The sequence below is a fragment of the Oryza sativa genome, chromosome 9, assembly GCF_034140825.1.
Source record: "Oryza sativa Japonica Group chromosome 9, ASM3414082v1".
NCBI lineage: Eukaryota > Viridiplantae > Streptophyta > Magnoliopsida > Poales > Poaceae > Oryza > Oryza sativa.
The window spans coordinates 17512860-17583261 of record NC_089043.1 but is presented as its reverse complement, the minus strand read 5'-3'; the positions used below and the strand labels follow the sequence as shown (position 1 = coordinate 17583261).

General features: G+C 44.1%; 5 protein-coding genes, 2 long non-coding RNA genes and 2 pseudogenes across 9 annotated transcripts in view; 7 read left to right on the top strand and 2 right to left on the bottom strand.

The window, feature by feature from the left end:
- Positions 1-584: 584 nt before the first annotated feature.
- Positions 585-8842, top strand: LOC9269780 (uncharacterized). The gene is made up of 4 exons (XR_010735272.1): positions 585-1640; positions 2211-2289; positions 6051-6651; positions 8435-8842. It is a non-coding gene; the product is annotated as an uncharacterized lncRNA (long non-coding RNA).
- A 5163-nt stretch (positions 8843-14005) lies between these two features.
- LOC112936092 (uncharacterized) lies at positions 14006-17530 on the top strand. Of its 3 annotated transcripts, none has more exons than XR_010735152.1 (7): positions 14006-14575; positions 14655-14802; positions 14898-15206; positions 15280-15390; positions 15699-15903; positions 16894-16960; positions 17260-17530. It is a non-coding gene; the product is annotated as an uncharacterized lncRNA (long non-coding RNA). The 3 variants fall into 3 exon arrangements; XR_010735151.1 differs by having other exon boundaries at positions 14009-14575; positions 16848-16960; XR_010735153.1 differs by lacking the exon at positions 15699-15903 and having other exon boundaries at positions 14009-14575; positions 16848-16960.
- A 3144-nt stretch (positions 17531-20674) lies between these two features.
- LOC136351746 (F-box/kelch-repeat protein At3g18720-like) lies at positions 20675-22198 on the bottom strand (annotated as a pseudogene).
- A 7366-nt stretch (positions 22199-29564) lies between these two features.
- On the top strand, positions 29565-30882 carry LOC136351707 (uncharacterized; annotated as a pseudogene).
- A 2921-nt stretch (positions 30883-33803) lies between these two features.
- LOC4346951 (AUGMIN subunit 5) lies at positions 33804-40514 on the top strand. Its single transcript, XM_015795718.3, has 10 exons — positions 33804-34400; positions 35038-35580; positions 36001-36142; positions 36618-36794; positions 37313-37522; positions 37916-38101; positions 38234-38393; positions 38682-38886; positions 39517-39649; positions 40045-40514. Exons 1-10 carry the CDS (start codon positions 33943-33945, stop codon positions 40195-40197), a joined length of 2367 nt encoding a protein of 788 aa, XP_015651204.1. The 5' UTR covers positions 33804-33942; the 3' UTR covers positions 40198-40514.
- A 461-nt stretch (positions 40515-40975) lies between these two features.
- On the bottom strand, positions 40976-44372 carry LOC4346950 (chromatin remodeling protein EBS). Its single transcript, XM_015795706.3, has 5 exons — positions 44224-44372; positions 43792-44134; positions 43589-43657; positions 42121-42259; positions 40976-41404 (listed from the first exon to the last, which is right to left on the bottom strand). The coding sequence occupies exons 1-5, from the start codon at positions 44294-44296 to the stop codon at positions 41378-41380; spliced, it is 651 nt and encodes a 216-aa protein (XP_015651192.1). The 5' UTR covers positions 44297-44372; the 3' UTR covers positions 40976-41377.
- Positions 44373-47626: 3254 nt separating this feature from the next.
- On the top strand, positions 47627-51328 carry LOC4346949 (enhanced ethylene response protein 5). Its single transcript, XM_015755138.3, has 12 exons — positions 47627-48050; positions 48161-48254; positions 48346-48435; positions 48714-48779; positions 48916-49005; positions 49102-49158; positions 49266-49327; positions 49416-49503; positions 50504-50580; positions 50660-50734; positions 50828-50933; positions 51024-51328. The coding sequence occupies exons 1-12, from the start codon at positions 47752-47754 to the stop codon at positions 51147-51149; spliced, it is 1230 nt and encodes a 409-aa protein (XP_015610624.1). The 5' UTR covers positions 47627-47751; the 3' UTR covers positions 51150-51328.
- An 8021-nt stretch (positions 51329-59349) lies between these two features.
- Positions 59350-61557, top strand: LOC4346948 (U-box domain-containing protein 40). The gene has a single exon (XM_015795726.3). The coding sequence runs from the start codon at positions 59551-59553 to the stop codon at positions 61192-61194; it is 1644 nt and encodes a 547-aa protein (XP_015651212.1). The 5' UTR covers positions 59350-59550; the 3' UTR covers positions 61195-61557.
- An 8335-nt stretch (positions 61558-69892) lies between these two features.
- The window catches only part of LOC4346945 (zinc finger AN1 domain-containing stress-associated protein 17-like), an 875-nt gene continuing 365 nt past the window's right edge, over positions 69893-70402 (top strand). Inside the window, exon 1 of the mRNA NM_001422753.1 lies at positions 69893-70402. This exon is cut by the window's right edge and continues 365 nt beyond it. Coding sequence (NP_001409682.1) covers positions 69950-70402 — 453 coding nt within the window. The 5' untranslated portion in view covers positions 69893-69949.

Genomic DNA, 70402 nt, shown 5'->3' with positions numbered 1-70402 from the left:
TCGTCGAGGTGGAGGAAAACTGTCACGTCCTGATAAATTCATCCCGAAATAAAAATCATTCTCTAAAAGGAATAATAGAATTAATTAAAATTCGAAAAGAAATTGGCAAACACTAAAATACGTACAAGAAAAATTCGAATGTGGCCCGGAGAATTTTTGTTAAATTCTGCTTGGTCTAAAATGAGCCCTCAAATTTTACTTGAATTTTCAGAGCACCGGAAATAATTATTAAGCAACAAAAACAATTATCAAAGTTTATTAAAAAGAAAACCTAAAAATAATCCCCCTCCTCCCTTTGGACCAAGTCTAGCCCAAAGTCCTCCCTCTCTCTCTCTCGGCCCGCGGCCAAAGTCCTCTCTTCCTCCCTCTCTTTCTCTCCCTCTCCTTTTCACCCTCCTTCTCTTGGGCCTCCCCTCCCCCTCCCGGCCCACTCCCTCCTCCTCCCTCTCCCTCCCGGGCTGCCTCTCCCTCCTCTCCTCCTGGGCCGCCTCCGGGCCCAAGCCGAGGGGCGCCCTCCCGCCCGTGCCGCGCACGTGCGTGCGCTGACGGCACCCCGCGTGGGACCCGCCTGCCAGGAGCGTCGTCCTCCTCCTGCCCGGCCTCCTTCCTCTCTCTCTCCCGTGCAAAACCTAGCGCCGTTCCTCCTCCAAATCCGCGCAAATCAAACCATGGATTCCAAAATTAATTGGGGGGTTTTAATCCCCATTGATTCCTCTTCAATTCCCCCAAATTCCCCCTTGAATCGTGCCCCCAATCGCCGGGAACGGACGCGCCAACTCCGGCCACCTTCCATGGCCGCCAGCCGGGTTTTCCGCCGCCGTTCCCCGCTCCTCCCGTGCTCGGCTCGCTTCCCTCCGCTATAAAACGGAACCCCATCGCTCCGTTCTCTCATTTTAGCCCCCTCCCACGATCTCCCGTGGTCCCTAGCCACCTCCAGCCGCCTGTGCCGCTTTGCCGGAGCGTCGGCTTTCGTCGTCGCTGCCTATCCCGGCACCGGAACGCCATCCTCTTCCCCGGCCAATCCACGGCGTCGCCTGTATTTCGCCGGAACGCCGTCACCCGCGCCGCCTCTCCCTCGGTCTCGTCGGCACCCACTACGGCAGCCCCTTCCGCCGTGCCAGTGCGCCGGCCGACGTAGCCGTCTCCACCTCCAGCATCGCAGCGGCAAGGTCGCCCTCGGCCTCGCCTCCCCTTCGACCGAACCCCACCGGTGTTCGTCGTCGTCGTCATCGTTCCTCCTCGCCGGCTCGTTGTCTCGCTGCGCTGCCTCCGTCGTGGGCATCGCTACGGTGTGTTCCACGCCGTCCTCGCATCCGTGCAGCTGCTGCCGGCTACCCTCGTCGCCTCCTCGCCGGCCCCGGTCGTCGTCGTTGTCGTCCTCTCGTCGTTCCCGGTCGTCGTGGCGTTCGTCCCTCCGTCAAGCCGTTCTCGTCCGTCGTCCGCGTCCGTCAAGTGAGCCGCTGCAGCCCCGTCATCGTCTTCGTCCTCGGCTCCGCGTCGTCAAGTCTCGTGCCGGCCGCGTCTCGCCTTCGTCCAAGGATCGCCGCCGAAGTCGTCCCCTCGCCGTTCGTCTCCGTCGTTCCCGGCCGTCTCCGCCGCGCCCGTTCGTCGTTGTCGTTCCCACGCCTCGTCGCGTGGTGGTAAGGATCCCTCTCCCTCGCTGCCCCGTCCTCGTCCTTTCGGTGTCGCCCGTGCCCGTTGTGCGGTTGTCGGCCCCGGTACCCGTGTATCGGTGTCGGTAGTCGTTCGCTTGTGCGTGTGGTGACCGTGTTAGTGTGCCCGCTCGGTAGCCGCGTGGTTTCCACGTGTGCAGCCCGCGTGGTGTCTAGTGGAGTCCGCTTGTCGGCCACTCGCCTCGGTTGACACACGGGGTCCGCTTCCGTCGACCCGTGGACCGTCTCTGTGTACTCGATCTACCGCGGTCCTTTAGGTTGACATGTGGGGTCCGCATGTCAACAGCGCAGCCTTCCTGTCTTTTCCAGGCTAGCGCTTACACATGTTTTATAGTTGCAAAACCTAATTATAATAATCCGTAAATCTCCATGTAACAGCATTAAACTTCGGATGATCATATCTTGGTCATACGAACCCCGAATCGACCCGTTCAAATCTCCTAATGTTTGTTATAACCTAAAGAACCGTGTGCTTTCTTTTTATGTATTGTTATTGCTTTTTTATAGCGTTTAGCTTTGCTTGTGTGCTTCACGTAGCTTCTGTCGTTCCGGAGGTTCTCGAAGCGTGGTTCGCGGTCGTCGCCGAAGGTTCAGCAGGCCGTTCTCTCTGAGCAAGGCAAGTCACATCATCCTTGAGCATATTGAATCCCAGTTTATAAAATTATTTTGATTTAAATTAATGCATTATCGCTTTAGTTAAATCCCCGCGTTATCACTGTTTTATTTAGCCATGCCTATTTACCTTTGTTATGACCTTATTATTGTTATTGATATTATTACCTTGTTCACCCTAGAATAAACAAAACCCCAACTAGTGGGCACTCTATTCATGGTTCCACTAGTATGAATTTAGGTAGGTGCTTCGCTGATTAATTAAGCAACATTAGGTGGTTTTTATAACTCTAGACTTTGGGAATATTCATATCACTTGGACATATTGGAATGGTCGGATTATTGTGGAATTGGATGCACACCTCCCCCTCTATTCAAAACCCTCAAAATGGTTTTAGGCTGGGCTCGGGGTGCATGGTTTTGTTAGTAGCACCTCGGCCACATAAGGACTGGTCTTCGGGCCTCTGTTGCAAAGCACTACCGTACTTCCACATGTCTAGTGGGTAAGGCTTAGTTTGTGGCTCAGTCTGGTTATAAACAAAAGTACACGGATGGAGATGGACGAAGTCGGGGGTCGATGGACATCTCTAGGACAAATGAAGGCTACACGGGCTGCGGCCCGGTAGTCGAGATGTCATGGCACAGGGTTGGTGTCCTGCTGCTAGGGGCTCAATTCTGCCTGCCTGTCCGGAGGTTCCGGCCGTAGGTGGGTTGGGTCGGTACTCTTGTCTATGGCTAGGATGGGTTAGAAACTATGTCATGTCTTCCGTCCATATGCCGTGGTGGTATGTGGCACATGGTTGCACGTGAGGAAGACGTGTCTTGTGGGTAAAGATGTACACCTCTGATCAGAGTATAACCTATTCGAATAGCCGCGCCCTCGGTTATGGGCAAGCCTAGCAATGTACCCAATTTAGTGTTTTAAATTCTTAAAACCTGCTTAACAACAAAAATGTGGAATGGTTGGCCTGGGTTGGCTTGGGACGAGCTGGGACCCAGGGTCGGGTTGCCAGTTCGGTCTGAATCATCGTAGGCCTTGAGTTAAGGCAGGTTCGTGTGGGTTCACGGCCTTGATTAATAATATTGCGTAGCTCTAGGATCGTGTTTACAAAATAGCTTTGGGCAACTAAGTGACTTTTAAATGCTGTTTACTGCAAAACTTAACCCCTATTATTATCCCCTTGTACTCCCTTGCATTAATCATGCATCTCCCGGTGTGACTTGCTGAGTACTGTGGTTGTACTCATTCTTGCTCTATCTTTCCCCCCTTCAGTAAGAGAAGCTTTGGAGAAGAAGTCTTAGGTGGAGTCCTGGCTTATACCCCAGTTGAGCGCCTGTGAAGATGGAGCCGTAGGCCCGCTAGTCCGCTGTTGTTTATTTTTGATTGTCAGGCCTGAAGTGCCTTTGTAATAATGTAAATATTATCGATATAATAAAGATATGCCTTTTGTATCATGTTTGTTTGGTGTACCCCGGCTTTTCCTGGGACGGGGATTAATACACTAGCGTTCGGGAAAAGGCAATTTTCTCGGTCGCGACAAAAACCGCTGCGGCCGGTGCCGCTGGAGATAGCTCGATGCTTGCGTGTGCCAGGAGCAGAGCCGGCTCTTCCTCCTCCACCCGTGCAACGTGGGCCTGGCTGCGTCGAGCCTGTCGACAGTCTCTGGCCCAATGGCCAAGCTTGCCACAGTTGCGGCGGGCGTCGTCTTGTGCCGGCTTGTGGTTGCCGGCGGCGCCGCCCTAGGTGCCTCTGCGAGCGCCACCCTCGGCGCGTCTTCGCGCACACCGCAGCTGCACGCCTCCGCGCGCCTTGCGCTGCTTGCAGCCGCTCGTCGAGGAGGAGGACTCCCATTTTCTCCCGTCACCCTGGCTAGCCTCCCACTGCTCCCGAGTGAGATGGAGCTTCCCACCAATGGTGATAGGCCCCGAGAGTGGCTATGGCTCATCGCCTTCGACGACCTTGAGGCGACCTATCGCCTCCTCTATCGACATCGTGGAGAGGTCCAGCAGAGACTCGATCGAGCGAGCGATCTGCCTATACTTCTCTGGGACGCAACGGAGGAGCTTCTCGACGGCTCTCTCCTTGTCGTAGGTGTCGTCGCCGTACTGCACCATCTTCTGCAAAAGAGTGTTGAGACGGAGGGCAAAGTCATCAACATCCTCACCTGGCTTGAAGGCCATGTTCTCCCACTCCTTGCGGAGTGCCTGCAGTGTGGACTTGCGAGCGCGGTCGCTACCGATGCATGCCGCAGCGATGGCGTCCTAGGCCTCCTTGGCAGTCCGCTTCTGGGAAAGCGAGAACTGCATCTCGGGCGGGACTGCAGCAATGAGGGCATCCCGCGCCCGTCGATCCTCGTCGTAGTCGACGTCGCCGTACCGAACTGCCTCCCACATGTGCCGCACCTGGAGCCTCACCCTCATGACCGCAGCCCACTCGACGTAGGTTGTCTTGGTGAGGGTAGGCCACCCACCGCCGGGGCCGACTTCCCTGATGACGGCCTGAAACCCGTGGTGTCCACGGTATCGGTCCGGGGAGGGAGAAACGCGCCGCCTGTAACGACCGCGATCTCCGTCGACCCAACCGTTGCCACCGAGAGCACCGCCGTCATGCGCACCCCTGCTAGGGGGTCCACTGACGCGTCCAAGCTCGTCTGGGCTGCCGCCGCCGCGCGCGCTCCCGCCAGGTACACCGCCGGTGCGTCCACGCCCGGCTGGGCTGCCGCCACCGCGCGCGTGGGGGTGCGCGGCTGCCCACTGCTCCGCCCGCTCACGAGCTGCCTCCCTCATCAGCTCATCAGCGGGGATGTTGTAGGCGGAGACAGAGCTGCTGGAGCTACTATCGCGCAGAGCCTTGAGCTCTGTCGCCGCTGCCGCTGCTTCCACTTCCACCCTTGCCGCCGCCAGCCTTGACGCCCTTGCTGCCATCGCAGACATGGCACGCTACTGGGGGGCTGCTGCGTGGAGAAGAGGCTGCCTCTGACGAGCTGCTGCTCATCAGTGCAGGGGAGGAAGGATGAGCAGGAACAGCCGGTGTTCCTGCTTCTGGCTGAGGACAGAGAGGAACTCGGGAAGGGGATGAGCAAGAGATGTCTAGGCTATATGATAGAATGGCTCTGATGCCAGATGTTAGTAGCAAAATCTTTACTCTCATTGAGAGGATGGCGCTAGGAGAGTTGGGGCAATTTTGTCTATTTTCTTATAAAAGCCATACCATCCCGGGGGAGGTTGGATACATATTTATAGCCATAGCTGGCTGGCTACAGGCTACTCTAAAAAATGAGCGGGATGCTATCCTAGAGAGCATCCAAACTGAAAGCATAAAGCATGCTGTCCTAAAGAGCATCCAAACTGAAATTATAAAGCAAAAACTGAAAAATGCTGTCCTAATAGGAATATATGTTGTCCTAAAAGGAGAAAACAACCTAAAAGTAAAAGAAGGACCACAGAGACCAAAGACCAACAGCACAAGGACGCACAAGGACTTATTCTATCAGAAGAGAGGGTGGAGTTGCAAACATAAACCACGTATGTACCTTTTGTCAGGCTTGATTAATTTGCTTTCAGATGAAAGCAATTCATTGCTGCACTACTCCTTGAATTGAGGGTTCCGATGCCTAGAAAACAACATCCTCTGCAGATGTTTAAGGCTGTATAGAGGAAATTAAATTAAGATGGTATCATCCTTATTCTTCCATCTCTCACTGGTTGCCTACTAATATCCTTGTCAATGTTGCTATCATGACAAATATATTTTCTTGGTTTCAGGTTCAAGTGAAAAGTATGCTTAGGCGGAGGATAGTAGTGCGAAAAGTTGGACATTCATCAATTCCATCACTGATTGTGTTTATTTGATTATTCCTTCACATACTCTTTTTTTTTGGGGGAGGGAACCAACTGGTGGTGCTCTTTCTTCTTTGTCCTTATATAAGAGAGAAATGGTACAGTTGCTTTGGTGTCTCACTAATTTGATATAGTTGGGGTCCACCCCGCCTGCTTAACCGGGGAGCCATCCAACCTGGATCTTTGGATTAATTGCACATTCTCAAAGTACAAGTATTTTAGTTCTATAGACTGAATCACAGTATTGTTTTTTCCACCGCTTTTGCATATCCGATTTAAGTTTTTTTTGGTACATTTTCATGGTAGAAAGAAACCAGCGTGTAAGCTCTGTGGCATTGCACTCCAGGTGTTTCTGGTTTTGCCTTATGTAATAGTTTGAATTTTGCTTTGTGGTATGGTGCTTGCAGGGCTGATGACTGGAGGTGTGATTCTGCTTGTCGGTTGAGGGAAGAATTCACAGGCCTGTGTTCACTGAGGATATCTTCTCAACCTATTGTTTCCACCGATCATCGATCTTTAATGCTAGGTGAGCTTCCTGTGTACCTGTATTTCATGTGGTTAGCTCTCAAGCAAAGTGGAGTTTGTTTTTTGTTCTTCTATACTGTAATAAAAAGTGCCTTATCTTATTTTAATTTGGTTTTGGGTAATTTAATCTTGAGAACGAAATGTGTTGCGATATGACTCACTTGAGAAATTCATGTAGTTCAAAAGTATACATGTGATTGTATGATTTTCGCCGTTCTATATGAAATGTTTTCTACATCTTTGAATTTATCAAACCCATGTTTTTAAGACTTCCTCAGACCCATGTGCTTTGTGAATACGAAGGTACACTTATTGAACTGGGTGTATGAAATAGGTGGCTGCCCATATCTGAAATTATACTGAAAAATGAATTAAATAATCACGCATGTCATATCCCAAACAAAAAAACTGTGGCGCGCCTTCACAGCTTTTTTTGTTGAAGCTGTGAAGAACCCTTGACTTTCCATCCAACGATGATTCCTTAATTGAGTTTGCTTTCCTCCATTTCTTGCCAGGCAGTGGTCTTTTGGTCTTATTTCTTGGTCTCTTCTTTTCATGCTCATCAGAACTGGGAGAGACAGGATGTTTTAGGGGTTTTCCAAGTCTCTGAAATGGAGCAGCAGGTGCATCTAGCTTAGGTAAAGACTCTGAATCAAGCAATTTGATTGCTGGGCGGTTCTGTGCAATCTGCTTTAGTGACTGAGCAACTCTAGCAATGCTGGAAGCTTCCATGGCTTTTTCAGTTTATCCCGCAGAATCATCTTGTCTATGAGAAGGTTCAGGTGCTTCCACACGTTTCATACATGGTGTGCTATTTTTTTGTTGGTTATATCGCTTTTTAGTACCCAGGCTATGAAACAAGGCCAGCTGTTGTTATCTATTGAAGCACACCCTTGTGCAAATTCTGTCCATGATCCGGGTCAAAGAGTACTGGCTGTTCCTGCAAGAGCAGGAGCATTTGTTGTTATCTGTCGAGACACATGCCTCTGCGGTCTTTTTCCCTGGTGTGGGTGACGTGGTGGATCCTGTTAATGCAGGAGGCGGTGCCCTGATATTTTTTTTTTTACACTTTTTGATTCAAGGAAAAGGCTATGCATGCAGGCCTTATGATTTGTTCGTTTTTATGCCCAAGTATCTCAGTTAAAGCTATTACCATGCCCATGCAGGTGTGGTATTATCATGGGTATCTAGAAATGATCAGCTTCTGCTTTGCTTATGTACGCAGCCAGAGAAATGTATGTGCCTGCTTATAGCTGCTGTTTAATACGATTGCGATTGCAGGATACCCTAGTGGTTAGGGTGCTGCCTCTTGTTGCTCTCTTTTATTTGTCCCATTAGACCTATCATGCTCATAGGTGTTTACCATTTCCCTTCAATTTGCCTTGAGAATAATTGGTCCATGTTTACATTGTCCTTCGTTCGCTTTTGGTCCTGTCTAGGCGACGAATGATTTTCGCTGTTAATGTTTTAGAGTTATTTTTTTTATTTTGCCTAGCGGTGAAAAAAAATTGCCTTGGTATGATGAAAACTGGATTTGTTACACGCTATTGTTATGGATTATGGGCTATTCTTTTAGTTCAATTATGTCTTCCGTGTTTATCATGGCTTACTCTCATGCTCTTTTTCCTCCATTCATCAGTTATTGATTCTTCTTTTGTGCTGTCTGTAGATCTTGTTTCTTCAGATAAGAATATCATTGTTGCTGCATGGTTTGTGTGACCTGATTAGTATGTTCTTCGACTCATGGTACGTTACTGATCTTTTTGTTATACCATATTGTGCAGGTTCTTCATTCGTTACATGATATTGCCCTGTTCTAAGCATGGTATACAAGGCAAGGTGAAGCTTAGAAAGTGATATATCGCCTTTGGTGAAATATCGATTACGTTTTAGAGATCTGTTTTTGTTAGTGGTTGCAACGTTGGTTGCCCTCCAAAAACATATACAGGGGTATAGTCCAATAGGTTTTTTTTTTTCTTGGGGATGCATGTAGTTAAGCCTGGGATTTTTAGGTTGCTCATCTTCCTTGCGTGCTGATCATGTACTGGTTCAGACAGGTTCTGGCCTGAGATGGAGATTGTTGAATTAAGATCAGTATGGTTGTGTTTGTTAGGTCACCTTTACATGGTAGGTCATGGATATGATATGCGGTTGCAGATCTGTTCTATTATTGTTATTGTTGCCAGAGATAACTGCGTTCGTTGTACCATCGTCACCATAGATGGCTGTTCGGGTGATTGATCAAGTCCGTACTTCTTTGTTCTCATCGCTGCTTGGTGCTCAGTATTTGGTGCTTGTGAGGAGGTTACATTTTTCCATGCTTTACTTCCACTGCACATGTTGATCTAGCAATACATTATAGGGTATAGGGATATAGTTATTTCCCATATAGCGGGAATTATCTACCGGTTGATTGGTATTTAGGTGGCCATGGTTGATCAGGGTATGTGCATATAGATCTTAGAGATATGAAAATTTCCCTTGGCTGAAGCATCGGCTGAATGATTTTTGTTATGAGGTGTACAGGATTTATTTGGCTGTTGAGGGCTCCATCCTACTGCGAATTAAACGGATATAATAGCATGTTTTATTTAATCTAGATGGACGGAAAAACATTGTGCATGGACCTTTTAATTAAGGGCTACATTGGGATTGCTTTCTTGCCGCTTGTTTTAGACGCCCCTTCAATGAATCACACAATTGTTGGCCTCGTTAAATTTCGTTTCGTGTTGTTTTAATGGTTCTAATCTTTTTCGCTTTTATTTTGGTTCTGTTCATGTTGCAATGCTATCAGTCGATATGTTTTCGTTATATATGACCTGTTTATGCCTTTCCCTTTGCGGATATTCATGCTTTCTTGTGATTTGCTGTGCAGCCATTCGGTGGGATACTGGATTCATGGGTCTCCTGGCATGGAAGAAGCTAGATTTTTTCGATTTTATAGGTCGTCGAGGTCTGTAGCAGCGAGTTCCTTTTTTCCCTGATTTTGTTTCGTGATGTATATTTCGTAGGCGATTTATACTTATGCTCACAATTATAGTAAAGCCATCCTTTTGCTAGCAACAAACAGGTTCATCACTTTATAGATGACACACTTACCCGCTCTGTCACTACTATTGTTTTAATTAGTAATGCGACCTAAGTTCTTATTGTAAGTGCTGCCCTGCCTTGCATATGTGGAATGCCATCTATATATATATACTTATCGTTGCATACCACTGCCTATCAAAATCTATCTATCTATACCTATACTAATTGGACACTTTCTATGAGCTTCCACGTTAATCAGAAAGATCTAACCATTGATTAGATTGATCGCTCTATCTTAACCATACAATTAACGTGCAGCTAAAAGGCCCATTAATAAACGTGCAACTAAAAGCCCATTGAAACATGTAATTAAAAGCACGTGTACTCAAGAAAAAAAGAAACACCAGTGTGGTACCGAATCATAACAGCGTAGACATAATAAAAAACAAAACCCTACTCTGTGCTCTGCCGAAGGACGACGAGAGGCTGGTCCAGGCGGTCGCCGTCGTCGCTAACTATGAGCCAAACTTGCCTTCTCGATAACCTCCCTATCACTCCCGATGAGTTGATTGGATTCCAGGCCAACCACCAATGTCGATATAACCTGGTAAGATTGATTCATTAATCAGATTAATGATTGATCTATTATGGCAAATCGCAAAAGGCAGAGTTAAACTAATGATCTTAATAGTCATTACTCATTATCATGTGATTTTCTGTTGGACTATTATGCTATCTTCAACAATCCTATAGCATTGCTTGGTTGCCTTCGATTCTGAGTCTCCTGTGTCTAATTCCGCTCGATGTTCTGTGCAGGCAGACTGCCTAAGTCCTCCGTTGACATAAGTTGATGTATTGATGAAGCAAGCAATTCAGCGATATCATCTGAAAATTCAATTCCCCAACTATTTAGACAAGCGCAAAAGTTTCCAATGCCAGCACATGTTAGCAAAGGAAAACATCACCTCTCACCAAATCAAGCAAGAGCAATCTCTTGATGCGTACATGTCATAATTTGCGCAGGTAAATATGTTTTCTTATGGTGAATTAATTTTCCTATACTAGACACGACTTAATTAATTGTTTATTTATCATATGAGAGGCAATTAGTTTATTAATTTTTTAATCCAAATGGAGTTCCCACAATCTGAAAGCGAGGTAATGACCGACAATCTTAATTAGGGGCAATTGTGAATTTTACCACTACTTTAAATCGTTAAAACTGCCACTAGAAAATTGCAAAAAATGCCACTAGAACTGTCATTCGAGTGGCATCCTTTCAAAATTAAAAAAACCGGTGGCAAATTTGCAAATGCCCCTCTTAATTACTACCTCAGTCCAATAAAACATGCACACTATTTTAGATTCAACTTTTAAAATATATAACAAATAGTTAGTCTAATATATTTTTTTTGCGAGGATAGTCTAATATAAATTAAATTTGTTTTAGAAAGTAATATCATCGATTGACATTTGATGTTATTTTCATATGCATGCTTATAACTTTATATAAACACTGCGGTATATATGACAAAGTGAAAGTGGGATATAGGGAAGAAAAAAATGTTCTCACACTGTAAAACAAGTAGTACAAATGGATTTAATAGCTTGATCCCAATAGAGTTTCTTGAGATGCCAATTCTAATATAATACATTGATTTACGGTAAGAGAAAAATAAGGTGCATAGGCTTTGTCATCAATCCATGAACGTCTATATTATATTCATGTGGATCGTATTTGACAATCCATGTTAATAAAACATGTTGTTCGTACAATATCATGGACTATTTAGGTTTAGCTTCTCCACAATTTAATGTGTCTGAGACTCAAAATTAAGAATATGAAGCTGTACCCATCATTCGCTCTCAATATGTTACCTTAGTAATTTAATTTTAAAAGATGAAATTAATAAAGAGCAAGCTGCAATTGCATTGACATGTAGTACTCTTTCAAGCCAAACTACTATAATTCAATAATAACGGACCAATTGATTTAATATATGACCAAAATTATAACATTTATAATATTTGTAATAGTGCCCCGTGCGGGTTGACGGCTAGTGTATATAATTAGTGTTGCAGTTTGCTTATGTATAACCACCTCCTTTCTTAATTACCCTGGTTATCGTTTTTTGTTCCACATAGTTGCGTAGAGGCGGTGCTCCCCAGGCTCTAGTTATTATTATATCGTGGTGTGCCGCGCGCGCGGGAGCTTATATGTACGTAGGGCGTAGTGGAGCGAAAATACCAATCGGTTTACATCTGGGAGTTGCAATGCGATACGAGTTGTCCGGGGAAACAAACCTACACGTAAACGTACGTACATACGTGTGCCGCTGGCCGGCACGGTATAGCTCTGCTGCACGTACGGTCGGCAATTTGGAACGGTGATTTTCCTTAGAAAGGGATCGGATTTTTTTTCCTAAAACGAAAAGGCCAGTGATTTTCCTTGTATTTTTATATGGGTAGCGTTTATGTGCAAGCTAGACATTTCACATGGATATGTGTTGATTATAACCTGTCACACTAATCAACGATAAAAATAAATTGTATTTAAAACTTTTATATTTATATGTTTTTAGCGACTTAAAAAGCTAATGTTACAAATCTCTACTACATAAAAAAAATTTAAATGATTTTATCGTCCATTTAATAGAAAAAAGAGCGATTTCCATCATGGCAAAAAAAAATCGGACCTGAAGAAAAGAAGAGCGAAAATAATCACACCTATTCCTAATCACAAAAGGACAAAAGATCTAATAAAAAAACAAAAATACGTCCCACCACACCTTGCGCTTGCTTCGCTTCTCCCCATTCCGATCTCTTTTTTTCCTTTTTGTTTTCAAAAATAAACAAACAATTTAAATTCCTAATCACAAAAAGACAGTGATCTATAATAAAAGAACGAAAATATGTCTCGCCACATCCCGTTCATGCTTTCTTTCCTCGTGATCTCATTTTTCTTATCTTTATCTTTACATATTTAAAATATTTGTAGTGTTTCTATTATTCGTCACTGTCTAGCGTACATCGACGGTTTTCGTGTTTCTGCATTGGCGCCCTAGCAGCACGTGCAAGTCTGATTGCTTCCAAACCAAAATTCACCGCTTCCACGTCGACGATCAAGCATCCCACACGTCAGAATCTAATAGGCTCCAAACGCAGCACATCCGATTTGCCTTCCCATGCCAAGCGCAGAAGCGTAAATCATATCCTATTTTGCTTATGCTCTACCGGTAAATCTACAATTTAAACGATGTCAAAGGATCGCCAACTCGTGAATTAGGAAATAACCAATTACCACACCAATTAAATGCTGACATAAGTTCTAAGTTCCAAGTTCCAACTAACATCAATGCATCGGGAGCCCAGAAAACAAAACACAAAACATAGTACAAAACAGTAGAAAAGGCCTTGTTTAGATTCAGAATATTTTCTTCAAACTTCCAACTTTTCCGTCACATTAAATATCTGAATATTTGCATGGATCATTAAATATGGAAAAAAAACCAATTACACAATTTACATGTAAATCACGAGACGAATCTTTTGAGCCTAATTACGTCATGATTTGACAATGTGGTGCTACAGTAAACATTTGCTAACGACAGATTAATTAGGCTTAATAGATTCGTCTCGCAGTTTACATATGGAATCTGTCATTTGTTTTGTTATTAGTCTACGTTTAATACTTCAAATGTATGTTCGTATACTTAAAAAAAATTTGGCACACGAACTAAACACAGAAGTGTAAAGTTCAGAATTTCCATCAATCCAGTTCAAAAAGAAAATCAGAGCTCATAAACGCCGCTGAGGTAGTAGTATGCGTAGAAAAAAGAAAATAAAGCCTGTGGAAGAGATATCGGATATAGAACCTATAAACTTGGTCCATGAAAAAACCACGACCTTCCTGCAGAAAAATTGGACATGCAGACATCTAATCTAAATCTAAAGTCTTCAAACCCGCCCGGAAATGCTGCTCCCACGGCATTTTGCGCTGGCGTGGACGCTGCCGCGTCGCGACACGTCAGCGCGCGCTGGAAAACGGTGGGATTTCGCGAGCACTCCTGCCTCCACGTCGTCGCTGGTCATTTTGCAAAAACACCCTTGATTTACTTGATAATTTGTTATATGTCCCCATCCCTTAGTTTTAAGGTTCTGCGTTCTTACTTAGAGGACCTTTGTAAACAAAAATATTCTATACGAAGAAGAGAAAAATCGAAAAATCGTACCGCGCTCTGAAAACTATAAGATGAGGGGCGTTTTTGTAAAACAGAAACAACCCTAACCCCCCTTCCCCAAACCCTAGCCGCGACCATTCCTCTGCCTGCTCTCCTCCTCTCGCTCCGCTCTCTCTCCTGCCCAAGCAATGGTCGCCCCCCCCCCCCCCCCCCCCCCAATTCTCTTCTTCCCGCAGGTGACGGCCTCCCCCGCGCACTCTCTGCTGTCGTGCCCGCCGCCGCCCGGCACGCGGGCCGCTGCCGTCGCCGCATCGTTGTCCTGCGGTCGCCATCCTCTCGCACTCGCCGCCGCATCCGCCAACGAGGAGGCCGGGACCACCGGATCCGGTGACTCCGGCCTCCTCGCCGGCAGATCCGGCCACTCTGAGGCGAGGGGGTCTCGCCCCGCTGTCGCCGCCGCCCGCTCTCTTCGCAGCGCCGTGGCTGCCGTCCGGTCTGCTCGCTACGCCGTTGCCATCGCCCGCTCGAAGGGGATGCCGTCGATGCCTGCTTTCCTCGCAGCGCCGTCATTGCCTCCCGCTCTCCTTGCTACGCCGGCGCCGGCGCCCGCTCGTCGGGGAGGTCGTGGGTGCCGGATCCGACAGCCACGGTGTCCCCGCCGGCCGATCTGGTCACCCGGAGTCGACGGCAAGCGGTACCACAGCAGGCTCATCGGTAGTAACGAGGGCGGTAGTTCTTCCACATCGGTGAGATCCACAGATCGATAGTGACGACGTCGTTTGTTCTTCCACAGCGGTGAGCTCCACACGGAAAGTTCCACTCTCCAGCACTCGGTTTGGTGGTGGCCAGAAGGGGATTGTCACGATTGAGCGGAACAATGTGTGGATCCGCATCTCAGTCTCTACATCCCGACAACGCATCCAACATCAGCCATCGACAAGGTACAAAAGCTTGATTTGTTGCATGCTTTCTTCCAGTAAATAGCAACATATGATGTTCTCTGTTTCTGCTGGTGATGTATTGGGATTGGGAGCAGATTCCTTTGCTAGATCGCAAACTAGCCGATCTAGAGGTGTGGTGCCGGAAATTATGTTAGAGGTGACAGTGGCCAGCGACAAGGTCAACCTGGCGGTGTAGAAGTCTGTCTCGAGGACAACGCGCTCATTGCGGCCATGGGTGGCCATCGGCACTGCTTCTCCATGCAGGCATGCACCAACAACACTGGCATCCTTCCGGCACAATGCACAAATCTGTCTATGCTTCCAGCTGCAGCTACATGTCCCTGCAACCTGCATATTTGCATAGTCCAGGCACTCTGCAAGATTGTCTGACCAAAATGGAAGAGGTCAGTGTTGCAACCCACCACTATAGTTTCTTGATTTTCTATTGATGCCTGCTGTCTAATGTTAACATTGCAGGGGAAAAATATATTCTTTTCCTTTTCCTGTAATGCACTTGGCTAAGAAAATTGGCGGACAGTTAAGCTGCTAATGCTTCTTTGCTCATGCTCCTTGATCAGAACATAAATGGTGAGTGATAAAAATTGTATTGTCCCTCCATACAGATATTAGAGCAGTTTCCCCCATTTTTCCATTCATGTATGGTTTCGTTCCCCCTTGATCAGTCAACTACAGGACTGCTCTTGGGTGACTGAAACTGATTTCACTTTAGTTATTTTGGAGCAAATATTTTTCTAGAACAAATTGTTTTACTTTGATTATACTCCATCCCACTTCTAAGTAACATCTCACCACACTTTATTATGTGAGCAAGCATATATAAACCATGTGTGCAACCGTACCTCTGACATGCGTGTTTTTTCTTGTCTGCGGGTTAGTTGAAGATACACATGAGAAGGGCTTGATTAGGCCTGGTGTTATGGTGCTGAATTGTTGATTGAAAAAGCCGGTGATAATGTTGGTACCTTTTGGTATTAGTTGCTATTAAAGAAAGGTTGCAGGTTTCTTGCTATTATGCCGGCTTAATACTCACTTCACAGGCAGATACTACTGAGGTTTTTTTATGCTAAGTAACATTGACAGGTGATAACCAGGATCCCACCTCTTAGAAATTGTTAGAGACTTAAAATGCACTTAAATGCCTCATTCAGTTTTTATTTAATAGATATGTTTCTGGGGAATGGACCAAATTAATTTTGTGCCTTTCTTGTGCTTAATTTTTTATTACATATTATGCTAAACTAATTACTACTCTTTCCGTTACATTTTAAGAATCCTCTGACGAGTGTTAAGTAGTGCATGCTTTAATTTTCTATAGATTGTTTAGGTGTTTTGAGTGTATGATTAACAAAGTGGAACAACTCATGAATGTCATGCCTAATTATCGTTGTTAACCAGGCAACAAACTCAACAAATCCAGGGGCACTCTTAAAATGATCTGGTAGAAATCCCCACCTTAAACCCTTAATACTCTAGAAATCACCGCTATCTTTTACATCTATTGCCCTTATTTTGCTTATTCCAAACATGACTTTGCTTCATGTTCATTTTCTGAAAGTGTCAGCACCTGACATTTGGAAGCGCATAACTAACAAAGTGGGCATGGTGTAACAATTTCTAGAACAAGAGGCACCACTCATAGGGCAATGCAGTACATGTGTGCTGATAGCAGTTGTAGGGAGAAAACAAATTTATGAAGAGGCATGTTTATTGTTGACAATAAGGGACCAATTGAAAGGGTAGTAGTGCTGCTGCCACCTCCGTACCTCAACTTCTCAGTCATGCCAGAACATAAACTTTGCTTGCAGATTGTATTTCAATGCTTAGAATACCAAAATACAAGTAACACTTAGCATATTTTGCTATTACAAACTAATATGGAATGACTAACTACGTTTTTTGTTTGTTCCTTAAATTTTGCTTGTGATAGGAAAAAAGGGGGATTTTCATTTTTGCTCTGCTATATTAGTTTTCTTTTACCAGCATGCTTGCTTATTAAAATTTGGTGTACATCTTCGTTTATCTAGGCATATAAATTTGATCATTTCATGTCTACCTGTGTTTGCTCTTAAGTCATGATGCATCAATGGGGCTCAACAGTTCATCAGTGCTAATTACCAGAGAGGATAATGAAATAAAGGTGAATGTTCCATCTTTTTTGATGTTTCAGTACTATGTTCCCCTGGATTTGCTCATGATTTCAGATTTTTACTATTGAAATTTGCTTACGTTGATCAATGATCAATATAATGTGTTGTTGATATTCTGCTAGAGGTTCAATTTGATTTGTTTGTACATCATAGATAGGGCAAGGTATCTGCCAATGATTTAATGTACAGATTTTGTTGGAAGCTCTATAATGCATGTCAGTTAACATTTTAAATTACAGTAGGATTGATCTCTGTTGTTGAATGTTCTTTATTTTTCTCTGTGTGACAGATCCGCAATCACTTATTTGGATGCATCAAGCTAACAAGTCTTTCCTGCAGCAAAATACTATGCTCAAATCAGTGTCTTAATTATAGGCTGGCTGATTGGGCCCAGGAACTTGGGATCTTCATAGAACTATCATTCTATTTCATTGCGTACATTAGCCCTCATACCATGGAAACAGTCATTCAATTCCACTTGTACCATTATACATGACAACAGAGCACTTATTTCCTCCCTATACTATCAACAAAAACAACCAGAAAAGCAAATTCTTCTAGCTGTGTATTCACTTTTCCATTTCTGATGCCATGGGTCTTATTCCGTATAAAAAAGCATCAGTACAGCTTGAAGACCATCTATCCATTCCATTGTTGTCGCATTGTATCAGCAACGCTAATATCATCACCGTCTCTGTCACACCTTCCAAACTATACATGCGGAACAACAGTAATCCATTCCCTTCCATCCAATATTGCAGGACAGGTGCTGCGCGCAACGCGCGCGTTCGCCTCTAGTACAGTAAAGCCAACAAAAAAATCCAGGACAACACGTAGAACCAATCGGAGCAGCAAAAATTCAGAGATTCGCTGCCGTTGGAAGAAGGAAAATTTAGTCCAATGAAATTCAGAATCCACAAGCGCTGACGCACTAATAGGGGGGTTGTTTAGATCCACGGGTGGAAAGTTTTGACGTGTCATGTTGGATATATCGACACACATTTGAAGTATTAAATATAGTCTAATAACAAAAACAAATTATAAACTGCGAGACGAATTTATTAAGCCTAATTAATTTATCATTAGCAAATATTTACTGTAGCACCACATTGTCAAATCATAGAGTATTTAGGCTTAAAAGATTCGTCTCGCAAATTAGTCGTAATCTGTGCAATTAATTATTTTTTAGCTTATATTTAATACTTTATGCAGGTGTTCAAACGTTCGATGTGACCGAGTGAAAAATTTTAAGGTGCGATCTAAACAGGGCTAGGTGAAAAAAAGAACAGTGGATTCTCTGAACAGGACAAGGTGAAAAAAAGAAAAAAAGAGTAGTATTGGTGTTGGTGGCTGTGCTTGCTCCAGATCTGCACCATGCGACACAGCTCCCAGCTGCTTGATGCCCTCCTTCCTACACACGACAGCAAACTTTGCAACTGCGCTCATCACATGCTCCGCTCATCTATAGAGAAAAAACCATTCAGACGAGGAAAAGGTCGGCACGCACGGGAAAAAAAAACTTTGTTGACAAGTATTGACAAAATTTTCAATTATTACGTTGGTAAAGATCATCTTCACAAGATGGTTTCGTGGTGTAGTTGGTTATCACGTCAGTCTAACACACTGAAGGTCTCCCGTTCGAAGCCAAGTGATTTTTTTTTATTTTTTCTTCTTTTTTTATCTTCAGATTAAAATCAACGACTGAATTCAAACTTTCGTTTTTTTTTTCCTCCGAACTCACTGAATTCAAAGTAACTCACTATTTTTCTTCTTTTTTTATCTTCAGATTCAAATCAACCACTGAATTCAAACTTTCGTTTTTTCCCCGAACTCACTGAATTCAAAGTAACTCACTATTTTTCTTTTTTTTTAATCTTCGGATTCAAATCAACCACTGAATTCAAACTTTCATTTTTTTCCCCTCCGAACTCACTGAATTCAAAGTAACTCACTAATTTTCTTCTTCGGATTCAGACTAACTGCTGAATTCAAACTTCCTTTTTTTCCCTCCGAATTCACTGAATTCAATGTAACTCATTATTTTCTTCTTCGAATTCAGGCCCTGTTTAGTTCCCACACAAAAATTTTACACCCCCTCAGACTAAATGAACGGCTTAATTTTTTTCTTCAGCACCAAACTGCATGACCTTTTTTCTTCCCCTTCTTTATCAAATTAACTGAATGAGTTCATCTTGCAAATAGACACTAGAAAAACTTACTCTAGGATGGACCCTTTTCTCGGTGCCAGCATCATTAGCGTTGTCATATTGGATGACGGCGCCAATGAAGTCGAGGACCTATTTGGAAGAAATATATTTGCATTTTAGTCCTTTTGAAAATTATTTTTGAATTTTTTTTACAAATAGGTCATTGACACCAATGACATTGGAGTCGTCATCTTGATCATGGCACCAATCACACTGGCGCCGTGAAAAGGAGCCACTCCTGAAATAAGTTTTTCTACGAGTCTATTTATAAAAAAAATTCAAGAATGTCAAAAATGTTAGAAATCCTGCCCCCCCCCCCAACCATCCAACCAACCCAACCCGGCCCATCCTCTCCCATGCCAACCTGTTTTGTCCTCCTACCATGCGTGTCGAAGGGCGAACTCCTCAAGCGGGGGACCGTGGGGACCCCCTTTCTGGTTCGGTCCAGGGGCACGGTTGTAGGTCTGAGAGTTGATGGAGAGAGAGGTAGAGGGGGTCGGGCCCCTCGAGAGTGATGGAGATGCAAGAGGTTTATACAGGTCCGGGCCGCTATGGAAGCATAATACCCTACTCCTGTGTGTGATTGATTTAGGTGGGAGAATAAAAGTGCCTTTCTTCTCTGGGATTCGTCCCTCTCTCCACTAGGACATAGACCTCCTTTTATATCTTAAGGGGTTACCACAAATTAAGGCCCAAAACCTAGCTTCAAGCGTAAAGAAAACATTCTTTACATGCAATTAATGCTTGTCTTGTCTTCCGACGTGTGGAGCCACGCGCGCCTTACCGCGGCATGGGCCCATCCCATCACGCCGAGCGACACGGGCGAACGCTCGTGTCATTCCTTCTTAATTATCGACGACGTCCGGCCGTTCGTTCCCACCGTTGGGTGGTGATCTCTCATATGGACTGGTGTGAGAAGAACTGGTCCGAGCTCAAATGCAAGGCAAAAAGCCCCTCATTAAAGCCGATTAGACAGGGCGGGCGCAGGCCACGTCCCTTGCTAGCAGTAGGTGCGTGCGCAGGTCTCCCTGGCTACCGTCACATCGGTCATTCCGGCCGCAAGTGGCCGGTTAGTGCGCCTGCACGTCGCATTAAATGCGATGTGCCGCGCTGACGCTGCCTTAATAAATGTGGTAGGTGGGCGCTGGGAGCACCCGCCCAAGCCGCACACGCGAGACAGAGCGTGGAGGGGGTTGGGGCGGCCCAACCCCTGGCATGGGAGGCAGCCGCCGCTCCAACCCCGGGCCCGACCCCCCTCGGGGGGGGGCACATGGGTTTGGGGCGGCCTTCTCCCTCTATACATGATACCCCGGGCCCATATTAGTTTTGGGCAAATCACTGAAGAGTGGTTTTAATTTCCAAAACGAAAAGATAAATCCTTCTTATAGCATGTGTTACTGATAAAAAAAATTCGTTTACCCGGCTGAAAATAGCAATACCCTCTATACAACACATATTTAAACAAATTTACATATATTAAATAAAACGATCCAAAATTCAATCATCAGCGAAGTCAACCCAGATACTATAGTCTGCTCTTTCTGTTCCCCAATATTCTATTGTAGCTCCGTGTCCTAATCTATAAGACCAATTATTCGTAGCAGATGTATCGAGATACATATCTGAATAGGACGGTGACTTCGGTACAAAGGCCAATTCACCATCACGGACAACAAGGTCAACATAGACAGTTTCATGCCAATGAACCTTAGGAAGAAAACTTTGATCTCCATCCAGTTAAACTTAGTCTTCTTCATCATCGTTGTTTGTGACCCGGTGAACACTTTCTGGCCATGCAAGCTATACTTCTCCCACTCCATCCTTTGCTCATTAAGCTTGACGACATGGACCATCTTCCCATGTCGTTCAATCAATACAACCATCAACTCACCTTGGTTGGACTCGAGCAAGTAGCTATCTTCGCCTTTGAACCCAAAACTATTAAGCTTGTCAAGAATCTTAAATCCTTCATCGTGCCTACAAGGATCATAAACCGCTATAACCTCCCATTTTGATCTAGAAGGTATAACAAGCTATTATGGAGAACCGGATTTGTGACTGGCGATGCCCGAAAACGTGACCAGTCGAGATGATTCTCCGCCAACTTCCAGTCCTCCCACTCGCCACTGTTGTTTCGAATGGAACTAGCAATCTCGATGGTGAAAGTTAACTCGATACCAAATAGCCTCTTATCATGGTCGGAGACAACAAAATTAAACAATGTATAAGGTATTTGTGGCAGCACTTGAACAAAGGGCACCGATGACGAGGTCGATATCAAACACCAAGGATTTGTCCGTGCGCATATTGAGATGCCGTCTGGTGGAGTAGCAGATTTTCACACCAGGCACCTTTAGAGTATCATCGACCTCAAAGTTCTTGTCGTAGTAAGGGCTATAGTACGGGAAACTATTCTAATCCCTCGAGGGGATGTTCCCTCGTTTGTTCAAAAACCATCTAAACGGTTATGAAAAATTCTGGAAAAATTTGATAACATTCATACAACACATATATACAACTCCACAAAATCTTAAGTCCAAACTCAACTCACACGTCGAGATATAAAAAAGACAAATTCAGCGTATGAATAGTAGTGTACAGTTTATATCTAAATTTGTCTTTTTTGTTTCTCGATGTGTAGATCAAATTTGAACATGAATTTTGGTGGACTAGTAGGTATCATTATACTCTACATTGTCAATTTTTTTTAGAATTTTTCACAACTATTTGCATCGAATTTGGAAGAAAAAGGTATACGAGAGGATATCCCCTCGAGGGATTAGAATCCACTCCCCTATAGTACCTTATATTGGCGGTGCCGATGTCAGCGGTGTTGAGCAGGAGTGGGGTGATCCATGCCGGGTAGAAGGGCGACAGCGACACAGCGGAGCGCCATTGCTGGCACACTAACACGACGCTCGGGTGAGTCGACCACCGCATGCGCTCCAGGATCAAGACAAGCACGTCCGTTGGGAGAGACGACCAGTCCCGGGCCTGCAACATCGATGCGGTGGCCTCCATCTCGCTTCGCCTGGCCACTGGTGTTTTCTGCCGATTTTCTCGTGGTGTGCCACGCGGAGGATCATGTAGGACGTGGGTTTGTTGCGAGCAAATACCAATCGGTTTAAGTTCACCATGTGGAGTTGCAACGTGATACGAGCGATCAACGGCGAGATAGCTACGTACACAGGAGCTCTTGCCAAATCCGTGTGTACCAAATCCCTATCGAATACACAGTACAGCGCAGCAGCACCCATGTCCTCTGCTGCACGTATGCCAACTTGCAACGGCGAATCGTTAAAAAAAATTATTGCAATGGTGAACGGTCAATATATGGTGGCTCTTTATCCAAGGGGAGGATGCCGGCCTGAATACTCTACCAAAGGGCTACTATAATGAACCACCCCCCCTCCCCCCCGAGAGGTGTAGTACGCGAATGTTCGCTAGTAGACAGTCGCGCGAACCCGTCCGACGATCTTTCTTTCATTCGTGCACCTAACCACGCCTATGCATGCAAATATGAGTATATATGTTAAGACGTGACCACGTGGGAGTTGCTTCAAGATTTTTCCATGCATACAATGTTATTTAATTTTTCTGTAATCACGTTCATATCTGTCAACAGAAAATATTGGTTCATTCACAGTGGACGTTCCTTTTTCTGAAAATATCCTTGATTAACTACCTTTTGTTTCTGTTGAAATTTATACATTAAACATTCTAATTACATTTTTTTCTGAAAAATATCCCTTGTTTAACTCTTTTTTTCTATATTGGATTTTCTACATCATACTTTTTAATTAGATATATAAATTACCGTACATATAAAGTAAAAGTTTTTATATAGATACTGTATATGCATAAAGTTTCTATACGTAAAGTTCAATACAAAATTTACATACAACTAAATTTGCAAATTGAAATCTAAAATATATTAAAAAATATTCGAATAAAAAATAACCTAATAAAATGGCCCATTAACCAATCACACCATAGACAGACATGAAATCAATCCATATATGCTATAGGCCCATGCAGGCTCATATGGCTAGCAGCTGACGAGACGCGGATGCACGGCATGTGAAACACTCGCGGTTTTGACAGTTTCACGATTGGTAACCAAAACAGGAAACATCGGATTCATCTCGCCATGCGGTAGCCAAAACTAGAAATTTTGAATCCGTTCGCGTCTGGTGCACTTTCGCGCATTAGACCCCCTCTAAGAGTGCCACATTGGATTGAGTGATGAGTGGAGGAGAGAAGTGAGGAGAGAGATGATGAGCCACCCCTAAATCAAGAGACAACCTCCATACAAATTTCAAGAAATGTGTGGGAGTGTTAAAGATATTGGTATTTGTGTACTAGAGATGATACATTGTATATGTTACCTCTTAGTTCATGAGTAAATAAAATAGATAAATTTAAAGGTGGTAATCGCATCTATCATAGCACTTGCCTTTACAAAAGCATATCTATTGGCTATTATATACACCAAAGATTCATTAAACTTTTTTAACGCTCGCAACCTGTCACGTGACGTTTTAAAAACACTCTTAAACCATCAAATGATACATTCTAAAAATTATAATAAAAACCTCTGTCCTAATCTCCAGTACGGCTTTGAGAAAAAGAAAATACATATACAAACGTAACATACCCAAAAAAAATAGATAAACCAGTGGACCTATCATTATTTTGAACCATTATTTTAAAAAAAGCATGATTTATACTAAAGTTTACACAATTATATTTTGTACCATAAAATTAGTAATTTATGATCTATAATAACTAATCTATACTTAAATTAGTGGATCCAATACTTTCTAATAAAAGATATTTTGCCATCGATTTCTTCTTAAACCAATGGACCATCAGTTCTAAGAGATTAAAAAAAAAACTCTGAAGACCTCTCTCGCCTACCCTCTGCACATGTGCGTCTTTGCCTTCTACACGCATGACGTAGCACCATACCTGAGGTAGCTAAGGTTATTTGCCAAGGTAATCATAACTGCCGATAAATTTTACTATAAAACACATCAAAATTTATAGGCACACTATATGTACAAATTAAATTTATATAATTATACTCTTCTTTCAAACAAATATTGTTTTGAAAAAGAGAATTAAACATACGAAAAGAAAGAAATTAGCTTAAAACTATTGGTGATATTTTGCACTACCAAACCAAACAATCGTGTGGCTGATTTGTGTTGTAACATAAAAAGGCTTTAAAATTCTTTAAAATTGTGAGAAAAATTTGAACTTCTACGAAGGGGAAAAATTGAACTGTTAATCTATCCTTAATTTGATTGTCACTAAAGCATGCGTCTTCATGAGGCAATTCAGTCACAATAACCATGAGTTCCTTCATGTCCTAATTTTTGCTTGTAGCAATATTGCATGGTATATATATGTTCAGATGGTATGCATGACGATAATTACTCACTCAATCCAAAAGTCGATTCAAAAGTCATATGACCTTAATCTATCTTCTAAGTCGATGAATGGTTCTTGAGATATCACTGACCTAGAGTTTGTTCTTATGAGATATAATTTCTGAACAAACTATAATCTTACGTTTTAATAATACACCTTCCTAGTTTTTTAAAAAGGCCAAGGGATTTTACTTGTTCAAGACAGTCACTTCACAATTCTAGATGGGATGAAAACTGTCGGAATCGGTAGTATGTATTCAGAAATAATTCTTGATCGGTCGGAAATTGATCATATTTATCAATATTCAGTATCAACTGCTAGAAATAAAAAGGGTGAAAAATGGTACCACTTATACGGAAATTTCCATGACTGTTTTCATCCTTCATGAATTCTCTCATCTCAAAAAGAAAAGGAAAATAATGACGAGCTCTTATACATTAAGGTAAATGGCCTGCTATTGAAGACTTTATCTCGAGCAAATCGTTTGCATGATCTAATTTTGTAGTAAGTAAATGCAATTTTGATGAGATTGTCCTAAATTCTATGTGACTAGAACTATTAGGGGGGAAATCAAAGTATTCAATGTCCTCTCCCCTAATTAAATATCCTAACTTTTACTGGGGATTACAAGGTTTTTGCTGCAGCTTTGGACAATAATCTAAAGCTGATTTTAAATTTTAAAAATTGAATATATATATATATATATATATATATATATATATGATAAATTTCAGGGGTTTTCTTTGTCACTTTGGCTGTGGAGCCCTCACTTTTCAGGTTTACTAAGCAGTAAAAATCCTACTTCACATTCTTAGAGAACAAACATTAAAAAAAAATCAAATTTGCTTTATAGAAACAAATCATGGCAAAATCGGATTTTTTTTTGAGAATTCATATGCGAATAATCCAAAGGCAATACTACGTTTAGAATGGGCCAAATCTCTACTATTATAAAAGTTGAAGATGTTTTTATCGGTATTTTGGTATGTCATCCGTGTATGAGTCGGTTTTTAAGTTCGATTGCTTTTGGAAATAAATATCCGTATTTGAGTCGGTTTTTAAGATCGTTTACTTTTGATAATACAGAAGAAATCTATTTAAAATAACTCACATGCTAACTTGAGATGATTGGACTCCTAACTGCAACTTATGATTTTCTACAAATATATATATCCAAGCGAACTCTCACAATGAATTTCATCTTAACTAAACCATATAACAATAATAAGATTAAAATAGACTTCACCCGTTGCAACGCACGGGCATTTTTTCTAGTATAACTCAAAAGTCAGGAGTTGACAATTTCTACTATGAAATGTACTTCTTAGTCGGTAACAATATTTTACAAGCATTTTCACTTACCTTGGGTGGTCCCGTACCAGCCCAGGAGCTGGATTCACCACTGAGGCACTGGTCATACCAGATATATGTCCCGTTCTTTTCTCCAATAAGAGTTGGATGAAGATTAAGATTTCTGTGGCACGCTTTTCAAACTGTTAAACGGTGTATTTCGTGTGAAAAATTTCTATATGAAAGTTGATCTAAAATATCATATTAATCTATTTTTCAAGTTTGTAATAGTTAAAACTCAATCAATCATACGTTAATACCACCTCATTTTATGTAAAAATAATAATCTCCATCTTCATCTTCATCTTCCGGAGAAAAGAACCCATCATTTTCAACTGATATCTTGTTGGTACCAACCTTGAACCCCCGGCACCAACTTGTTGATGACGTCATCCGCCGTCTCCGCGCGCCTCACGCATCATCACCACATCCTTCCGCACCGACCCCTCACTGCATGTGCAGAACACACGACTCAGGCTCCGAAAATCCTCCCCCCACCATCGCATGGTCCGGCCTCGTGAAGCTCTGGTGGCTGCCGCAGGTGAGAAGCACCATCAAGAACGTCTTCAACGAAGGCGTCCTTCATCGGGCCCTACCCCCCCCTCCCCCCCCTCCAATTGCGGTATTAAGGCTGTGGTTTAGTTCCCAAATTTTTTTTCCAAAAACATCACATCGAATCTCTGTACATATGCATGAAGCATTAAATATAAATTAAAAAAACTAATTGTACAGTTAGAGAGGAAATCGCTAAACGAATCTTTTGAGCCCAATTAGTTCATGATTAATCATAAGTGCTACAGTAACCCATATGTATTAATGACGGATTAATTAGGCTCAAAAGATTCGTCTCGCGGTTTCTAGGCGAGTTATGAAATTAGCTTTTCCATTCGTGTTCGAAAACCCCTTCCGACATTCGGTCAAACATCCGATGTGACATCTAAAATTTTTTCTTTTGCGAACTAAACAGGCCCTAACTTCAACTGAAAAATAGTGAAATCTATAGGTGCTGCCTCAATCTGCCAGTTCGCCTTTTATTCTTGAAACATCAACAAATCCCTACGAGTCAATTTATTTATTTTACCAGCCATGTATAGGTAGCACAATATAGTGGCAAGAGGAATGATGTACAGTTCACTTCAAACCCATCCAGAGAAAATGGATATTGTGCACTAAAACATGCCGGCATCCCAATAACCAAACCTAAAAATTACAATTGTCAAATAGTTTGCCCAAAAGAATGAGAAGCCAAATTTATTGGAAAAAAAAAAAGGCCGAAACCGGCGACAAGAAGCTACAGAAAATAGGAGCGAGATGGAGAGCCTACCCGGTTAGTAGCGCTCGGCCATTGTGGCATGCGCTCAGCTAGTGAAATTCTTGCTTTTATTTTCATCACAGCTATGGGAAAACAATGTTTTGATTAGCTCCTGCGCGCCTTGCGATAAAACACGGCAGCTTAGAGCAAGTTCAATAGTATAGCCAACTACTAGCTCCAATTTATCTATAGCCAATCTAATAGCTCATTCGTACAATAATTATATACTACACTATTAATATATGGTCCCACATGTCATACACACACTGTGTCTTGGAGTCCGTGCTACAGCTGGCTACAAATCTGTAGCCCGCTGCCCTTCTCTTTTTTTATTTATCTCTTTAAAATATGTCTGCAGCTGGTTTGTAGCCTACTATTGTACTGCTCTTACGGCTGCCGGCCGGGATGCGACGCGTGCGAGGAAGCTAGATGAGGCAATAGGCCAATAGCGACGGCCTCGCGGCGAGCGCCCAATCTACCGTGCGTCTGTAATTAACCATCGTCTGATCCATGGTAGGTGGCCCAAGTTAATTGGAGCAATTCAGACATGTCATGTGCCCATATGTCAATTACGTTTCTAAAACATGGTGTGTTTTTGTTATTTGGACTAGGGACTGTGACTGTTTAGTTCGTGAACGAAAACTTTTAGCATGCGGATAAACGGACACACATTTAAAGTATTAAACGTAGACTAATAACAAAACAAATTACAAAACAAATTACAGATTCCGTTTGGAAACTGCGAGACGAATTTATTAAGCCTAATTAATCCGTCATTAGCAAATATTTATTGTAGCATCACATTGTCAAATCATGGTGCAATTAGGTTTAAAATATTCGTCTCGCAATTTACAGGCAATCTGTATAATTAGTTTTTTTCTATATTTAATACTCCATGCATGTGTCCAAACATTCGATGTGACAGGGTGAAAATTTTTGTTTGGGAAATAAACAGATTCTAAGAACCTATAGTTTTACGAGAAAACAATACTAACCCTGGTTCAGTGTTACAATGGCCTCTAAGGGTGGGTTCGCATATGCTGGTTTCCAACCCGGAACAGTAACACGAAAAACGGAGCAGTCCATTAGCACGTGATTAATTAAGTATTTGCTATTTTTTAAAAAAAATGGATTAATATGATTTTTTAAACAACTTTTGTATAGAAACTTTTTGTAAAAAATACACCGTTTAATAGTTTGAAAAGCGTGCGTACGAAAACGAGGGAGGTGGGTTGGGAAAAAGGGGCGCCGAACACACCCTAATTAAGCATGGAGTTCTCTAAAATTTGCTCAATAAAAAATTATGTAGTTGCTTGCAATGTACCAATCCATATTTTTCACTCCAAAATGTACCATTAGGAAACAAGATATATTATCTAAGAAAGAAAAAACACATGTACAACATGGACAATTCAAGATGTAGGCATCACGACCACTGGTGCCACGTTATCTGGTAGATCTTCCCCTGGATTGTGTATGGAAGTAGTTCCTCGTTCCATGTTGTAAATATATAATCCCTTATCTTTATTTCTCACAAAGTAAATACAGTTTCTTTTTAATCCAACATCAACTCGTAGTTGACGACAGGGGGATCACCCCGCTATGTATGCGTGTTTTTCTTCGTACCTTCCTTGATACTCCCTCTGTATTTTAATGAATGACATCGTTGACTTTTTGACCAACATTTGACCATTAGTTTTATTCAAAAATTTTGTGAAAATATGAAAATATTTATATCGTGCTTAAAGAACATTTGATGATGAATCAAGTCATAATAAAATAAATGATAATTGTATAAATTTTTTGAATAAGATGAATAGTAAAACGTTAGATAAAAAATCAACGGCGTCATAAATTAAAATACAGAGGGAGTATCAAGGAAGGTACGAAGAAAAACACGCATACATAGCGGGGTGGAGTTAGTACCTTTTTCACCCGTCATAGCGGGTGCTGGGATGTACATAAACATGTTTCTTTCCTTCCTGAATTGAATAGGTAGAGCTCCTGCCGTGCGTTTTCAAAAAAAATAATAATAATAGTGCTGATTGCATAACCTATCTATGGCAGGGACCGATGTGCCCTGTTTACTGTCAGTAGCCAAACCATCATGTGGATAAGGATAATGTTACTTTTCCTCCTACCGTCCAGGGCCAAATAAATTTCTCTTTGACAAGCATGAGATATGTAACGCTATTTATTATCGCATCAAATGGGAATGGAAACTGGGATATTGAAACTATTTCCCATGGAATACATATATGCATCTTGGCTGTTATTAGGGCGTTTACAATGCGCCTAGTTGGCGTTCAGCTTAGGCTTGCCACGTCCGAGATTCCTTGCCAGCAAGGCCTCTGGCGTGACCAACTAAGGTTCGCGGAGCTCAAGTTGGGCACGCGGTCTTCGGCCTTTTCGAGGCGTGCAGCGGGGTGGTGAGGACAGAGCTTTTCCTCGCGCGCCAGAGCTTTTCCTCAACCTGTGCCCGCTTCTCCACCTCGCCGCCATCGCCGTGAACGATTCGTCCTCGAGACGACGAGGACAAACAAGTTCATCCACATCATCGACCTCGGCGGCATCCCCTCCGCCGTGTCACCCTTCTATCCAGCGTGGATCACCCCGCTCCTACTCCGCTGCGCTGCTGCCGTCGGCCGAACCAACATCAGGTACTACAGCCCCTACCATAACACAAACTTCGAGGTTGTGATCGGCAACACGCTGCAGAAGGCGTCGTCGTCCAATGATGCCACCAGGATCTGCTGCTCCAACGGACAACGCCTCACGTTGTTCTCACCTTTCTCCATCTCCCAAATCGATCTCCTGACGAGCGTCGCCTACGAGTTGCCGTGTACGCCCCATTACTCCTACGACTTCATCGTATACGACGATGGCTCACGGAGGGTGTACTGCGTCAACACGACCCTGGCGCTACAGCTCACCTGCGCGACGCAAGATGGCGACGGCGAGTGGGGGCCTTGGGACCGAACGGGAGTTCAACGTGGAAGCAGGGACACAGCTAATTCCGGCGGCGCCGATCAGCAACCCGGTGCTCCACGATGGCTTGCTGTACGTTCTTGGTGGAGATGGGAAGCTGGCGGTGTATGATCCATGTAACCACGCCGATAATTTTAGACTTCTTGGTAAGCCTGACAACTTTGGTATTGACCACCAAGAAGTTGACAGCCACCTCTTCGAGTCGGACCAAGGTGAGCTCATGGCTGTCCTCGTCGGCTACAATGGCGCACCTGTCCATGTCGCTAAGCTCAATGAGGCGACGATGGAGTGGGACAAGTTGGAGACCTTGGAAGGACGTGCGCTGTTCACGGGAACATACACAACAATGATGAGGAAGACTAGGTTCAAATCGATGCAAAACAAGGTTTTCCTTCCCAGGTTGTATGAGTGGCCTGAGACCGTCCATGTTGATCTTATTGTCCGTGATGGTGAAGCAGCATTTGTACCAAAGTCGTACTCACCGTCTAGCATAAAGAAGATCACCTCTAGTATGAATATTTGGTCATATGGAATTGGGCGGCAAGAAGAAGAGGCAAGAGAGTTTTGGGGATTGGAGAGGGTAGACTATAGTATATGGGTTGATTTTAGTACTAGCTAGCTGACCATAATTAAACGATAATTATTTGTAATAAGAAAGATTATAAGAGACGGTAAAAAGAGCTCATGGTGGTTTCTTTTCTCGTATCTCCAAACATGTTTACATGTGAGAATTGCAATTTACGAGAACCATATGGAATATTATTTCGGAACTAAGTCACAAATAGAGTCTTCATTTGTTTTTTAAATATTCTACATATAATTTGACTCTTTATGTTTTCTAATTGATATATGATGTTTTAATGTGCATTGCAATTTTTTTAAAAATCTGTTTTTGACAGTTTGGTTGACATGCAGCCATGCAGGTCAGGATAGGACCGAAAACAACATATTTTTTACAAGTAAAAACATAGCTAATCAATTTATCACAGATTCAAACACAGGAAGGGGAAAATCAAAAAGAGGAAAAAACAACAAAAGGAAATCTCTTAAAACATTCGTCAAAAAATAAAATCACTAGGAGGGGGATGTTGGGGCCCGTTGGGGCCTACTACCGCCACCCTCAACCGCACTCGTCATCATCGCGTCCGCCACCGCAGCACCCGCTCCAATCATCGCCTGCTCCTACGCCCAACACCAGAAGATGAGGATGGAGGAGGAGGCCATCGTCGCTGCCAGCGAAGGGGGGTGCCGCAACAAGGAGAGGAGGACATATTGGGGCGAGTGGAGCATCGAAGGGGATGTCCCACTAGCAGATTCGGCAGCGATGACATCCCCTTTGACGCTCCACTTGCCCCACTCCGTCCTCCTCTCCTTGTTGCGGCACCCCCCCCTTTGCCGGCAGCGATGACGGGAGTGAGAGAGCAAGGGGATCGGGAGAAATGAATTTAGGGTTAGGGTTTTGGCTGCCGGATATTTGTCTAGGTTGGGATCAATTGAGACCATCCATTAGATTGGACGGTCCCGTCTTATCCTGCGTCGGGCCACCACATGGGCTGTCCGCGAAAAGCCAAATGGGCCAATTTCAGATGCTTGATGCTCCGCGTATGACTTCTGACTTGAGTCATTGAGGAGTTGCCCTATGTAACGCTTATGTGTGGCCCTATGTACCCAGGAACAAATCATGAGTTGCCCTCTATGGCCGCCACCACTGTCATTAGGGGCACCATCCCCTATGACCTCCGGTGCCAAGAGTCGCTGCTGCCACTAGAGAAGAGCCTCGAGCGCCGTTGGATTCGTCACGCGAGACGGCTTGCTCTCTTGCGAGTGTCACTATCGATGCCTGGGGAGAAGTCGATCCACCTCCGCGTGCCCTCCTGCAAGCTAGCTAGCTCTCATCTTTCCTCCATGTCTCCTCCCCATGATCTCCAATCCCACCTCTACATAGCTTCTCATGTTAGCGCGCCCACTCACACGTGCGCCCAAGGAAAACACTATGCTCTCCATCAAGCCGAGCGGCAAACGATGATGCACCCCAACACAAAATGGAACACAATGTCCCACACTCCCATGTCAACGTATTTCCCAATGACGCCATATAGCGAGGCAACATCCTTTTAGCTTCTATCACTCAATAACAACGGTTTTCAATGCCAAAACATGTAGATCTTCCATCGGGCAATTTAGTCCCCGGATGGTAAACCCACGAGGGAAACATGCAAGGTCTCTCCTAAATTTCCCCAACAGTAGCACTCTCATCATTCCGACCCCTCTTCATCCTTCTCTCTGGCAACTCGTCACCAATGAAGGGTGAAAGAGGGGGTCAGGCACCATCCTACTAGTAGTTGTTGTTTTAGTCGGGTTCTCCCGCTTGTCTAATTACTCTAGTTGATCTTGCTCTTGTTGTTCTGGAGCTGGTCATTGGTGCTGCCATCATGGAGTTCACTGTGGGATTTGATCCCACCGGCGAGTCACTACGTCGACGGGTCCTTTCTACTGGTTAGGATGCCTCCAGATTTGCATGAGAATAGGTTGCACCGGTCTACACCTATATCTCTAATGAGCTCATTCCAAGGATGAAGGCCTTTTTCATCTTCGGTGGAAGTTCTTCATGAGGCGACTAATGGTGTTGAGCCAACCCAAGTTGACCCTGACCTCCTATGCATGGAGGCCCCTTTTGGGTACGGTTTTCGGGTTCATTTGCATCTTGCTGTGCTTATTATGTTTGCTTCGCTGGTGTCATGGATTGGGGCTAGACCTTTGGAACAACTTTTGTTGCGTCTTCTTTGGCTAATGCTTTGGCAAAAGTCTTCTATGATGTGGTTGAAATATCACGTTGTATGCCATCGCCTAATAATCCATTTGTGTGAGATCCCTTTTGGGACAGTACGGTGGTTCAATCATGTGCAACTCATTTTATTTTAAGCTATGTTGAATCAAGCTTATTGAATTTATTGACTAAGTTAAAAGGACTCGATTGTTTCTATTTTCAAATCTTTCAAAGTCCTTTGTAAAACTAGGATGTGCCCTAGTCCATATGCGTGCTCTATGCATTATAATTGCTTATGTATTAGTATTACGTAACCTTAGTAATGTAAATAAATACATGAGTTTTGAAAAGGAAAAAAACCGACGACAGCGAGGTGATGTTAATCAGTCGTAGCCCACATGACTCTATTGACAACTGCTGTAGTTTCCCCAACTTCCATAAAAAAACACTATCCCTACACACCAGTCGTACCTATGAACCGTGTTGATTTCGTATGCACATAACACCTCACAGTTTTAATCCGTTATCACATCGTGTATGTGCCATTTTTAATATCCGAAATAATCTGATTTGCATCAGCATCCGCGCCCTATCATTTTTTTTTTTGAGAGAAGCCATTTGACGCGCTTTATTAATCTGTAACCGTAGTTACATCGTTTTACTAGATCGTTCAGCGAGAAAAAAAGGATTACCAAATGGCAAATACCCGTACCAAACAGCTGGCCTGCCCGACGGCGTGACTCTTACGTTGTCCTGTCCAAACTCCAAACTCCAAAGAGACGCAAACGGAACAACCAAGAAAAACAAAAAAAGAAATTCAAAATCCACTCCCACTCCCTCCCTCCACTACCCACCGCCGATCCAACCCCCAACCTCACCACCACCCTCCCCTAGGGTTTCCCGCCGCCGGCGATGCCCGCCTCCTCCGTCTCCGGCGGCAGCGGCCCCGGCGGCGTGTCCCCGGAGGCCATCATCGAGTGGCTGCAGGACGAGATGGGCTACCCGTCCGCCCCGCCCGCGCCGGACCAGCTCCGCAAGATCTGCCGGGGCAACATGCTCCCCGTCTGGTCCTTCCTCCTCCGCCGCGTCCGCTCCGAGCGCACCGTCTCCACCGCCCGCAAGAACATCCTCGTCCACGGCGTCGCGGCGAGGCGGGCGCGGGAGGGCGGGGCCGGGGCGGGGGCCGGGGCCGGGGGCGACGCGGCGGCCAGGGAGGCCGAGGCGAGGGAGCGGGACCTCGCCGCGGAGGAGGCCGAGCGGCTCCGGGGGGTCGTGCGGAGGCAGCGGAAGGAGCTGCGCGCCCGCATCGCGGAGGTCGCGCGCGAGGAGGCCGAGCGGAAGCGCGTCCTCGGGGAGCGCTCCAATGCCAGGTACGCGAAATGGCAGTGCAATTGACTCGTGCAAAGAGGGGGAGGGGGGGTGGGGGGGGATTAGCTCTCCATGGTGGGAATTTCGGTCTTTTGCTTTGCTTATTGCGGAATCTAGTGATACTGACAATCCAATAATTTGCGATGAAATACTATCTGACTGTTTATGTTCATTGATACTGATAAGAGTGCATGATAATTGAGGATTAGCCAAGTGTTTGCATCGACATAAACATCCTGATTTTGTAGTCGAACTGGTAATTACACATCTGCATGGAAACAGGTAGAATCACCAATTCCATGTGTGTGACCTTGTAGACCTGTTATTGAACATAGTTAGAAATTCAATTCATCTACTAGCATGAGTGCATACTTTTTTATATCTTCTTGTTAGATGTGTCCTATTTGCTTGCAGCAGTGCATCTACTACTCTACCTAACTAGAAATCTATAATGTCACAGCTATTCTTTGTTCTCATGTAAAATTAGTTAATTGCTTTGTGCTTCACTACTGTGATTTTACCTATGAATGTTCAACTTTTTTTTATTCAATAACCAATTAACCATAACACATAGACATATTTGATCTGACTAAGAATATAACAGCAAGAACCTGTGTCTCATTTCCTTTTTGGATTTAGGCACAAACAAGTTATGCTTGAGGCATACGAACAGCAATGCGATGAAGCATGCAAGATATTTGCTGAATACCAACGACGACTACATCAATTTGTTAATCAAGCAAGGGATGTGCGAAGGTCAAGTATAGGTGCGGGTGGACCTGCAGATGCTGTTGAGGATATGCAGTTGCAGAGCGAGAGAGAAGAACTCTACTCGACTGTCAAAAGCAACAGGTTGTCAGATGATCTTGTAGAGACCTCACGTGAAAGGAGTATTCGGAAGGCATGTGAAACTCTTGCTGGAGATATGATCGAAATGATTCGAAGCTCTTTCCCAGCATTTGAAGGAAGTGGCATCAATTCAAGTTCCCAGTTAGATGCAGCAAAGTTGGGCATTGATCTGGATGGTGAAATACCACAGGATGTTAAAGCTGTGGCATTGGATTCCCTAAAAAATCCTTCATTACTGCTGCAATCAATCATTACATACACATCACGCATGAAAATACTCATACATAAAGAAACAGACAAGATTGACATACGTGCTGATGCAGAACTTTTGAGGTACTACCATTCTATATCTATTTTCAGTTGTTGCATTCTGTTTCATGAATACACATGAAAAATAATTTGACTTTCCACCATCATGATGATGGTTACGTGTAAAATATTCTTTAGTAACTTCTGGATCATTCTCGCATGTACTAGCTGCATTCTATTGAATGTAATCCTATGATTGGAATTTTGCATACACAAGTACATTATAGTGAATTTAGTTTTTGTTCAGGACTTGCTTTAGATTTGTAAAAAAATTAGTAGGTGTTTGCTGCAATGGAAATATTGCTATATTACATTTCTAATGAGAAATGCTTTGTTCATTTTCTAGTCAAAATGTGTTCTGATCTACTTCACCAAATGGACTCAAATTTAAGTTTCTTAATTATCTTTGTGTTGTTGTTAACCAGTTATACAATTTTTTTCTAGGTATAAATATGAAAATGAGCAGGTCATTGATGCTGCTTCAACTGATGCAAGCTCACCCTTGCCATATCAAGTATATGGCAATGGAAAGACTGGATCAGAGCTGTCAACCCGCGGAACATATGACCAGCTACTGGAAAGACAGGTTCTCCCTTAAGATGCACTTTATTGCTCCTATTGTTGTTTATCACAACCTTTGCAGGAAAACAATATCCTTGCTATCGTTACTATTGGATTTGTGCTTCTCTTCTTGTTTTTCACTTCCTTTCAAGAATTGTAATATATGTACTTTGCATTTTATGTTTTAGGATTACAATACTTCATCGATAAACTTCAGAAAACATTACTTCATCTATATGCACTCAGAATTCGAAAATGTCAAACTATGTTTTAGGTTGTTATCTAGGGTTGTTTATTTATTTATTTTTCTAGACATTTCACACCTGTACTTGATTGTTTTTTCTTTCCTCTTGATAAAAAAAAAGAAGCTGCATGATTTCATCAAGCTCTTCTTTCTCCACAGGCTAGTAAAATTCTGTGTTAATGCCTTATGCCTACCACCTCAAATGAAGTACATGTCACTGAAGTTAACTTCCACATAACATTTATTTACCTTGCAGAAAGAACATGTTCAGCAATTCTTGGCCACAGAAGATGCTTTAAATAAAGCTGCTGAAGCTAAAGCTAAAAGCCAGAAGCTCTTGCAACGCCTTCATGGCACTAGTGATGCGGCAGGAAGTAAAAAGATGCCTACTGGGAACACCTCACAGAACATGACTAACAGCAGACACTTGGAGGTACTTATTCAAGATTCCACTGTGGTGTAATGAATTTAATTTAAGATGCTTCCTTCCAAATTAATATTAATACTTACAGTGAGAAAGCAGCAGTCATAACATTTATTCTCTAAAAAAAAGGAAAAAATGGTAATATGCACACAAGTTTCCAAGATCTTCAATTTGGTACTCCAGTTTCGTATTATCAAGAATATCAGATAAGCATAATCTCTATAACATTGTCATGGCTTATGAAACATGTTTACGTTTTGAGTTCATGATTAAGCTAAATATGACTATGAAATTCTCATGGTGCTTATAATGTGTTTGTGCATTCTATGATACTAACAGTACCCGAATCTATTAGCTTGTATTGTTTGTATAAACTGTAGCAAAATTTCTGTTGTGGAAGCTGCATTTGCTTGCTGCTTGTAAGCTATGTAATTGTGCATTATCTTTTCAATTTCAATATCACACACACGCACAAAGGTCTCATCTTTTCCTGATAGCTCTGTTGTCTGTTTGCTGCATTATTTTAGCTCGATGTTTGGGCGAAGGAAAGAGAAGTTGCTGGGTTAAAGGCAAGCTTGAATACACTGACTTCTGAGGTACAGCGTCTGTACAAGTTATGTGCTGAGTGGAAAGAAGCGGAAGATTCCTTGAAGAAAAAGTGGAAGAAAATAGAAGAATTTGATGCTCGTAGATCAGAACTTGAGTGCATTTACAATGCTCTTCTGCGGGCCAATATGGTTAGTCTGGAGCCTTTGTACTTTTCCTTACTAGCTCTTTACTTAGTTCGCTATTCAATTTTTTAAAGAAAGTTTTAGATATAGACATGAATATAGAAATAGAAGCAGTTACTTATCAACATTCTTTCCAGCATGGTTACTGGTTGCCATTTTAGTAACTTTCCATCTAATACAGCAGCGTAGTGAGCTCAAGTCATAATTATGTTCATTATAGTGGCTTGGCAGCTTTATGAAGGTAGCACCATAGGAAACTAGGAGCTATTAGAAATATCTTAGGTGGGGATTCATGGATTTGGGTCTTACACTCTTCTTACTCTTGATATATGTCTCAATAATTGAATACAATGGGCATGATCACTTCTTGAAAGATGTTGCCAAACTTGCTATATATAGGAGGCATCAACATTTTGGGAGCAACAGCCATTATCTGCAAGAGGATATGCGTCAAGAACAATCATCCCTGCTTGTAATGCTGTGGTAGACATGTCAACTAACTCAAGGGATCTCATCGAGCGAGAATTGTCTGCGTTTGGTCAGAGCTTGGATAACAGCTTATGCAGGTTGCCAGCAACTCCTCAGGTTGGTAACATTACAGTGTTAACTGTCTTAGCGAGCAGGCTAGCAGAATGAAGGCTATAAGAGCCATCATGTGTTTCTGATCTGCTGACTCCTTCAATCTCTTATGTCACTGCTGTGGTTTCTTTTTCACAGGCTCTTTTGGAGGCTTTGGGCTCCAATGGTGCTACAGGATCAGAAGCAGTTGCAGCTGCAGAGAAACATGCTGCTTTGTTAACTGCACGAGCTGGAGCCAGAGATCCATCTGCTGTGCCATCCATATGCCGCATCTCTACTGCTCTTCAGTACAATTCTGGCAAGTTCACTGCTGTTGTTATTGTTGTTAGTTCAAGAAAAAAAGTGTGATTATGATATTATATAACATGTTAAGCCAAAATGTGTTCCACTTGGTGGAGATGGTGGTCTCTAGCTCTTGGCTTGGGTATGAAGCCTTGAGCCAAGTAGGTATTATTATTTGTTGTTGAGTGCATCCACTAATAACATCTACTAACATCTATTGTTTTTCATTTGTGGAACTGCTTTCACATTTCTCTATTTGATTGTATAGAGTATACTCACATGTTAACGGTGTCTTTGTTAACAGTTTCACCAGGTACAGAAGGCACTGATTCTGGCTTGGCATCAGTTCTAAATTCACTGGAGTTCTGCCTAAAACCTTGTGGTTCTGAAGCTAGTATACTAGAGGATTTATCAAAGGCTATTAATTTGGTGCACACGCGGAGAAATCTGGTTGAGAATGATCGTGTTTTGCTGAACCGAGCACATCGTGCTCAACAGGAATATGAAAGGTACGCTGAAATTTTACTTAATCTTTGTCTTTCTTCACAATAGATATTTACTGAATCCAGCTAGAACTGTAACATAAAGGAGATGTCTTGTGTATCAGTGATTGTCGGTATAGTTTGTAGGACTGGTGCCAATGTTTGTTTGTATTCCCTTCCATCCTCTGTCGACTTGTTCGGTTCCTGCAATTTTGTTCCTCAGAAAATAGTATTTCATTTCGGGTATTTTTTATCAGTACATATTTTCTCTTGGAAGTAGGGGTTTTGTTATTGAAAAGAATTCTAACATGCGTTTCAAATACATTTTGTTCACTGTGTAATGCATGTGGCAGCTGTAACATTTACCAATTGAGCAGTGTACCATTGGGATTCATGAACTGAAGACTTGTTCTTAATTTTGAATTGATGACAAGTCCACAAAATGTTATTTAGTATGCTGATACGCAGTGAAATAAAATTATTGTGCAGCTGATGTCTATCTAAAACAATCCAGGAATTGCAATTTGGGATGCCCTTGTTTATCACAAGTAGTCCTGTGTTTTTTTATTGGTCTTGAATATCTTATATTTGGTGGAATGAATCTATATTCCAGCTTACTACGTTTCAAGAATGGCTACTGATGTTTCCTTTATATAGGGTGGCCAACTACTGTCTTAAATTAGCTGGTGAACAAGAAAAGATGGTATCAGAAAGGTGGTTGCCAGAACTGAGAAACGCAGTTCAAGAGGCTCAAAGGTGTTTTGAGGATTGCCGACGTGTTAGGGGTTTGGTAAGTATATGCTACCTTGTATTTACAACTTTATCTCTTCATTTCAATTCCTGTAAGAACACAATCCGAGGGCCAGACTTCAATGAGATAATAGCAATGCAGTTGTGTTGCGATTGAATGAGCAATGATTATGGCCTAGCAAGGACTCCCAGTCCAGTCCTGGAGAGGGATGTTCCCCTTCAACACCTGCTTTTTGTGTGTAGGAGAGGAATACTCTATTCCACGCATCTTTCTTGAGGGAACTCATTTCAGTTCAATTGTCCATACTTTCCGTTGTGTTAGAACCTCTTACTGCAACGAACCACCCATATGTGCAAATGATCATGTGTCATGTCAGCTCAAATATGTATGAAGTAGTACCATAGCATTTACTTCAATATTGCCCTTACTTGCAGGTTGACGAATGGTATGAACAACCAGCAGCAACAGTCGTTGACTGGGTGACAATAGACGGGCAAAGCGTTGGTGCCTGGATCAACCTCGTAAAGCAACTCCACATGGAAATCTCCAGAAGAACGCTTGCCATATCCACGGCAGGCGACGACTAAGGCAGCTGGTCGTTATCTCTGCTGTTTGATTTTTTATTTTTAGAGGCTTGATTGGTTGGGGTTTTACGCCAGCATATCTGCTTGATAGCTTTGTACCATAGCCTGTGATGTAATTGTAAAATCTTGGTTTGTTTATTAGTTTAGTATATGTTCTTTTATATATGTCGCCATTCTTTCTGATTATTTTTGTTATTTGCCATATGCTGTACAAATTGCTCTTAACGGTTGCTGATTGTAATTGTGGCTTGCACAGGCTACTGTTTTTACAGTCGCCCAGCGGTCCACATTGATGCTAGTAAAGCTTTGCTTCTACCGCACAGATGGCAATGATAGCTGTAGAAATGTTTTTTTGGGGGACATTTAAGGCCCCTCCAATGTACACTACGATGTCTCAAAGATAACCATATATATATATGTATGTTCTTGAATTGCCTCCCAATTAAACATTTCTCTTACGACTTAGGCATCGTTCGTTCGGGGGAGATCGGGGAGATTGAGTCTCGTTTTTCGCGCGCACGCTTTTCAAACTATTAAACGGTGCGTTTTTTGCAAAATTTTTCTATAGAAAAGTTGCTTTAAAAAATCATATTAATCCATTTTTGAAATTTAAAATAGTTAATACTCAATTAATTATGAGTTAATGGCTCACCTCGTTTTGCGTATCTTCCCCATCTCCTCAAACACACCCTTAGTTGTGCGTAGTCCACTTCTTCCCAGTAAACAATGTGAATTTCAGCATGTAGACTCGGCATTGAGCCATCGACTAAAAAGATTGCAATTTTGCAGCAACAGCATCATCATGCGGCATTCACTTATCAATAAACAGGTCACAGAACTCAGGGACACCCAAATTATGAAACTACAGTTAAGCTATCATCAACATCATCCACGCTGGGAACGTTTTCCTGTACCAGGCAAAAAGCTAAAACACGCTGACACTCATCCAGTCCACACTGGCTACAACTGAACGAGCCAACAGCATCAATGAAGTTCGTTCTTTTGCCTAGACTGATGGAAACGTTCCCAAATTCGGGCAAATGATAAGTTAACGCGATCTTGGACCTAGCCTAGCTCTTCATCTGCACTGTACACCCTCCACGTTTTGACTTTGCACCAGCAATGAAGAGCTGACGCCATAAACAGTGCATCTCCTCACCACGGATGGCTCGTGTCACAGCAATTACCTCTTCCGCTTTTTTGGCTCAACCTGCAGTTGGTAGGTGAGAGAAATTTTATATATTGAAATTACTCTGAGTGAAATGCCCATCGAAAATGCTGATGGGTGGAAAAAATGTATCTTGCAGGTTACAAAACTAGCTGCTGTTTCCATATGATTCATTTGCAAGGTTTTTACTGATATTTTCAAAGAGAAGCTTGGAAACACGAATGGTAGAGTGTACACTTGCTTTTCCAAACCATAAATTAATTTATTATCAATAACAGCGTAGTACGATGCTAATAAAGAACATCATTGATGTTGTGCAAAGGCAATGTGTATAGCCTTTCTTCCTAATACAAATGTCCATAGGAAATTGAAAACATAATGCTCAACAACTTACTTGTGTGGGAAATAAGGTGCAAGAAAAATCATAATGAAGAAAACGATAAATTGATGTCAATACTGTGGATTAGTTTTGACAAGGATAAGACATGCAAGAACATAAGACCCCACATATGCATGCATCGGTTCAGGGAGTTCATAACAGCAAAGTTTGAAAAAAAAGTTCGAGTATTTCTCTGTCAACATCAAATAATGACCTGTGTAATTGAGAAGCAAAAACAAGACACTAGTTTTTTTTTAAGTGTAATTACAATGAAATCAAATTTCTACTGCGCTTAAAGTTTTAAAGAATTAAAGATAAGTTATCTTCAAACAGAACATCGGTAGACAGTCAGTCAAGAGATAGAGGTTAAGTAACCAACCTTAGAATCAGAATTTGATGATGCTGGATATGAATTTGAAGGTCTCTTCGTGCCATTTTCTTTGACACAATCTGCGCACAGGAAATGATCTAATTTTTTGGCCTGCTCAATGGTCATTCCCATACAAGATGGATGGAACCTGCACAAGTTAAAAGTTGAATATTCAATAATAAACAAGAAAAAAAATTGGAGAAATGGTGCAGCAAATTGGAAACTGTGTAGCATGAGTGCATGACAACACATAGGCATGCGGAATAGAGCATTTATGTTGCCAAACATTTTGTATTTAAAGAAAAGTAACAGTTGACTGATCTAACAATGAAGTACACGCAAAAAAAATGCTCAGCAGACAACCTGGTGAGCAGTGAAATACGACAGAACGCAGCATGTTAGTTGCAGCAAACACTCTGAAGGGCAACACAGGAATCACCCATTCATCCGTTTCAAATAGGTTTGCTTTCAGAAGTAGGAAAACAGAAAGATAACTATCATAATATCAGGACAGATATAAGTGAAACATCAATAAGTATGTAAATTGATCAATGATTGTAATGATGTTTACTTTGTGCATTCATGTAGTATTAAATGCCTACAACTTCATACACCATGTATGCATTCGTTGACATCATCCTAGGTAGGTTAGATACTTGCCACTGATGTATGGACGAGATGACAGTTTCATTACCAACAGGCGTCACTCATTTATTGGGGATTAGGGAAGGGCACGAATTGTGAAAAGTTCTTAGTCATGTACTCATGTCAGTTTCTAAACTCTTCTTAGACAAAATATACAAATATTGTAGAACACGAACGGCACCTTCACCCCCAATGTATCCCATACGGAAACAGAGCCCAAGCCAATACTTCAAAAATCCAAGCAAAAGAACAATATACATGCCAAATTGCCAATTGCCAAAACAGAGCTCAAGACAATAATGTAAAAGCGGCTACAATCACTAAAGAAACTAGCACGTTCCATCAGCAATATGAGCTCTAAAGTGTTCTTTGAGTCATATATCTCATCCGCAGAAGACCATGTAACTGACACTTTATACTATATGTTTGAGAAAGGCAGAGAATAATTAGGCACAGAGCATCAAGTTCTAAAGAAACCTCAGATGGTCATGCACCCTGCTCTTATCTTTAATGGTCCCCAAAGACCTATACTTGGTCCACCAAGAAGAAAGATAAAATTTTATGCAAAATAAGGAATTAGATATATTGCAGAAAAAAGCTCAATTATGACACGTAAAATGGAAGAAACTGGGGACAAGATAAACTTCTCATTATGCAATATTTAAGGAATTAGATATATGGACAGAAAGCAACACGACGACAACATTTAAATGAAAGTTAGCTCATCTGTGAACTGAGTCTATGATACTTCCTCCTAAAAATGACGGGCATGAAATACCCTTCGGTCAGCCAGATGCAGTATGAAAGGTAAGGATGTCCCCAAGTGATTTACCAGTCCTTGCATCCCTCGCACTGCACCATTAGATCATCCGGGTTATACGGCATCTCGCACTTGCAGTACCTGCACACACACACACACACACCCAAACCAAAACCACCACCAACCATTATCAGTACAACCAAAGCCCACATTGCATAACAACAAGCAGATGCAAAATCAATGATCAAAAAAGGAGGGGGGGTTGGAGCAAATACACGGCGACGCGGTCGGGGGTGAAGGCGCCGGTGGCGGCCTTGTACTCGAAGCGGCAGAAGAAGTCCTCGGGGCCGACGTTGTCGAGCTTGGTGTAGTTCTTGAAGGAGTGGACGACGCACTTGCCCTCGATGGTGTGGGCGCTCTGGGTGTCGAAGTGGTCGGAGAGGAACAGCTCCTTGGCGCCATGGAACTGCCTCCTCCCGCCCTTGGACTCCTCCGGCCGGTAGTACCACCGCACCCGCACCCGCACGCTCCCCCTCCCGTCCGTCTCCAGCCTCTCCACCCTCCCCACGTACGGCGCCTTCTCCGTGTCCGACGCCCGCATCAGCACGCAATCCCCCACTTCCACACCACCACCACAAACCCTCATGAAGAAACTAAAGAGACCCAAATCTTGGCCGGAAATGAAGAAAGCGAGAAGCGGCCCGTACCTCGGACGATCTTGGTGGTGCCCTTGATGGTGTAGGATTCGACGTCCTTCTTGCCCTGCTTGGTCTTGGCCATGGAGGGGATTGGGAGGAAACCCTAGAGGAGGAGGAGGTGGGGGGAGAGGTGTGGCCACAGCTCCCCCCGTTCAGACAAGGGAAGGAGGAGGAGGAGGAGAGGGGTAGTTTGGGGATTTTGCAGGGGGGTGGAGCGGTCAGTCAATGTAGCGGAAAGGTTTTGAATCCGGGTTGGCGTCCGGCGATCCTCCGCCGTCCGATGCAACGGACGGCGGGTGATTGATTCATGATGATCATGATGATGATGATGATGCAGGGATGAGCTATTAGCCTCTGTTCGGGAGTGTCTCCGGCACGCAAAACGAAGCAGCGTTTAACACGTCATTAATTAAGTTTTAGTTAATTTTTTTAAAAAAAATTGAATCAATATGATTTTTTAAAGCAACTTTCGTATATAAACTTTTAAAAAAAAACGTATTGTTTAGCAATTTGAAAAGCGTGGCATGAAAACCGAGGAGGAGGAGTTGGGGAGTACTTATAGGAGAGGCTGAAAGACTATACTGTTCTTTTGTGGTTAAGCAGGTTATTATGGCCTTATGGGTTGTGACAGTGAATGCATGAGAAATGTCCTTTCTGCTTTTGTTGATTTTGTTTGGTTGCATGATGTGATATCGTTGGAATGATTGGTGGCCGTTCCTTGTTTTGTTTTCTTTTCCACACGGAATGGATGATGAGTATTTATTTGATTGACTTTGGTGGAGAGAAATATGTGTGAATGCAAAGACTTTTTATAAGCTCGATGAGACACGTAGAAACTTTTTTCGCTCTTTAGGGTGTGTTTAGTTCACGTCAAAATTGAAAGTTTGATTGAAATTGGAACGATGTGATGGAAAAGTTGGAAATTTGTGTGTGTAGGAAAGTTTTGATATGATGGAAAAATTGGAAGTTTGAAGAAAAAGTTCGAAACTAAACTCGGCCTTGGTGCATGTTTAGTTCGCGAAAAGAAAATTTTTTAGTGTCACATCGGATGTTTGACCGGATGTCGGAAGGGGTTTTCAGATAAGAATGATAAAACTAATTTCATAACTCGTCTGGAAACCACGAGACGAATCTTTTGAGACTAATTAATCCGTCATTAGCACATGTGGGTTACTGTAGCACTTATGGCTAATCATGGACTAATTAGACTTAAAAGATTCGTCTCGCGATTTCCCCTCTAACTGTGCAATTAGGTTTTTTTATAATATATATTTAATGCTTCATGCATGTATCCAAAGATTCGATGTGATGTTTTTGGGAAAAAAATTTGGGTAACTAAACCAGGCCTTAGCTGCATTTTTTGTATCTGATATTTTGTTCACATTTGTTTGGGTTATCTTAAATAATGTATCTTTTTTAACATATGGGATTGTTCGATAGAACTTGTAGTGTTCTAGGCTGCACTACAAAACCTACCTATTCGGTTGCATCAGCAACTGGACCTGAGAGGCCACAACATCATAGTAACTTTCATAGATTTTATTAGTTTTAACTTTGAACATTGATTTTAATTAAAAACGTTGAAGATTTTTAGTTAGCTTCTTATAATTTGGTTAAAGGGAGATGAAAAAGTATGATAGCAGGTAACTTTTATGTGCTAGTGAATCTAAAAGACTTCTCTTCTTCATATTTCATCTATCTCCATATAGTCATATAGACATGATTTGAAGAGCGCATACAAAGTCTTTTATATTTATACAGTATGTGTTAGCATGATATTGCGCTATGAACTTATTTAATCTATCTCGGTGATTTAGGATAAAATTGCAAATCCTTATAAACCGTACGTGCATCATGTTTGGTTTAGTTAGTGTTAAAAAGGCATTCATATCTAGTTTCTCTTGTCTTTTCTATTGACATATGACTTTGTACATTAAAGGATAATCCAAGCGACAAGGGAGATCTAGCAAGATCAAGCAAAAATACATGTACTTTCTTGACACTCTGACCAAGCCAAAGCGACAAGGGACGATGGAGATAAATCCTGATTTTTCAGTTCTCATTCTAATCATTATGATACAATGCCGACCAAACGTCTACACAGCCATTCGTCAAGCTAACGGTGAGTTCTTCCCGATACAGTGGTCGTCTGGCCGGTTCCTCCAATTTCCAAATTAATCCTTGCTCCCCTTGCGTCTTGATGATCACTTGCAAGTTGCAACACTATCGAACACTGAACACTGTGGCATAGACCGGACAATTAACCGAAATTGTATTAGATGTGCCAAACTTTTGTCGCCAATAAGAACCGGCTAATGTTAGCAATAACCAATGGTGATATGCAAAATTATAGCATAGGTGTAAATACACATAGTTGGTGGAGGCTAGAAGAGAACAACAAGGTCGTCATACATATAACAAAATACGACTGATAAGTTGACAGTGGAAACTAAAAGATAACAATCGAAAATGTATCGGCCACAAGAAGAGGAATGGAAGAATGAATGGAGCGTGTATTCAACAAACAAAATTTCTTCTTTCCAATGAAAACTGAAGAAATATAATGGGACCGTCAAATATATAGTCTAACCAATATGAGGCAACCATGCGAGCGAGGGCAAATCACACAAATATTACTCCTGATGTGAATATGGTGTAGTGCATCAAATTAGTATTGCACGAGAAAAAAAACCTACTAAAAGCGAGTACCCTAAACCATGAAAAAGAAGGCACAAACCATCCCCTCGCACTCTTGTGTCATGATGCAGTGAGAAAAACAGAATTTTATGACTTACAGAATGACCTAGCTAAAGTGTTCTTTTGTTGATGTATTTCCAATCCCAACAGTGGCTTTTTATAACTACTACGTTATTATTTTTGTCCTCTCTAAAATATACATGAGTATCACATATGGAGTGGTACATCTTCATATCCTAATTTCAATGGTTTCCTGTCGGTTAGCATATAACTTTTCTTATTTTGTGTCATAGTTACTGAAATTTCTGAGAAATGTCTATCTTTTTAGGGCCTGTTCACTTTAATGTCATTTTCAACCTTACCAAATTTTGATAATATTGTCAAAAAAATGTCTACATTTAGTTTGCTACCAAATTTTAGTAACTATATAAGAAATCCTACTAAAATTTTGGCATAGTTGCCAAAATTTTGGCAACTAAATTTTGGTAAGGTTTTTTTTTTGCGTCAAAGTGAACAGGCCGTTAAATCCCTTTTTCTCTGCTCTTGGCCTCTTGTATACTACCATTTGCAACAATAAAGCTTTCAATTATCAAAATGTCGGCCAAAATGTTTTTATCTACTGCAAATCAAATCCCAAATCCATCTGATATCGCTTCCAAAAACCAAAACTACCCCCAAGCATCGATTTCCCATCCGACGGCCAGGATCGGCGATCGTCACCACCCTTCAGAAATCAGAAACCGCCCTTCTTCGGGTCCGACTCCGACGCCATCGCCGCCGCCGCCGCCGCCGAAACCACGAACCCTACCCCCCGGCGGCGCCGCAGCCGCCGCGCCGGAGATGGCGGCGTACCTGAGCATGGGAGAGGCGCACCGCCGCATCGCCGACTACCTCTCCCGCGTGGCGGACTCCGTCTCCTCGTCGGACGGCGCCGCGCTCGCCTCCCTCCTCGCCGTCTCCTCCGCGCAGGCCCCCGCCCCGCTCTCCGACGCGCTCTCCGCCTTCCCGGACTTCCCGCGCCTCGCCGCCGACCGCTACCCGCACCTCTCCGACCTCCTCCCCCCGCTCCTCCGCGCCATCCACTCCCACTCCCTCCGCCGCTTCGCCGACGCCTACTCCTCCTTCGAGAAGGCCGCCAAGTTCGTTCCCCATCCTTCTCTCCTCACTACCTTACCCCTGATTTATTCATGTTTTTTTTATCCTTTTTCTTTTTCGCATTCCTGGAAGATTGATGTGGTTTTGGTTGCAGCGCGTTCTTGCAGGAGTTCCGGAACTGGGAGACGCCGTGGGCGATGGAGGCGATGCACACGGTGGCGCTTGAGATCAGGCTGCTGGCTGAGAAGGTGAGCATGGTGTGTGTGGTTGGGTTCTGTGAATGTGAAAATTTTCGGCTCATGCCTAATGGAAGCTTTGTTTGTTTGCTTGGTTGTGTAGGCAGATAGGGAGCTTGCAACGAGTGGGAAGAACCCTGACAAGCTGCAGTCTGCTGGGTCCTTCCTGATGAAGGTTTTCGGTGCACTCGCGGTATGAAACTCTAAAATGATTCTTCTTTCTTGAGTGGTAATAAGTAGCTGCGTAAGCACGATAATTGAATTGAAGGGAGTTCTGTTGCCTTTTGTTATTATGGGTGTAACATTGATGTTAGAGATGTTCTGGCTCATAGTTCCTTACTACCATTTAGCAGTTGCAACCTAAACCATGATGTTTTGCACAGAAAATTTTCTTTGTGCTTGTTCTTTCATGGATTATGTTTATGCTTGTCTGGATTGTGTTCTGAAGCTATTTTATTTCCAAATTTACAGGTTAAAGGGCCTAAACGCATTGGAGCACTCTATGTTACCTGCCAGCTATTTAAAATTTACTTCAGAGTAAGGATTATTTTCTTGTAAAGTGGTACTCTCAATACATATATATTTTTTATATAGTGAAGTGTACTATGCACAAACACATGTATCTACTCTATAGTTCGATACTTCGATATAACAATATTCTTAAATTATGCAGCTTGGAACAGTTCACCTTTGTCGCAGTGTCATAAGAAGTATTGAAACTGCCAGGAATTTTGATTTTGAAGATTTTCCAGTGAAAGATAAGGTAAGATTAGCAAAAATCTGGTAACTGTTTCTGTCTTAAAGACTTACAATTACCTTGCCATTTCTAATAAACTATTGATTATGCATAATGTTTCAGGTCACTTATATGTATTATACCGGCAGATTAGAGGTGTTTAATGAGAACTTTCTTGTTGTAAGCTCTCTCTCCCTCTCGACATGGTTGTGGTACTTGCACACAAAATGATGAGACCACTGATACCAAAGTTTTTTTTTTCCCTGGTTTTGTTCTATTGAAATCAGGCAGATCAGAAGCTAACTTATGCTTTGGTGCACTGTAATCCTCAGTATGAGTCAAATTTGAGGTACTTGTATTACATGGGGTTTGAAGTTTTCTAGCATATAATTTATGATGCAACCTGTTCGAACTCTGATCAATGCTCAATTTTATAGGAGAATTTTGAAGTTTCTTATCCCAGTAAAGCTTTCAATAGGTGTTTTGCCAAGAATAACACTACTGGAGAGGTACAATCTGCTTGAGGTATATATCCTTGTACACTTGCTTAATTTGGAGGGAAATTGCAAATTGCGCTTAGCTGTCTCATTTTCTATTACAAAACAGATGTATTGATTTTCTGCAAGTTACTTCCATAACCAAGATATTTCATTAGATTTCCCTTGTGACATTACAATGTCAATGACTTAGCCAATAGACTAGGTTCTGATGCCATTGTCATCTGTCTTGTTGTTTTTCTTTTGCAAGAAGCAAGATTTAGGGGCATTTATTGGCAATTGTATATTTTCCGTATCAGTAGATGCAAAGAACAATATAGTCATGCACTGGATATTCTCTTATGTTCTACCAATATAATCACATTTCATCGAAAGATGTAACTTTGGGATGACAGCAGTGAGTATTGACATGATGCACACATTTACTTAAAAGAATGACACTGGTTAAAAGAATAGGCACTGAAGTTTAAAGAATGATAGTTTGCGATCCCTGTAAGCTCCACTAGACTCGCATCAGAAATTCAGAATACCACCTCCCATCTGTCTTCTCATCTCACTGTTCCAACCTTATCCCCATTAATTATGACCTTCCTCATAATTAATTAGTCATGGGGTCTTCTATGTTATGAATTTATGATTGGCAGTTGAACTTCTAAATCATGATTGATTTTGTTTCTCCTCAGATAGCAAAATAAACCTTCCATTCATTTTTCATTTCAACTCATGCTGGTTTTGCTATTAGTATTCATTATTATTTCTCCTCAAATTACAACAATATCTAGCATGGGTAAAATTTCCATTTCTATTTGTAAGCTGTTTTGGTATAGAAGCTAAGTCTGATGTAGCTATTGTTTAATTTATTTAGTTGTACCAGTCACTTTTGCTAAATATGCTCCACTGAATTATTTATTTGTGTTTGTAAACATGGAACTTCGTTTTTAGGGCATCACAGCTTCTTATCCTTAGTGGTATAGAAATTTTCCCAGATATCCCATTTAGATTGTACAAGTGTTTATTTAGTCTTTCAGTATGCAGATGTTGTGACCTCACTTAAGAGAGGAGATCTCAGGCTTCTTAGGCAAGCACTCGAAAGGCATGAAGACCAGTAAGTTCATGGTGTCGTTTGCTGATTTTTTTCTCTTTCAGTCCATCGACTGTCCCTGACTGCTTGTTTATTTTGCAAGATTCTTAAAATCTGGTGTCTACCTTGTATTGGAGAAGCTTGAACTTCAAGTCTATCAGAGATTAGTTAAGAAAATGTGAGTGCAATCTTCAAGTGGTCGTTGTCAACTTGTCATACTTCATTTTCCGTGATGACCAATTCCCTTCTTGATTTGCGATGCCTTTTACAGCCATATCATTCAGAGGCAGAAGGAGCCAGCCAAGGCACATCAAATTAAGCTAGAAGTCGTTGTAAAAGCTTTGAAATGGCTTGAAATTGACATGGACGTGGATGAGGTTCTCTTTGACAGTACACACATTTCATTTTCGAACTGAAACCTACAACTTCTCTGTGATATATTAACCTTGTCTTCTCCTTGCTATCAGGTGGAGTGCATCATGGCGTGCCTAATATACAAGAATCTCATTAAAGGATACTTTGCTCATAAGAGCAAAGTTCTTGTCCTCAGCAAACAAGATCCTTTCCCAAAGTTGAATGGGAAGCCTGTCTAGTTCATAGTCGCCCCTGAAAAGAATTAACTATCTCCTATTCTGTTGTATTCGGCACATGTTTTTGTAAAACGTTGAAAAACTATTGCCTGACAGTAACATTTGTATTATTGTAACAGTGGTGTTTGTACTAGTGTAACAAAGAGACCATTTCGCACGGTAATAAATGACACTTATCTACAGTCTGAAACTCTGCACTCCAAGGGGGCCACCTTCTTATTGAATCATGGTTGAAATGGAGGTATCTAGGATTCCTTGCTTCTTGGCTATGCAAATGCAATGCACATCATCTTCTACCGTATCTGGTACTACATCATTGTGTTCAATTCAATTCAATCTACACATGCAGATCAGTTGGAGTGATGATGATCGTTTTTATCCAACGGTCCTGATCTGATCTGATGTGATGTGATCCTGCATGGCTCGTGAAGGGCAATGGAAGATGCATGGACCACATCAGTACATCAGAAACATAAATGTACTCCCATCCAATACGTCGTATGAACCGTATACGTATCATTAAAATTTCGTATCAAAGTACCAAATGTACGATCCGTATTGACGATTGCGTGATCAGAACCATCCGCAACAGCTGCACTGTCTAGATCAACCACTAGTTGATGAATCGTCGAGAAGCAGCTGTACAATTTGTTGCACACTGTACAAGCTGAGCTGGCCTACATGGCAACTTGGCAAGTCTACGGCGTTTTTGTTACTCCTACCTAGCAACGGAATTTTACTTTTACAGTTTTACTGTGCTCGCTTCTTTTTCCGTTTCAGTTACATTGAAGAACACAAGCTGAATAGATAGGATAAATCCCTAACATCTACTTCCTCCATTTCATATTATAAAACTTTCTATCATTGTCCACATTCATATATATGTTAATGAATCTAAACATATATGTGTACCTAGATTCATTAACATCTATATAAATATGGACAATGCTAGAAAGTCTTATAACATGAAACGGAGGTGGTAGTAATTAGGTAATGGATTTAACTTCTAGTCTCTGCATCAAAATATGTATAGGTGTTTTTAACATGATTATATTTACGCTAATTATGTTTTCAATGAACGGCGACATATTTATCAAACTTTGTTGCTCTCAACATATATTTGTCTGCTGATATGATCAAAGATCATAGGTAGGGTGTGCGTGTATGTATTTGTAGAGTGTGCACATATCCACATTAGCTGTTGTGTTTGTGCCCGTGTTTCCTTAAAAACGAAGAGAAGCTATCGATCCTCTTTTGCTGAACGACCTAAAGTTCACAACAAGAAAACAAATAAACCACAAAGTTCGAAATGAAATTGTTTGTAAAAGCGCGAAGCAAAAGCCACTAGCCAATGATAGGATAGAAACCAAAAACCAAATTGGAAAGCACGCAAGATGCAGCTTGTCTCTCTGCATGCGTTGCCTGTCCAAGCACTGCAGCACAATCCTCCATGGGGTCCAATCGAACACAAAGCAGAGCAGCAGAAAAGCAGGGGAGGAGCCAAGACTTCTTGCTCCAAGACAGCTTAGCCTCGATGAAAACCTCATCGAGTGCTTGCTTTCACACGGCTCAACAAATACACCTTTTTGTGCTCTGTCTTTGTCGTAATTTTCCCCTGCAAATTATCTTAATACAAAGCCGTATTATATGGCGAGAAAATCACGGATAATGCAACATATACAGCATAAAAGGTTGTATACATAACTCATGCCTTATTGTTGCATCAGTCAAGCTTGCTTTAGTATCTACGAGAGAGGAACCAATGCATCTTTTGGACTGTCTAATCATGCATTAGCTTTCTTAAAAAATGGATTAAAAACCTGACCTCTACATTCAAACTGAGTCATGCAGGTGTTATGGGTCCGAGATTTGTATATACTTATGATTCGCCATTTCTGAATGTTTTCAGGCAAGCATATCCATTTTCATTTCTGAAATTTGTACTAGCAAGGTAAAAGCTTTCCTGGAGAGATGTTTCGTGAGCAAGTTGTCATGACAATCAATCGTATATTCTCCTCATGTAAATGTAACATCAACTTTTGGGGATCCAATGAAAGATGAAGCAATGTGTGAACCCACTATGAGCTGCATGATTAAAGTGTGCTCTGCTTTTCCGATACACAGACGTATAAGTAAACCCAATAAACCGTATTCTGTGGTTACAAACTTATACTTTTTAGAAAATTTGGAATTAGAAAATAGTATGTGTCCATTTCCACAAGCTTACCTCTTCCTATCCAAAGCAGGTGTGTACAAGTCGCTTTGCATTACATTATCTAGCAAAAAATGACACTTTGCAAACAAAGTCGTAGATTAATGCACTACTGTCTACTGCAATATCTGTCAAGATTCTGAAGCCTGAAGAAATCACTAGGTATACACAGTATATCCTGTCAGATTCTTGCTTGGTTTGTTCTTTTCCCCATTTATAATGGGATGGAATATGACAAGTAAAACACACACTATACGAGTTTCTAAACGCTACTTCCTCCGACTCGAAATGTAAGCATTTTTAGATTGACACATGTATTAAAAAAGTATGTGAGAATGATAGAAAAAATGTTATGCTTAGTTAAAAAGAGAAAGTAGATGAAGGAGATGGTTGTGATTAGTTGAGAGGAGGAGATAGGTGGAAAAATAGTTTCATTTTAAGATAAGCTACTGTACTAAAAATAACTAAATTTTGAAATGGAGGTAGTACGATTTTTTAAAAAACTTTCTACATATATTTTTAAAATATTATTTCAAATCTATTTTTAAACTCTATAGTAGTTAATTTATTTGGTTGTACCCTCGAATCATTCCTCTATTACTATTCAACTGTTAAACATCCCATTTCATTCAGTCAAAAATAACACATGTTGCAGTGATGGAATGAATGATGCTATGGATGGATTTGTGAGAGGAAAGGAAACTACTAGTAATTAAGTAGTAATTAACACATGTTGGTGTGAACAACTGATACTAATTACTAACATTCGTAATTACCACATGTTGGTGTGAACAACTGAAACTTTTCAGGCATATATCATTCAGCGTGCACCTGGCTCTTGTAAAGCTCTCTCTTGCCTGCCTTTTCTTCCCTGCCTGCTTTTGCATGCATCTGCCTTTCTTCAGCTCAGTGCTTCATCCAGGAGAGAGTCGGAGTTCAACACATGCAATAATTAATCGTCACTTGCGGCTGCAGAACGGCAATGCGTGAAATGATTTCTGTTACTGATAACGATCAGTCAGTGATGTGAACTAGCTATAGATCTAGCAAGCAAGCAAACGAGCCTGCATCATACTATGCAGGTATATAGCTTAGCTTTCAGGCTTTCAGCCTGATGGAATCTGAATGATCCCCTTCACCCACAAACATATTGTTGCAATGGCTACATGTGTTCCAAGTTGCAGAGAGAAGCCATGATGGGAATCTCCAGCGTTCGCCATGGCGTGCTGCTGGGTTGATGTGTGTAATACATCGTTGATTGATCGATCAGCAACTCGGCATATGGGAGATTGGGAGCATGCATTCTTGTGTCCTTTGCGTTTGTTCCAAGAACGTCGGATCATGGGCATGCATCAAGATGAGGCCACTCTTTGCAATTGGGGTATGTAGCATGCTACATAAGCATGCTGTTTCATTTTTGAGAACTGAAATAATGCAAGTATTAATGAGTAAATGTAAAATTTGATCAGTGCTACAATCACAAATACTCCCTCCGTTTCACAATATAAGTCATTCTAGCATTTCCCACATTCATATTGATATTAATGAATTCAAACATATATATCTATCTAGATTCAATAACATTAATATGAATGTGGGAAATACTAGAATGACTTATATTGTGAAATGGAGGAAGTAGTTAGTAAATTGTAGAACATATCGTCTTAGAACATTTACAATGCAAATACACAAACACGCTTCTAAAAATACGTTTTTAGCTACTTCACCAGATTATTACTATAGATCCACGCCCATAAAGTTACATTTTCTAAAAAACCAACTTTTCTGTCGTATTACTTGGACTACTTATTTCTTTATTAAGTTTATTTTTAAACTATTTAATTTATCCTTACAATTAAATAGATATAATCCGCTCTATAAACTACTTCAAACAAGGCCTAGTTGTCTAAAATTTTGAAGAGAGGGAGATGCAACTTGCAAGTTGCAACATAAATATATGCATCAGCCATCCTTTTTGCAGGCGCTTGAAGTGTCACAATACACCCAGATCAATAGATCACCATACCGGATGTTTCTCTTGGCCCACACACGTACGTTCAATTTAGGGACTAGTAATGTAAGTATATGCGTATTTCAATGACCAGAGCATTGAACAGAAGAACATGAGGGGGGGTATTGGAGTACTCAACAAAGGAGAAAGAAAACATGTGGAGCCAGAGGGTGTACCTTTTGTTGGTGAAAGGAAAAAAAGAGAACATGTTCTAGTGTTCTACTACACTTCTACTGAGCCCAAGGAATAAACCTTCTCTGCAAGGCACCCTCTATCTAGGCTGCTTAAAGTCGCAAGAGACCGATGTCTTTGCTGCTGCACTCTTCAGTGCCAACAATACTTTGTTGCATATGTGTGTGTATATATAATCTTAGTGCCCACATCTCCACAAGGGATTATGTTATGAAACCGTCATTTGTTTGTTTAATGGAAGATGGCAAGTGATTAGTGTTGTTTACAACAAGAGACAAGAGCTACCCGGGGGAAAGAATCAGGACGGGAGCCTACTTTTGCAATCCAGATTAATTAAACTAATCTTACCACATAGCCATGTGCTATGCATGCCGAGTTACTAACCTAAGTACTACTGATGTCGTAGTAACCAATAATAGTGATTGTAACAGTACTTTAATACCTGGTTGGTGAATAGGATGGACTGAATTTTTGATATTTGCATGAATGCCACCTCACAACCTCAGATGAGATTAAATTTTGATTCATCTTTCAAGCCACTGTCTTAACTCTTAAGCATTTCATTTTGCTTAATGCCCAATGCTTAACATACTAACAACAGTCTGGCCTCATCATTATGCCATGAACCGCCATCATTATTTTTTTTATAAAATGTGGCAAAAGAAATGTACTTCATAACAAGAGACAAGAGCTACCCAGTTGGTACTTGGTAAGTAGATTGTGTAAATTAAACTAGTCTACAATGTAGCCACGCGCCATGACAGGTTAGTGACCTAATAACCGAAGCTACTAACAGTTTAATAGCGGGTTGGTGATTAGGAATGGACTAAGCTTATACTTGCATGAATGCCACCAAACTGTACCTCGGATGGGGTTAAATTTTCGTTTGTCTCCAAGCAAATATTATATTTTGGGCCACTAAGCACCAAAGTTGAGTGATATATATAGCTGTCCTAAGCTTGGATTTCATCCTAATCTAATGCCCTACCTTTTTTAATTATTTGTCGGATTGTTGAAACGGATTATTTACTCAAGCTCTAAAAATACATTTTCTATAAAAACTTTCTTCTGTAATTATATTGCTAAGAACATCTATTTTATATTATTTATTAAGTTTATTTATTATGATATTTAATTTATCTCTACAATTAAATAAATAATGATAGCAACAATCCGCTCAACCATGTCTCGATTTGGGTAGAAATGCGGTGGGTTTTCATTCTGCTTAATGCCCTTTGCGGGACATTTAAGGCTGTGTTTAGATCTAAAGTTTGGATCTAAATTTCAGTCCTTTTCCATCACATCAACCTGTCATACACACACAACTTTTCAGTCACATCATCTTCAATTTCAATCAAAATCTAAACTTTGCGCTGAACTAAACACAAACTTTTTGCCACTTTAAGATGTGACAATTTATTATTTGTCACTCGCTGTCTATGATATATGAGCCCTTATGTGTCTATAATATATGGGTCCAGTGATAAATTCTTTATAACTATTTGTGAGAGTGATAAATAATTAATTATTCCCAATCTCAACACATAGCAACACTTTGACACTGATCGGCCAATCTGCCACGGCTCAGCCAGTCTTTGACACTGAGGGCATGTTTTTTTTGAAATTAAAATTTTTTGGTGTCACATCGGACGTTGATCGGATGTCGGAAGGGATTTTCAGACACGAATGAAAAAATTAATTTCATAACTCGCCTGGAAACCGCGAGACGAATCTTTTGAGCCTAATTAATCCGTCATTAGCACATGTGAGTTACTGTAGCACTTATGGCTAATCATGGGCTAATTAGGCTCAAAAGATTCGTCTCGTGATTTCCTCCCTAACTGTATAATTAGTTTTTTAATTTATCTATATCTAATACTTTATGTATGTATGTATTCAAAGATTCGATGTGATGTTTTTAGGAAAAAGTATATGGGAACTAAATAAACAGAGAGCCTGAGCAAGTGATCTTGATCAGCGAGCTAGGCAGCAGAAGAGAATTCAAGCAGCGACAAAAGTGACAGTGCATTTACCAGGCGAAGCAAGACACCGAAGATAAACACGGACACCCCGACACTCGCCCAATTCATTTACCAGGTGAAAGGGGATGTATATCAATTGGTGCAGTGAACTGATTAGCATTCTAAAGTCTTGATTTCAAATCTTCGTATAAGCGAATTTCAGATTGAGTTATTTGAGGGTTAAGTTCCTTATTTGATAAGCTAGGTTACTAATTTAAAAAGACTACATATATCCAGTTGGATGTATATACCGGGTAAAAATATCCTTCACTAAAAAAGTTAAAAAAAAACACTAGCCCAATTCACCAGCGGCCAGCCACATCCCCCACACGGCTACACACACGGATTGACGGACACACATAAACAAAGGGAGCTACTCCGGTACTCCACCGAGGGGGTGATTAGATCTTTTGGCGTGTCAAATCGTATATACAGACACACATTATAAATATTAAATATAGACTAATAAAAAATCTACATATTTCGCCTGTAAACTGCGAGTAATCCATTATTAGCAAATGTTTTACTGTAGCACCATATTGTTAAATCATATAGCAATTAGCCTTAAAAGATTTATCTCATAATTTACACGTAATCTATGTAATTAGTTATTATTTTATATATTTAATACTAAAAATTTTGCGAGGGGATAACGAGTCATTGCTCACATGTGTCAGATTCCCCGAGATGCAGACATCGATGGAGCTTTGCTTTGACTCGGCCTATCCGGTTCACACGCGGCACCAATTCCTCTCCTGTGGAATTGAGGACGATGGGATCGTCTTCTTGTGCGCAGGGGAGTTCGCCGTTGTTGCAGGGGCAGCAGGGCAGCGCTCTCTGGCGGCCGGACGTTGAGGCGTTTGTCCGCGGCGTCCACGACGCCGAGCAAATTGGCTCAGCGCAGCGTCTTTCCGAGCTCGCAGACGAGACCTGAAAACGATCTCACGTTTGTGGTGTGCGCCTTGGGGAAGTTTGGCTGGCACGAACAGTGAAACGAGGGGGCAGCAGCAGCAAGCCGCATCTCACGAGGTTCGGTGGGCATTCTGCACCGTCCGGAATTCCGAGAGAAAAAGGGAAAATGTTTGACGTGTCTTCCCTGAGACGGTGAGACCCTCATCGGTAAGAAATGGCAGTTGATATAAGATCAGATCCCCATAGTAGGAAATAAAAATAAATTTATAGGTAAAACTTTTATAAATGGGTTTTTGGTGATTTAAAAATCAATGTTGGAAAAGAAAGTACGTTGAAAATATTTCAAAATCAATCTCAAAATTAAACTTAAAAATTTAAAATTTGGCTTTTTCGACTGATTAGACCATCCAACGATGGGAGCCTCATTCTTTTTCTGACTCTTCTTTCGGTTTTCTGATAGAGATGTGCACGAGTCGGAGACGCATCGTGTGCTACGACTCGCCGCAAAACGATCTTGCTAGGTCAGGTCAACCAGCGATTTCATATTCTTCTATTACACCACATTCGTGCGTTGCACGAGACACCGTGTCAGTCAAGCGGCGCACTCGCCTGAGCTCACTCGCTGAACCAACCAAGCAACCGGTGTTTCCGGCCAAAAAAAAAAACGCCCACCCCAGCCGCTGAACAAACGCGCGGCGCACCACCCCCGCCCCGTACTCCCACCGTGAAACGCAGCCAAAATCACAGCAAATCCACCGCAAAAAACCGCGACACGGAGACCCACCCGCCCGCGCGCGATCCCTTCCTGGCTAAGGTTTGTCTCCGCATAAAACCGAGGAGAAGCGCGCACACACTGACCTCAGTTCCAGCCAAGGCACCCACAAACCACCCGAACCCCAAAAGAGAAAAATAAAAAAACAAACCCAAACCCCCCGAGACCCAATGGCCGCCACAGCAAAAGCATCACTACCTCCACCTCCTAGCTCCTCTAGCTCCTCCTCCCCTCGCCGCCACCGCCGCCGCTGAACACCACCCCCGCAGCCGCGCGCGCGTTTCATGGGTGCGGGCCGCCCTCGCCGCTGGAAGCTGCCGTTCCACCGCAGCGCGCCGTCGTCTCCCTCCTCCCCGCCGGACCCCGAGCCCCACTCGCCTGCGCGTTCGGCGGTTGTTGTTGTTGCGGAGGAAGAAGCGCCTCCGGCCGAGTTCGTGTGCTCGATCCTGGGCGCGCTCATGGCCGACCCGGTGATCCTCCCGTCGGGGCAGACGTACGAGCGCGCCTGCCTCCAGGCCTGCGCGGAGCTCGCGTTCCTGCCGCCCGGGATGGGGTCCGCCTCCGACGCGGTGATACCCAACGCGGCGCTCAAGGCGGCGATTGGGACCTGGTGCGCGCGCTCCGGTAGGGTGGTGCCGGCGCCGCCGTCGGCCGATGCTGCTCGGGAGGCCGTGCTCCGCGCGATGCCGGCCGATGCGGCGAAGTCGGTGAGGACCCGGCGGGCGGCGCTGGCGAGCTCGTCCAATTCGTCCTACTCGTCGCCGGCGTCCGCCGCGTCGACGTCGTCGTACACGTCTTCGTCGGAGATTATTCCGGCGGAGGACGAGGTTGGTGTGAAGCCCGTGAAGGAGGGGACAAACAAGGATGCGGTCCGGGAGCAGGTGGAGATGGCGGTTGATCCGCTCGAGGACGTGGTGGTTGCCAAGGTGATGGATGCGGAGGAGGAGGAGGAGGTGGTCTTGGCCGTTGCCGGCCTCCGGGAGGCCACGCGGGAGAGCGCGGAGCGGCGGCGCGCGCTCTGCACGCCGCGGATGCTCGGCGCGCTCCGCCGCGTGCTGCTCATCCCGCGCCACGCCAGCGCTCGTGTCGACGCGACGGCCGCGCTGGTGAACCTCACGCTCGAGCCGGCGAACAAGGTGCGCATCGTCCGCGCGGGCGCCGTGCCGCCGCTCGTCGAGGTGCTCCGCTCGAGCACGTCGCCGCCGGAGGCCCGTGAGCACGCGGCCGGCGCGCTCTTCGGCCTCGCCCTGAACGAGGACAACCGCGCCGCCATCGGCGTGCTCGGCGCGGTGCCTCCCCTCCTCGACCTGCTCACCTCCCCCGCCCACGCCGCGCCCGCGCGCCGCGACGCCGGGATGGCGCTCTACCACCTCTCCCTCGCCGCCGTCAACCAGTCCAAGATCGCCCGCTTCCCGGGCGCGCCCAAGGCTCTCCTCGCCGTCGCGTCCAGCGCCGCCGAGCGGATGCCCATCCGTAGGCTGGCGCTCATGGTCGTCTGCAACGTGGCCGCCTGCACGGAGGGCCGCGCGGCGCTGATGGACGCGGGCGCCGTGGCGGCCGTCACCGCCATCCTCTCCCACGACACCCGCAGCGCCGAGCTCGACGAGTGGTGCGTCGCGGCGATGTACGCCATGAGCCGTGGCAGCCTCCGGTTCCGCGGCCTCGCGCGCGCCGCCGGCGCGGACGCGGCCCTCCGCCGCGTCGCCGAGGAGTGCGCCCCGGGCATCGTGCGGCGCGACATGGCGAGGAAGACGCTCCGGGCCATGCGGAACGAGGCCGACGACGCGGCCGACCTGACCGGCAGCAGCCTCGAGTGCGGCGACGGCGACGACTGCGCCGGGAGCATCGTGTCCGACGGCCTCATGTCCTTCCGCCGCCGGCAGCGCGAGCTCGGGTCCTCGTCGTGCGGCAACACGGCCGAATTCTAAACCACCACCACCACCACCACCGTGTGATTGATTGATTCCACCGAATACCTAGTACACCATTAGACAGTTGAGGCAATTAGGTACGCGGATTGCGACAGCTGCCATCGCTGGTCGACGCCGGCGAGGTCGCCATGGCGGCGGCGGCGCCGGCGAGCTCCCATGTGTAGTGCACTTTGTGCTCGGATGTGTAAAGTTGACAGGGCTCGCGACGCGCGTGTGGCGGGTGTTGCTTGCAAGCCAGAGTAATGGCATTGTTCTGTGTGTACTTTCCAAACTTAGGCATTGTTCAGGAAGAAAGACGCATGTGTCTGAAATTCTTCTGAATTTCTGCATCTGTAAATAAGATCAAAATCCTTTTGCTCCGATCCAATCCAATTACACTAGTGCTTAGCACCTTTCTAATGCTTGATACTCTATTTTGTGATATTTGCTTTGTGTGAAATTTTCTGTTGGATCTTAGCAGTTACCACTGTACGTTGTTGCATCAGATGACTGAATTTTCTCTGTTCTGCTGCTGCTAACACATAATTTCACAGGTTTTTTCATGAAAGTTTGGCAAACCCAGGTTCTTTTTTTTTCTGTACAAAGTGAGAAAGCTACCTGAATTGTAGATGAAACCGATGTGTTCATTGGTGATTGGTCATGGAAAATCAAAGAAATCAGTGGCTGCCGATACCTCGGCAGCGCTTGATAATTGGATGAAAGAATTCAATCCTAGCTGTCCATAGACGGATCTACATATGGAATTTATCCTTTTTTAAAATTTTTGACAAGGACGGCGAGGCCATGCTTGTCCCCTACCAAAGGTAGTACAGTATGGTCTACATTTCCTGTAGGGTCATATGCAAGCCTGACCCTTTTCTCCACGGTCTCCCGTGTACCACTTGATTCCTGGATGTTGCCCATGTCATAAGACACAGACCCTTTTCTCACTGACGCTGTGACGCATTGCTCCGAAGGCCGAAGAATCTTGAATTTCTGCAGGAACAGAACTTGATAGGGATTTTAATCATAGTTGTGTTTAGTTCAGCGCGAAGTTTAGATTTTGCGTTGTGTTTAGATCTAAAGTTTGGATCAACCAAAATCCAAACTTTGCGCTGAACTAAACACAGTCTTGGTTAAAATTGGAGATTATGTGACTGAAAAGTTGTGTGTGTATGACAGGTTGATGTGATGGAAAAGAACTGAAGTTGGATCTAAACACAACCTATTTTAACAAATGGTGGTTGTATAATGATATTCTATACCAGTAACCTGAGGAGCTGCTAATCTGCTCCCAATCTGAATTTCTGCAAGGACAAAACCAGATAGGAAGTTCATAACAGATGCACAACAAACATAATGGTGGTGGCAAAATGCTAGATTCCATACCAGAAAAGTGTGCATCTGGCAACAAGAAAAGGGTGATTATTAGTTGGAATCTAGCACCTAAAACTAACTCAAGAGTGGTGCCAATCGCCTGACCATGAAGGGCGGCAACAAACAAAAACCTTTTCGTCGAGAAAAGAATGCAAAAGGTGGACCGACAGGAGTATTTGGAACTTTGTCTGACAGTCATGCAAGTTCAACGCTTAGGTAAGCTATGCACTGCATGTGAAGGGGTCAATCGGAGTAGGCACTACAGGCAGTGAATGGGACGTACTTAAAGAAAGAAGATTCTGAACAAACATGGATTAAGTAAGCCATCACACGAGCAACTAATTAGCTTCCCTCCTCCGACGATGAACAGTTCGTTCTGCTTTGTTTGTAGTGTAATGTAAGCAACGGATAGGGTACATTTCGATTGGGTAAGCATGCTTTGGATGCGCCAGGAAGTTAGCCCTTTGCTATATGCCCGGCCGTGCAATCCAGTACACGAGCTGTAGTAGTAGTAGTCTTCACGAGTTGTTGGTATATCAGGGCTGATGCGCGTAATGCCAAGTGTTGTCGTTTACCTTGCTGTTACTGTACTTTTAGTGTTACTTCTAGTTACTAGTTTATTACAGGCAAAACGGTGACCATGCCAAGTTGCTAACGAATAAACTGTATAACAGTTGACATTTTTGTAGAGTACCTGGATTCACAGTCGCATTGACGCCTGGCAATGGTCAATTTCGGGCTTTCGGCTGGCCCACACATATAGGGCCTGCTTAGATCCCGTGATAAAATTTTACACCATATCACATCGAATGTTTAGACACATGCATGGAGTATTAAATATAAACGAAAAAAATAACTAATATCACAGATTGCGTGTAACTTGCGAGACGAATCTTTTAAGCCTAATTGTGTCATGATTTGACAATGTGTTGCTACAGTAAATATTTGCTAATGACAGATTAATTAGGCTTAATAAATTCGTCTCGCGGATTAATTTGTTTTGTTATTAGACTATATTTAATACTTCAAATATGTGTATGTATATCCGATTTGAAACATCGAAACTTTATATCCTAGAGCTAAACACATCCATAGCATAGCTAAGGATTGGTTTGGAAACAGATGAGCTGCCTGCTTAACTTTGGAGCTTGGAAGTTGAGCAGAGCGGCCAGGCAAAACGAGGTGGTGGTTTCTGCTTGGATTTATGCGGGCGGAGCCATGTGCAGAGATGTGTCCCGCCGCTGAGCGCAAGGCCGGTAAAGGTAGGGAAAGCGAGCACCGTCCGTCTGTCATGGAGCGCGTGCAGGCTGCAGAGAGCGAGATTGGTCAGCGGCTGGGTGACGCGAGGGGCGCCCGCCGCTGAGGTCACCGGCTAGCTCGTCGTTGCGGCGTCCGCGTCGTCGCGTGTTCGTGATGACGCTGACAACTTTCGTGACTGCTTCGGTACGAGAGAGTGAGAGTGAAGTGTGAGTAGTGACCCTTCGCCCGGCTCCTCCGGAGTACCTACCTACCTTACCTGCCCCCAAGCTTCCGTATATGCTAGCCAGAGATTTCATGAAAACCGTTTATAAACTAACAAAAAAATGATGAACTCTTAAATAAATCTCATGAAAAAAAAATTAAAATTTAGTTTTAATTTTTTTTAGAACTTGATCGAAAAATCAAGGGGTTTTGTGTTTTCCAACTGGTCCGAGTTGTCTGAATTTTACAAATTTTGGACCGGATTTCACTGGAATTGTAAACATGTGTGACTGTCTTAGCAGCAGCAGCAGCAGCATATGATTCGCGTCTTGCATGCACCGGCTGCCATGGTCGAGGCTGAAACGGAGGGATGAGGAGGCGAATGGCGATAAGCGTTGTTGGATTGGACCCCGGGCGTTTCATCAACGAGCAATGAAGGGGCTGAAAACGATTCTCATCTGTCACCAATGAATAGTGCCAGTGAAATGTGGGACTATGGGAGCGTTGTCATGGCCGTGACGGGGGGAGGGAGAGACAAAGCGGTCCCTTTTTGCATCTATAATTTGAAATTTTTAGGGATTTCCTCCTTAATTCGAGGTTGGTAATGTCATTTTTTTTCTTCCCAAACTTTTCAGCGGCAAGGAGGATGCATTCATGCCACGAAGATGGCTGGTCATAACAGAGAAATGGGGTTTGTGATTTTTATACTTTGACGTGCTTGCATTTTATATCTCTTCTATTTTTTTTCTATCCACAAAGATAGTGTGACTTGTACTGCGCAGATAGAACAGAAGCATGCATTCACGCAGACGTAACATGATTGCCGTGCGTTGCATTTGCACCATCACCATAGTACGAGTACAGAGTAGAGGTGGCCAAACGGGCGGCCCGGCCCGGCACGGCACGGGCACGGGTCCGGCACGGCCCGTTTCGGCACGGCCCGTTAGGCACGGCTCATGAAACGGGCCGTGCCGTCCCAACCCACGTGCCGAGCCGCCGGCCCAAGCACGGCCCGTGGATGGCCGGGCCGTGCCCGTGCCGGCACGGCATGCGTGTGGCCCGCCGTGTCAGTACGGGCCCGTGAATGAAAAATGGGCCGTGGACGGGGCACGGTTGGCCCAGGAACCGAAATGGCGCGGAGGGATGCGATGCGGACTTGCGGAGGTGGCTGGCGGGCTGGGCCATCAGCTAGGAGGGGTGCTCAACGGACTTGCGGAGGCGGCTAGCGGGCTGGGCCGTCAGTTGGGAGGGATGAGATACGGACTTGCGGAAGGATGAGATGCGGACTTACTACAGTAGCCGTGCCGTGCCGTGCCGGCCCGCGGGCTCGGCCGGCGGCCCAAGCACGGCACGGCTACTCGTGCCGTGCCGGCACGGCCCGTTACTGTAGCAGGCCGTGCCGGGCCGTGCCGGCTACAGGTTCCGCCGTGCCTCGGGCCGCCCGTTTTGGCCCGGCCCGTTTGGCCACCTCTAGTACAGAGTAAGCACTAACAACTAATCCCTCCGGGTTGATAATACTTGTCGTTTTGGACAAGAGCACGGTCTTCGAAAAACAACTTTGACCATCATTTTCTATCATAATATGTAAAAAAGTATTAACAAATATATGATCTTATTAAAGTATTTTTTAAGACTAATCTATACATGTGGTCACCATATTTGAAAGACAAATATTTTGAAAATGATTCATAATCAAAGATTCTAAAGTTTGACCTCACCCTTGTTCAAAACGACAAGTATTATCAGCCCGGAGGGAGTAACATTTTTTGGACACAAAGTTGGGCCTAAACAATTTTCAAACTGCTAATAGCAATAGAATAAGTTCACTGGAGGTCCGTCAACTTAACATTGAGATTTGAGTAAAATACACCGTCGGTCCTTGAACTTGAAGCGTGGTGTCGCTTAGATCCATGGTCTTGTAAAATCGATATTAAGGTCCATGAACTTGTTTAAGTGAATCATTGCGGTCCAAAGCACATTTGATCGGATTGACCGTCCTACATGGCTGTACAGCGTGGCTGCATATTTGCTGTTAGACCCCTCCGTGCCCAATCCACCCTCTTCTTCCCCAAAATCCTTTTCTATTTCTTCTCTTTCTCTCTTTTTTCACGGCCCTGCAGGTGAGCCGGCCGGCGAGCTCGCCCCGGTCGTCGTCACCGAGGTGGATCATGCCTGCGAGCCCTCGAGCTCTTGCCGCCACTGTCGGGCTCGAGCTCGACAAGGTAGCCGTCGGGAGCTCGACGGAGAAGAAGGCAGCCGTAGTCACGGCCTGGCTCAGTCTCCCTTCCCGCCGCCCCACGCCCTTGCCGGAGCCATTCCTCCATCGCCGCCGAAGAGAGGGGCACCACCGGGGAGAACCACGCCTCACTGACGGCCAGATCCGCCGGTCTCGCTTCTCGCTGGTCGTCGGCACCGGATCCGCGCCGCGACGCCTCGCCACCGGAGTGATGGATGTCGAGCTCCGCCTAGTTGCCAACGTTGGATCTGGCCTTCTCGCCAGTTGTCGGCGCCGCATCCAACCTTACTGCCGGATCCGCGACGCGACACCTCGCTGGCGGCGTGGTGGCAGGGAGAAGGGCGGCGACAGCACTGGCGGGAGCAGCAGCAACAGCAGCAGCGAGGAGGATGAACGCGATGTGGCAGCGCATAGGATGAGTGACATGAACCAGTGCGCATGCCACAGGAAGGTGAGGACATTGATGCGATGCCCATCGTCCGTGCCTTCGATTCGATGAGCGTCTCCGATGACCCGAAGCACGTCGGCGTCGGGAAGCCGGATGTGGATGTGCCGAACGACCCAATGTCGGTGTCGGGACCGTCGTGGCTGGCAAGGTGCAGCTGGTGATGCAGTCCATCGGCACCGTGATCCCAGGCGTCGGCGGCAGCTTGCAATCATAGGGCGCCGCGCAGGACACGGACGCCTCCACCACCCTTGCCTTCGGCGAGCCGACGATTGGGCAGTAGCAGGACAAGGGGGTGACGATCTCTGGTGTGGTGAAGCGGCGGAAGGAGGACGTGGCGCAGGGCGTGCCGACGGTGGCGGCGGCGCCGGGCGACATGATGGCGAAGGTCCGGGAGGCGTCCGCGAGTGCTGACCAAGGCGTGGGAGGCCGTCTTGTCGCTCACTGGCGAGAACCGCGTCTCCGGAGGGAAAGGGAAAGGGGAGAGGGAAGGTGGTGAGGAGGAGGAGGGAGAGAGTAGAGCCGATGGCGAGCAGGTGAAGCCAGCGGCGGTCAACAGCAGTAGTGGAGGGTTGGATCAGGTGTGTAGGGGCTTAAGTGCAAATATGGGGCCACGCTGTACAGCCACGTAGGACGGTCAATCCTGTCAAATGTGCTTTGGACCGCAATGATTCATTTAAACAAGTTCATGGACCTTAATGTCGATTTTACAAGATCATGGATCTAAGTGACACCACGCTTCAAGTTTAAGGACCAGCGGTGTATTTTACTCTTGAGATTTTTTGAGATCCCTTAACCACAAAACCAGAAATGCGCACCCCTAACTTACACAAACCGTGCACACAAAGTCCTATGACAGTATGTGTGGGAGGTTTCGCTGACGTGGCATCCTAGTCAGCAAAAATAAATAAATAAAGTACGTGGAGCCCACATGTAAGTGAGAGAAAACGATGTGGGCCCCACATCCCTTCTTTCTTCCCCTTTCTTCTCTTTTCTCCTTTATTTTCTTCTCTTCTCTCGTCTTCTTCGATAGGCCGAGACAAGCGGGGCGACGGCCGGCGAGAGCGGCGGCGGCAGCGGGCGAGCACGGCGCACGGCGGCGGCAGGCGAAGCAGGCATGAGCGGCGGGGGTAGGCGAGCGCTGTGGCGGCGGGCGAAGCAAGCAGGGATGGCGGTGGCAGGCGAACGCGTTGGCGGCTGGCGAAGCAGGTAGGGGTGGCGGCAGTGGCGAAGCCATCGTAGGGGCCAGGGAGGGCCAACACCCCCCTAACCCCTATGTGACCTCCCCTCCCCTCTCTTCTCCCAAGGATGATTAGCACTTATAATTTAGCTATTAATTATATCATTAGTTACAGATGAGACTAACTATATAGGATATAGGACAACTGACTTCTGAAATGACTTAGCTAACTGATTTATCATTTTAGAAGTGATTGCAAGACTCCAATTAATGGAACAAACTGTTCAATCATCCATATATTAAAAATATTACTGAATTTTAAATTGGCGAATCATGATATATGGGTTCTTGTTATCTCTTGTAGCTAATCGCTGTAACATGTATGATATCGAGTTACCGATCATGCATCAACACTACAAAATCACTGTTCACTGAACCTTAGGTGAATTACCATGTCTCGTAGATGGCACCCCCCATCTCTAAATCCTGGCTTCGCCACTGGGTGGCGGGCGAGAGCGGCGGGCGAAGCAGGCAGGGGCGGCGGGGGAGAACGGCGGCGGCCGCGCATGCCCACTGTGGTCCTCCGTGTCCACCTCGTCGTCCTCCGTGGTCGCGCTACTGGCCGCGTCGTTGAGGTGGCTGCTCGTCGCGGTGGTCTTGTTCACGTGGCTCCCGTTGATGTGCCCTGTCCAGGACTGCAGCCAACCATCCCGCTCCCTCCCCCACGCCGCCGCCTACGCCGCTGCGGCCATGGCGCTCCTCGCCGCGGCGTACTACCTCCTCCCGGACTACCAGGTGCTCGCGTCCATCGTCGTCTGGATCGCGTCCTCCCTCCTCCGCCACCAGCGGCGACATCTCCGTCGGCCGCAGGGATCCCCTCCCGGAGCAGGAGCCCGTCGAGGAACCCGTCCCGGATCCCGCCCCACCTCCCGCCGCGGTCGCCCGCTGCCCGCCGCCGCTCTCGCCGGCCGTCGCTCCGCCTGTCTCGACCCGTCGAAGAAGACAAGAGAAGAGAAGAAAGGGGAAGAAAGAAGGGATGTGGGGCTCGCATCGTTTTCTCTCACTTACATGTGGGCCCCATGTACTTTATTTATTTATTTTTCTGACTAGGATGCCACGTCAGCGAAACCACCCACATATACTGTCATATGACCTTGTGTGCACGGTTTGTGTAAGTTTAGGGGTGCACATTTCTGGTTGGGACTCTCTAAAAAAAACTGTCGACAGTTTTTTGGGAAAAAAAACTTTCAAATCTAACTATAGCATAATTGTAATAGTTATACTGTAACTATAATATAACTTTTATATAAATATTAAAATAATAAATATAACTTCATATCTAACTTATATAGAGATTATAACGTAGTTACACTACAGTTACACTATAATAACTATAGTGTAACTACTATAGTTACAGTGTAACTATAGTGTAATTACATGGTAGTTACACTATAACTATATTATAGTTACATTTGACTGTTTTTTGCCCCAAAAACTGTCGATTGTTTTTTAGCATCTCTGTTTCGGGTTTTGTGGTTAAAGGACCTCAAAAAATCTCGTTGTTAAGTTGAGGGACCTCCGGTGAACTTATTCCAATAGAAATTGACGCCTTGAAATCTGCAATTAATGCAATTTTGGGCCATAGAAATCACCTAATTGGGCCTTCACTAAACGAGCCGTCTCAATAATCCGGACTCACTCACATATGCTGCCTTCGACCCCCAAACACCCCCAAATCCGACTCGGTCTCCTCCTCCTAGAAAGAAACCAACCACACGGCCCCACCAGCCCAGCACGACACGTCACGGCCGACGCGGCTAAACTAAACTAACCGAAACCCAAAACCGCCTTCGCTAAGTAAAGGCGCCTCCAGAGCAGACCGGACTATTCCAATCCGGACCAAACTGCCCCCAACCTTCTTGCCGGAAAAGAAAGGCAAACCGCGTCGGAATCGGAAACGGCAAACCCCCGCCTCTATAAATCCACGCTCGTCAACGCGAATCGTTTCAGAGCTCTCGAGGAGGAGGAGGAAGGAATCATCAAGGCAACCGATCAAATCGTCGATCGATTTTCCATGGCGCGGCGGGGCACGGAGGCGTTCCCGGACCTGGGGGCGCAGTGCGACAGGGAGGACTGCAACCAGCTCGACTTCCTCCCCTTCGACTGCGACGGCTGCGGCAAGACGTTCTGCGCGGAGCACCGGACGTACCGGGACCACGGCTGCGCGCGCGCCGCGGACCAGGGCCGCACCGTCGTCGTCTGCGAGGCCTGCGGCGACGCCATCGAGCGGCGGGCCGGGGACGGGGGCGGGGACGACGCCGCCGTGCTGGAGGCGCACGCGCGGTCGCGGCGGTGCGACCCGGCGAGGAAGCGCAAGCCGCGGTGCCCCGTGCCGCGGTGCAAGGAGACGCTCACGTTCTCCAACACGAGCGGGTGCAAGGGGTGCGGCCAGAAGGTGTGCCTCAAGCACCGGTTCCCCGCCGACCACGCGTGCGCCGGCGCAGGCGCCGGCGCGGCGTCGAAGGCC

Excerpts from the sequence above, each read along its gene's own strand:
- LOC4346948 (XM_015795726.3), top strand. The coding sequence starts at position 59,551 with ATGGGTGCGGGCCGCCCTCGCCGCTGGAAGCTGCCGTTCCACCGCAGC.
- LOC4346949 (XM_015755138.3), top strand. The coding sequence starts at position 47,752 with ATGGCGGCGTACCTGAGCATGGGAGAGGCGCACCGCCGCATCGCCGAC. Across the intron at positions 48,051-48,160 it reads TCCTTCGAGAAGGCCGCCAA|CGCGTTCTTGCAGGAGTTCC; the intron begins GTTCGTTCCCCA and ends TTTTGGTTGCAG. Across the intron at positions 48,780-48,915 it reads TATTTAAAATTTACTTCAGA|CTTGGAACAGTTCACCTTTG; the intron begins GTAAGGATTATT and ends TAAATTATGCAG.
- LOC4346951 (XM_015795718.3), top strand. The coding sequence starts at position 33,943 with ATGCCCGCCTCCTCCGTCTCCGGCGGCAGCGGCCCCGGCGGCGTGTCC. Across the intron at positions 36,143-36,617 it reads ACCAGCTACTGGAAAGACAG|AAAGAACATGTTCAGCAATT; the intron begins GTTCTCCCTTAA and ends TTTACCTTGCAG. Across the intron at positions 38,394-38,681 it reads TGCTCTTCAGTACAATTCTG|TTTCACCAGGTACAGAAGGC; the intron begins GCAAGTTCACTG and ends CTTTGTTAACAG.
- LOC4346950 (XM_015795706.3), bottom strand. The coding sequence starts at position 44,296 with ATGGCCAAGACCAAGCAGGGCAAGAAGGACGTCGAATCCTACACCATC. Across the intron at positions 42,260-43,588 it reads TGCGAGGGATGCAAGGACTG|GTTCCATCCATCTTGTATGG; the intron begins GTAAATCACTTG and ends TAACTTGTGCAG. Across the intron at positions 41,405-42,120 it reads CATCAAATTCTGATTCTAAG|GTTGAGCCAAAAAAGCGGAA; the intron begins GTTGGTTACTTA and ends TACCAACTGCAG.